This window comes from Triticum aestivum, chromosome 7B, assembly GCF_018294505.1.
Source record: "Triticum aestivum cultivar Chinese Spring chromosome 7B, IWGSC CS RefSeq v2.1, whole genome shotgun sequence".
In the NCBI taxonomy this organism is placed as follows: domain Eukaryota; kingdom Viridiplantae; phylum Streptophyta; class Magnoliopsida; order Poales; family Poaceae; genus Triticum; species Triticum aestivum.
Window position 1 is genome coordinate 5,365,534 of NC_057813.1, and position 72,089 is coordinate 5,437,622.

Here is a 72,089-nt window from a genome sequence, read left to right on the forward strand (position 1 = left end):
CTGGTCCTAAGCCTGAGACTAAGTGCTTCTACTGCAAAGGGACTGGTCACTGGAAGCGGAACTACCCCAAGTGATTGGCGGATAAGAAGGATGGCAAAGTGAACATAAGTATATTTGATATACATGTTATTGATATGTACTTTACTAGTGTTTATAGCAAACCCTCAGTATTTGATACTAGTTCAGTTGCTATGATTAGTAACTCGAAACGGGAGTTGCAGAATAAACAGAGACTAATAAAGGGTGAAGTGACGATGTGTGTTGGAAGTGGTTCCAAGATTGATATGATCATCATCGCACACTCCCTATTATTTCGAGATTAGTGTTGAACCTAAATAAGTGTTATTTGGTGTTTGCATTGAGCATGAATATGATTTGATCATGTTTATTGTAATACGGTTATTCATTTAAGTAAGAGAATAAATTGTTGTTCTGTTTATATGAATAAAACCTTATATGGTTACACACCCAATGAAAATAGTTCGCTGGATCTCGATCGTAGTGATACACATAATCATAATATTGAAACCAAAAGATGCAAAGTTAATAATGATAGTGCAACTTATTTGTAGCACTGCCGTTTAGGTCATATTGGTGTAAAGCGCATGAAGAAAATCCATGCTGATGGGCTTTTGGAATCACTTGATTATGAATCAGTTGATGCTTGTGAACCATGCCTCATGGGCAAGATGACTAAGACTCTGTTCTTCGGAACAATGGAGCGAGCAACAGATTTGTTGGAAATCATACATATTGATGTATATGGTCCGATGAATATTGAGGCTCGCGACAAGTATCATTATTTTCTGATCTTCACAGATGATTTGAGTAGATATAAGTGTATCTACTTGATGAAACATAAGTCTGAAACATTTGAAAAGTTCAAAGAATTTCAGAGTGAAGTGAAAAATCATCATAACAAGAAAATAAAGTTTCTACGATCTGATCGTAGAGAAGAGTATTTGAGTTACGAGTTTGGCCTTCAGTTAAAAACAATGTGAAATAGTTTCACTACTCATGCCACCTGGAACACCACAATGTAATGGTGTGTTCAAACGTCATAACCGTACTTTATTGGATATAGTGCAATCTATGATGTATCTTACCGATCTACCACTATCGTTTTGGGGTTATGCATTAGAGACAGCTGCATTCACGTTAAATAGGGCACCATCTAAATCCGTTGAGACGACACCGTATGAACTGTGGTTTAGCAAGAAACCTAAGCTGTCGTTTCTTAAAGTTTGAGGTTGCAATGCTTATGTGAAAAAGTTTCAACCTGATAAGCTCAAACCCAAATCGGAGAAATATGTCTTCATAGGATACCCAAAGGAGATTGTTGGGTACACCTTCTATCACAGATCCGAAGGCAAGAATTTTGTTGCTAAATTTGGAAACTTTATGGAGAAGGAGTTTCTCTCGAAAGAAGTGAGTGGGAGGAAAGTAGAACTTGATGATGTAACTGTACCTCCTCCCTTATTGGAAAGTAGTACATCACAGAAACCGGTTTCTGTGACACCTACACCAATTAGTGAGAAAGCTAATGATGATGATCATGAAACTTCAGATCAAGTTACTACCGAATCTCGTAGGTAAACCAGAGTGAGATCCGGACCAGAGTGGTACCGTAATCCTGTTCTGGAGGTCATGTTACTTGACCATGACGAACCTACGAACTATGAGGAAGCAATGATGAGCCCAGATTCCGCGAAATGGTTTGAGGCCATGAAATCTGAGATATGATCCATGTATGAGAACAAAGTTTGGACTTTGGTTGACTTGCCCGATGATCGGCAAGCAATTGAGAATAAATGGATCTTCAAGAGGAAGACGGACGCTGATAGTAGTGTTACTATCTACAAAGCTAGAATTGTCGCAAAAGGTTTTCGACAAGTTCAAGGTGTTGACTATGATGAGAGCTTCTCACTCGTATCTATGCTTGAGTCTGTCCGAATCATGTTAGTAAATGCCGCATTTTATGAAATCTGGCAAATGGATAAACAAAACTGCATTCCTTAAAGGATTTATTAAAGAAGAGTTGTATATGATGCAACAGAAGGTTTTGTCAATCCGAAAGGTGCTAACAAAATGTGCAAGCTCCGGCGATCCATCTGTGAACTGGTGCAAGCATCTCGGAGTTGGAATATACGCTTTGATGAGTTGATCAAGGCATATAGTTTTATACAGACTTGCGATGAAGCCTGTATTTACAAGAAAGTGAGTGGAAGCACTACATCATTTCTGATAAGTATATGTGAATGACATATTGTTGATCGGAAATAATGTAGAATTATTCTGTAAAGCATAAAGGAGTATTTGAAAGGAGTTTTTTCAAAGAAAGACTTCAGTGAAGCTGCTTACATATTGAGCTTCAAGATCTATAAAGATAGATCAAGACGCTTGATAAGTTTTTTCAATAAGTACATACCTTGACAAGATTTTTGAAGTAGTTCAAAATAGAGCAGTCAAAGAAAGAGTTCTTGCCTGTATTACAAGGTGTGAAGTTGAGTAAGACTCAAAGCCCGACCACGGCAGAAGATAGAAAGAGAATGAAAGGCATTCCCTATGCCTTGGCCATAGGTTCTATAAAGTATGTCATGCTGTATACCAGATCTATTGTATACCATGCACTGATTTAGCAAGGGAGTACGATAGTGATCTAGGAGTAGATCACTGGACAGCGGTCTGAATTATCCTTAGTAAAATAAGGATATGTTTCTTGATTATGGACGTGACAAAAAGGTTCATCGTAAAAAGTTACGTCAATGCAAGTTTTGACACAGATCTGGATGACTCTAAGTCTCGATCTAGATACATATTGAAAGTGGGAGCAATTAGCTAGAGTAGCTCCATGCAGAGCATTGTAGACATAGAATTCGCAAAATACTTATGGATCTGTATGTGACAGACCCGTTGACTAATATTATCTCACAAGCAAAACATGATCACACCTTAGTACTCTTTGGGTGTTAATCACATAAAACAATGTGAACTAGATTATTGACTCTAGTAAACCCTTTGGGTGTTGGTCACATATCGATGTGGACTATGGGTGTTAATCACATGGTGATGTGAACTATTGCTGTTAAATCACATGGCGATGTGAACTAGATTATTGACTCTAGTGCAAGTGGGAGACTGAAGGAAATATGCCCTAGAGGCAATAATAAAGTTATTATTTATTTCCTTATATCATGATAAATGTTTATTATTCATGCTAGAATTGTATTAACCGGAAACATAATACATGTGTGAATACATAGACAAACAGAGTGTCACTAGTATGCCTCTACTTGACTAGCTCGTTAATCAAAGATGGTTATGTTTCCTAACCATGAACAAAGAGTTGTTATTTGATTAACGAGGTCACATCATTAGTTGAATGATCTGATTGACATGACACATTCCATTAGCTTAGCACCCGATCGTTTAGTATGTTGCTATTGCTTTTCTTCATGACTTATACATGTTCCTATGACTATGAGATTATGCAACTCCCGTTTACCGGAGGAATAGTTTGGGTGCTACCAAACGTCACAACGTAACTGGGTGATTATAAAGGAGCATTACAGGTGTCTCCAAAGGTAGATATTGGGTTGGCGTATTTCAAGATTAGGATTTGTCACTCCGATTGTCGGAGAGGTATCTCTGGGCCCTCTCGGTAATGCACATCACATAAGCCTTGCAAGCATTGCAACTAATGAGTTAGTTGCGAGATGATGTATTACAGAACGAGTAAAGAGACTTGCCGGTAATGAGATTGAACTAGATATTGGATACCGACGATCGAATCTCGGGCAAGTAACATACCGATGACAAAGAGAACAACATATGTTGTTATGCGGTCTGACCGATAAAGATCTTCGTAGAATATGTAGGAGCCAATATGGGCATCCAGGTCCCGCTATTGGTTATTGACTGGAGATGTGTCTCGGTCATGTATACATTGTTCTCGAACCCGTAGGGTCCGCACGCTTAAGGTTACGATGACAGTTATATTATGAGTTTATGCATTTTGATGTATCGAAGGTTGTTCGGAGTCCCGGATGTGATCACGGACATGACGAGGAGTCTCGAAATGGTCGAGACGTAAAGATTGATATATTGGAAGCCTATGTTTGGACATCGGAAGTGTTCCGGGTGAAATCGGGATTTTACCGGGTTACCGGGAGGTTACCGGAACCCCCCGGGAGCCATATGGGCCTTCATGGGCCTTAGTGGAAAGGAGAAAGGGGCAGCCCAAGGGGGATGCGCACCTCCCCCTTCCCCTAGTCCTATTAGGACTAGGAGAGGTGGCCGGCCACCCCTCTCCCTCTTTCCCCCCTTGGGAATCCTAGTTGGAATAGGATTGGGGGGGAGTCCTACTCCCGGAAGGAGTAGGACTCCTCCTGCGCCCTCTCCCTGGCCGGCGCCCCCCTCCCCCTTGGCTCCTTTATATACTGAGGCAGAGGCACCCCAGAAACACACAAGTTGATCCACGTGATCTATTCCTTAGCCGTGTGCGGTGCCCCCTGCCAGCATATTCCTCGATAATACTGTAGCGGAGTTTAGGCGAAGCCCTGCTGCTGTAGTTCATCAAGATCGTCACCACACCGTCGTGCTGACGGAACTCTTCCCCGACACTTTGCTGGATCGGAGTCCGGGGATCGTCATCGAGCTGAACGTGTGCTCGAACTCGGAGGTGCCGTAGTTTCGGTGCTTGATCGGTTGGATCGTGAAGACGTACGACTACTTCCTCTACGTCGTGTCATCGCTTCCGCAGTCGGTCTGCGTTGGGTACGTAGACAACACTCTCCCCCTCGTTGCTATGCATCACATGATCTTGCGTGTGTGTAGGAAATTTTTTGAAATTACTACGTTCCCCAACAGTCGTCGCCACCCCCGCGCCGCCCCGAGCCTGCCGTCCCCGTCGCCGCCCCGACCCCGCCGTCCTCGTCGCCCCTCTGCCCCGTGCCGCCCCGAGCCCGTCATCGCCCCTGCCCCGCGCCGCCTCGACGCCGACGTGAGCATTTTTTTTGTTAGATTTTTTTAGATTCTTTTTGTAGTTCATAGATATTTTTTGTTAGGTTAGATGTGTAGTAATTTAGATATGTAGTTCATAGATTTTTTTGTTAGATTAGATTTTTTTGTTAGATTACATGTGTAGTAATTAATTTGTTCATATTATGTTAGATTTTTTGTTAGATTAATTAGATTTTTTTTGTTAGATTAGATATGTGTAGTAATTATTTTGTTCATATTATGTTAGATTTTTTTTCTGTTAATAGATTTATTTGGTGATATTATTATTGAATATGCATGTTTGGTGATATTATTGTTAATAGATTTTTTTGGTGATATTTAGATTGTGTAATTAATTTTGTTCATAGAATGTTAATGATTTTTTTGTTCATAGTATTTAGAAAAAGGAAATAAATAAGAAGTAGTTTATATATAGTTGAACTAGCTAGTTGATTTAATTAGATTTTTTTGTTAGGTTAGATATTTTTTTGTTAGATTACATGTGTAGTAATTAATTTGTTCATATTATGTTAGATTTTTTTTGTTAGATTAATTAGATTTTTTTTGTTAGATTAGATATGTGTAGTAATTATTTTGTTCATATTATGTTAGATTTTTTTCTGTTAATAGATTTTTTTGGTGATATTATTATTGAATATGCATGTTTGGTGATATTATTGTTAATAGATTTTTTTCGGTGATATTTAGATTGTGTAATTAATTTTGTTCATAGTATTTTAATGATTTTTTTGTTCATAGTATTTAGAAAAAGGAAAAAAATAAGAAGTAGTTTATATATAGTTGAACTAGCTAGTTGATTTAATAAACTAATTTATTTTACTATATATAGAAGTAGTTTGTTTTAGTAAGTACTACTTATTTATTTATAGTAAGTGCTTAGTAGTTGAACTAGATAGTTGATTTAATTAATAAAACTACTTTTATTTAACTATATATAGAAGTAGGTCCCGCGTCGACGTCGGCGATGCCTATCCCGCATCCTCGTCGTCGTCGACTCGGCGGTGGAGGCCTGCTTGATCAGGGCCATGTTCGGGACTGGGCTCCGCCGGGTTGGTATTGGGAGGTGCTACCTTCCGGGGGACGTAGGTTGGTGAGGAGGCAGCCCGTTGTTGACCGATCCTTGTTTGGTGACGGTCGCGTGGGCCAGTGACGGTGGTGAGGCATCCGGACACCGCGGAGGTGGTACGTCACCGTGTCAGCGAGGAGGACGAGCACGTCCGTCGCTACATGGTTGCATTGGAGGGGAGGTTCGACAATACCTGGCAGGTTCTTCAGGGATCTTGCTGGAGCTATGATCCCGTGATGGTTCCTTATCTTTGGGTGTCCACCGCCCGCGTCGATACCCGTCGGGAGTTACAGTTCTAGTTGTATTAGTGATAATATTCGATGATGTACGGACACCCAGAGATGATGTACTTTTGCTTATAATTATTGAATGCATGCTAATTTGAATACTATACTTTATTTTATGATTTGGTTTTGCTTATTTTATGATTTGGTTTTGCTTATTGAATGCTCATATTGGATAATTTCTCCTTCATTCCCGTGTGCTAGACAATTTGATATAATTAATAATGCATTCGGGAATGAAAGGAGGAGCTACGTACATCAATCATCGATAGTCAACCCGTGATTAATAATAATGATCTAGTTTAATATTTGAATTATGAACGTAGGCCGGAAATGTCGTACTCATCGGACGACGAAAACCGCCCGGGGGAGTGCGACTGGTGCCACGATGACCGAGGTATCTACGACAGGTTCATTGTGCTGGACGAAGATCGGCGCTTCAGCATTAAGCTCGAGGAGACCTTCGATGTTCATACGATACGCAACCGACGATAATAGTTTTTTTTCGTAATTACTCATGACTTCAACTATTTTAATCATGATAATATTTTTCATCTTTTCCAATTCGACTAGCTTATCCCATGCTTTGCAAGACGCTATGTCTTGGAGAGGATGGGTTTTGAAGACCATGAAAGTTTCGAAACCAAAAAAATTATCCTAAGTACCCATCATGGTGTGGATTTTCAAGTAAAGCTGTACAATGCTCAGAGTGTATCCATTTTGGTTGCAAAAATTGGAAAGCACTTTGCAAGATGTATGGTTTTGATGAGGGTATGCTTGTTACCATGGATCTTGGTGATCCTACAATCGAGCAAGAGAGACCTACGATTTTCGTCCTTCTGGATACACCTCCAATTCTCCCCCCATGTGAGCTTAACATAGTTATTAAGTAATTTATATTGTTTATTTCAAAATAGTTGACAACTTATTCTCCATTGACAGCTTATTTTCATTCTTCAAAGAATGTGCGGAAGATGGTAGACAGAACCTACTACACCGAAGGCTCCGAACTAACTTATCAGGAGAAAAATCATCTGGTCGGATTTTGTAGTGATCTTGAGAATTACAATGTCTACAATCGAACTCCTCAACATTATAGTCAATACGTGCCACTAGTGCACGTGTTGAACTACGGTAACTACCATGGAGATACCCTGGTAAGATTTTTTACTATTATAACATCCGTGCATCTTTTTGCACACTTCTAAAACTAGTACATCATATCATTGCTAACTACGAAGTTATTGCTATGTTTTTCAACAGATAATCCCGAATGATTGTGTGCCTCATCTGATGTATACACGGGGTAGCCTTCATGTTTTAAACATACAACCAGGTCGTCCTACGAATCTCAACTGTCCATACCGGGTTTCTAAAAGAAGTGGAGACATGATAATCAAAGAATGGAAAAAATGTATGGACAGTCGTAAGGAGCTTCTTGAAAGCAACATTCAGCGAAGGACAAAAATTGGAGACAGGATGATCGCCATTCTTCATAATGGAGAGTCAGGGTCTATATTGTTTTATGCTATTTTACCTTAAGGGTGTTTAGGTCCTACCTGATACTGATGATCATGTGCTAAGAACAATTATGTAGGGTTGGGTTCGATGACTATGAGGATGATGATCGTATGACTTATTATTAATAACGAGTAAAAGTTGTATGATGATGCATGATTAGTAGGACTTGTTATTATATATATGATGATGTATGATGCAAGCATGCATGAGCATTTTATATCTGCGGGTGCAATGAACATAGCAGCAGCGTTGATAAACCAAGGACGAAGATATAAGAGAGGACACTTCTCTCTATTAGCTAGCTATAATAACAACCTAAAAATAACCCCTAAAGCAGCCACTTTTGTAAAAAAAAATTGACTTTTGGTCCCGGTTGGAGCCACCAACCAGGACCAAAAGCCCCCTGACTGGGCTCGGCGCACAGGGCCACGTGAAGGCACATTGGTCCCGGTTCGTGTTTGAACCGGGACTAATGGGTGGAGGCATTAGTAACGACTCATTAGTCCCGGTTCATGAACCGGGACTAAAGGCCCTTACGAACCGGGTCTAATGGGTGGTTTTCTACTAATGCGCCAGCAGCGGAATGACTCGTCGCGACGTTTCTTCTTCTCCCTGCAGGCAGGTCACCAGCCAGGCTTCCACAGCGACCTGGCATTCAACAGCAGGGTAAGAAGATGTCATTAGCACGTCAAGTTCACATGTACTCCCTCCGTAAATAAATACAAACGCTTACGGAAGGAGTAGAGTGGAGTAACACGGCTCCTAGAGGAAATATATGAGGTGGAAATGCCCCTGGAGTCGCAAAAGATGCAGGTAAACACAGGCTGCAGGAGTCCCATAGAAGTCAGACAACATTTTGCAGTTCGAGGACGGGCATATTCTATTTCTACAGAGTAAATTGCACAAAACCATCACTTTGAAGGCAAGGTTTGCGAAAACCACTACAATACATTTTTTTGCAGAAAAGATCATGTCTTCAGTAATCTTTTTGCAAAAATCACTGATCGGCGGATTAGAGTCGTTTGAGCGCGTTTATGATAGATGGGTCCCAGTTTTTGCTTACGTGGCGTAACGGTTTGGGTTTAAAGCAAAAAAGTCCCTCAACTTTTTTCCCCATGCAGCCCAGACCCTCCCCATGGGCTCCGCAGCCGACTAGCATGCCCGCCGCTGCTCCCTCCACGGGCCACCGCCGCCCCTCCCTCCGCACGACGCAGGACTCCGCCACTGCTCCCTCCATGGACGCCGACGATCCCTACGCAGGACGCGGGCCGCCGCCTCTACCTCCACGGCCGCAGCCGTCGCCTCCCTCCGCAGGGCGCAAGCCGCCGCCACCTCCCTCCGCAGGATGCAGGTCGCCGTCGTCGTCGCCCGTCACCGGATCCGGTCAAATCGGCCTCCAACGTCCCCAGACCAGCTCGTGTTGGGGAACGTAGTAATTTCAAAAAAATTCGTACGCACACGCAAGATCATGGTGATGGCATAGCAACGAGAGGGGAGAGTGTATGTCCACGTACCCTCGTAGACCGTAAGCGGAAGCATTAGCACAACGCGGTTGATGTAGTCGTACGTCTTCACGATCCGACCGATCCAAGCACCGAACGTACGGGGCCTCTGAGTTCAGCACACGTTCAGCTCGATGACGATCTCCGGCCTCCGATCCAGCAAAGCTCCGGAGATGAGTTCCGTCAGCACGACGGCATGGTGATGATGATGATGTTCTACCGGCGCAGGGCTTCGCCTAAACTCCGCGACGATATGACCGAGGTGGAATATGATGGAGGGGGGCACCGCACACGGCTAAGGAACGATCCGTAGATCAACTTGTGTGTCTATGGGGTGCCCCCTGCCCCCGTATATAAAGGAGCAAAGGGGGAGGCCGGCCGGCCCAAGGGGGGCGCGCCAGGAGGAGGAGTCCTCCTCCTAGTAGGAGTAGGACTCCTCCTTTCCTACTCCTACTAGGAGGGGAAGGAAGGGGGAGAGGGGAGAAGGAAAGAGGGGGCACCGCCCCCTCATAGTCCAATTCGGACCAGAGGGAGGAGAGGGCGCACGGCCCATGCTGGCCGCCCCTCTCTTCTTTCCCCTAAGGCCCATAAAGGCCCATTACTCTCCCGGGGGGTTCCGGTAACCCCTCCGGCACTCCGGTTTTCTCCGAAATCACCCGGAACACTTCCGGTGTCCGAATATAGTCGTCCAATATATCAATCTTTATGTCTCGACCATTTTGAGACTCCTCGTCATGTCCGTGATCACATCCGGGACTCCGAACAAACTTTGGTACATCAAAACTTATAAACTCATAATCAAACTGTCATCATAACGTTAAGCGTGCGGACCCTATGGGTTCGAGAACTATGTAGACATGACCTAGAACTATTCTTGGTCAATAACCAATAGCGGGACCTAGATGCCCATATTGGTTCCTACATATTCTGCGAAGATCTTTATCGGTCAAACCGCATAACAACATACGTTGTTCCCTTTGTCATCGGTATGTTACTTGCCCGAGATTTGATCGTCGGTATCCAATACCTAGTTCAATCTCGTTACCGGCAAGTCTCTTTACTCGTTACATAATGCATCATCCCGTAACCAACTCATTGGTCACATTGCTTGCAAGGCTTATAGTGATGTGCATTACCGAGAGGGCCCAGAGATACCTCTCCGACAATCGGAGTGACAAAACCTAATCTCGAAATACGCCAACCCAACATGTACCTTTGGAGACACCTGTAGTACTCCTTTATAATCACCCAGTTACGTTGTGACGTTTGGTAGCACCCAAAGTGTTCCTCCGATAAACGGGAGTTGCATAATCTCATAGTTACAGGAACATGTATAAGTCATGAAGAAAGTAATAGCAACATACCAAGCGATCAAGTGCTAGGCTAATGGAATGGGTCATGTCAATCACATCATTCTCCTAATGATGTGATCCCGTTAATCAAATGACAACTCATGTCTATGGCTACGAAACTTAACCATTTTTGATTCACGAGCTAGTTAAGTAGAGGCATACTAGTGACACTATGTTTGTCTATGTATCCACACATGTATTATGTTTCCAGTTAATACAATTATAGCATGAATAATAAACATTTATCATGAAATAAGGAAATAAATAATAACTTTATTATTGCCTCTAGGGCATATTTCCTTCAGTCTCCCACTTGCACTAGAGTCAATAATCTAGTTCACATCGCCATGTGATTTAACACCAATATTCATATCTGTATATGATTAACACACATAGTTCACATCTTCATGTGATCAACACCCAAAGGGTTTTATTAGAGTCAATAATCTAGTTCACATCGCTATGTGATTAACACCCAAAAGAGTACTAAGGTATGATCATGTTTTGCTCGTGAGAGAAGCTTAGTCAACGGGTCTGTCATATTCAGAGCCGTATGTATTTTGCAAATATTCTATGTCCACAATGCTCTGCACGGAGCTACTCTAGCTAATTGCTACCACTTTCAATATGTATCGAGATTGAGACTTAGAGTCATCTGGATTGGTGTAAAAGCTTGCATCGTTGTAACTTTTACGACGGGCTCTTTTATCTCCTCCATAATCGAGAAACATCTCCTTAGTCCTCACTAAGGATATTCTTGACCCATGTCCAGTGATCTACTTATTAGATCAAAATTGTATTCCTTTACCAAACACAGAGCAAGGTATACAATAGGTCTGGTTCACAGCATAACATACTTTATAGAACCTATGACTGAGGCATAGGGAATGACTTTTCATTCTCTTTCTATTTTCTGCAATGGTCGGGTCTTGAGTCTTACTCAACTTCACACCTTGTAACACAGGCAAGAACTCCTTCTTTGACTGTTCCATTTTGAACTATTTCAAAAATTTATCAAGGTATCTACTCATTGAAAAATCTTATCAAGCGTCTTGATCTATCTATATAGATCTTGATGCTCAATATGTATTCAACTTCACCGAGGTCTTGTTTTGAAAAACTCTTATTCAAGTATCCTTTCATGCTATCCAGAATTTCGATATCATTTCCAATCAATAATATGTCATCCACATATAATATTAGAAATGCTACAGTGCTCCCACTCACTTTCTTGTAAATACAGGCTTCTTCAAAAGTCTGTATAAAACCATATGCTTTGATCAATTCATCAAAGCGTATATTCCAACTCCGAGATGCTTGCACCAGTCCATAGATGGATCGCTGGAGCTTGCACACTTTGTTAGCATCTTTAGGATTGACAAAAACTTTCTGGTTGCATCATATACAACTCTTCTTTAATAAATCCATTAAGGAATGCAGTTTTGACATCCATTTGCCAGATTTCATAAAATGTGGCAATTGCTAACATGATTCAGACAGACTTAAGCTTCGATACGAGTGAGAAAATCTCATCGTATTCAACACCTTGAACTTGTTGAAAACCTTTCGCAACAAGTCGAGCTTAGTAGATAGTAACATTACTATCAGTGTCCGTCTTCCTCTTGAAGATCCATTTATTTAACATGGCTTGCTGATCATCGAGCAAGTCAATCAAAGTCCATACTTTGTTCTCATACATGGATCATATCTCAGATTTTATGGCCTCAAGCCATTTCGTGGAATCTGGGCTCATCATCGCTTCCTCATAGTTCGTAGGTTCATCATGGTCTAGTAACATGACTTCCAGAACATGATTACCGTACCACTCTGGTGCGGATCTTACTCTGGAAGACCTACGAAGTTTGGTAGCAACTTGATCTGAAGTTTCATGATCATCGTCATTAACTTCCTCACTAATTGGTGTAGGAATCACTGGAACTGATTTCTGTGATGCACTACTTTCCAATTCGGGAGAAGGTACAAATTACCTTATCAAGCCCTACTTTCCTCCTACTCACTTCTTTCGAGAGAAACTTCTTCTCTAGAAAGGATCCATCTTAGCAACGAATATCTTGCCTTCGGATCTGTGATAGAAGGTGTACCCAACAGTTTCCTTTGGGTATTCTATGAAGACGCACTTCTTCGATTTGGGTTCGACCTTATCAGGTTGAAAACCTTTTTCATATAAGCATCACAACTCCAAACTTTAAGAAACGACAGCTTAGGTTTACTGCTAAACCATAGTTCATACGGTGTCTTCTCAACGGATTTAGATGGTGCCCTTTTTAAACGTGAATGCAGCTGTCTCTAATGCACAACCCCAAAACGATAGTGGTAAAACCGATAAGAGACATCATAGATCGCACCATATCCAATAAAGTGCGGTTACGACGTTCGGACACACCATAACGTTGTGGTGTTCCAGGTGGCGTGAGCTGTGAAACTATTCCACATTGTTTTAATTGAAGACCAAACTCATAACTCAAATATTTGTCTCCGCGATCAAATCACAGAAACTTTATTTTCTTGTTATGACGATTCTCCACTTCACTCCGAAATTCTTTGAACCTTTCAACTATTTCAGACTTATGTTTCATCAAGTAGATATACCCATATCTTCTCAAATCATCTTGTGAAGGTCAGAAAATAACGATACTTGCCACGTGGATCAACACTCATTGGATCGCATACATCGGTATGTATTATTTTCAATAAGTCAGTAGCACGTTCCATTGTTCCGGAGAACGGAGTTTTAGTCATCTTGCCCAAAAGGCACGGTTCGCAAGCATCAAATGATTCATAACCAAGTGATTCCGAAAATCTATCTTTATGGAGTATCTTCATGCGCTTTACACCGATATGACCCAAACGGCAGTGCCACAAATAAGTTGCACTATCATTATTAACTTTGCATCTTTTGGTTTCAATATTATGAATATGTGTATCACTACGATCGAGATCCAATGAACCATTTTCATTGGGTGTGTAACCATATAAGGTTTTATTCATGTAAATAGAACAATAGTTTATTCTCTTACTTAAATGAATAGCCGTATTGCAATAAACATGATCAAATCATATTCATGCTCAACGCAAACACCAAATAACACTTATTTAGTTTCAACACTAATCCCGAAAGTATAGGGAGTGTGCGATGATGATCATATCAATCTTGGAACTACTTCCAACACTCATCGTCACTTCCCCTTCAACTAGTCTTTGTTTATTCTGCAACTCCCGTATCGAGTTACTAATCTTAGCAACTGAACTAGTACCAAATACTGAGGGGTTGCTATAAACACTAGTAAAGTACACATCAATAACATGTATATCAAATATACTTATGTTCACTTTGCCATCCTTCTTATCCGCCAATCACTTGGGGTAGTTCCGCTTCCAATGACCAATCCCTTTGCAGTAGAAGCACTTAGTCTCAGGCTTAGGACCAGACTTGGGCTTCTTCACTTGAGCAGCAACTCGCTTGCCATTCTTCTTGAAGTTCCCCTTCTTCCGTTTGCCCTTTTTCTTGTAACTAGTGGTTTTGTCTACCATCAACACTTGATGTTTTTCTTGATTTCTACCTTCGTCGATTTTAGCATCATGAAGAGCTCGGGAATCGTTTTCGTCGTCCCTTGCATTATAGTTCATCACGAAGTTCTACTAACTTGGTGGTGGTGACTAGAGAATTCTGTCAATCACTATCTTATCTGGAAGATTAACTCCCACTTGATTCAAGCGATTGTAGTACCCAGACAATCTGAGCACATGCTCACTAGTTGAGCGATTCTCCTCCATCTTTTAGCTATAGAACTTGTTGGAGACTTCATATGTCTCAACTCGGGTATTTGCTTGAAATATTAATCTTCAATTCCTGGAACATCTCATATGGTCCATGACGTTCAAAACGTCTTTGAAATCCCGATTCTAAGCCATAAAGCATGGTGCACAAAACTATCAAGTAGTCATCATATTGAGCTAGCCAAATGTTCATAACGTCTGCATCTGCTCCTGCAATAGGTCTGTCACCTAGCGGTGCATTAAGGACATAATTCTTCTGTGCAGCAATGAGGATAAACCTCATATCACGGATCCAATCCGCATCGTTGCTATTAATATCTTTCAACACAATTTTCTCTAGGAACATATCAAAATAAACATATGAAAGCAACAACGCAAGCTATTGATCTACAACATAATTTGCAAAAAACTACCAGGACTAAGTTCATGATAAATTTAAGTTCAATTAATCATATTACTTAAGAACTCCCACTTAGATAGACATCCCTCTAATCCTCTAAGTGGTCACGTGATCCAAATCAACTAAACCATGTCTGATCATCACGTGAGATGAAGTAGTTTTCAATGGTGAACATCACTATGTTGATCATATCTACTATATGATTCACGCTCGACCTTTCGGTCTCCGTGTTCCGAGGCCATATATGTATATGTTAGGCTCGTCAAGTATGACCTGAGTATTCCGCGTGTGCAACTGTTTTGCACCCGTTGTATTTGAACGTAGAGCCTATCACACCCGATCATCACGTGGTGTCTCAGCACAAAGAACTTTCGCAACGGTGCATACTCAGGGAGAACACTTCTTGATTATTAGTGAGAGATCATCTTAAAATGCTACCGTCAATCAAAGCAAGATAAGATGCATAAAGAATAAACATCACATGCGATCAATATAAGTGATATGATATGGCCATCATCATCTTGTGCTTGTGATCTCCATCTTCAAAGCACCATCGTGATCACCATCGTCACCGGCGCGACACCTTGATCTCCATCGTAGCATCGTTGTCGTTACGCCATCTATTGCTTCTACGACTATCGCTACCGCTTAGTGATAAAGTGAAGCAATTACAGGGCGTTTGCATTTCATACAATAAAGCGACAACCATATGGCTCCTGCCAGTTGCCGATAACTTCGGTTACAAAACATGATCATCTCATACAATAAAATTTAGCATCACGTCTTGACCATATCACATCACAATATGCCCTGCAAAAGCAAGTTAGACGTCCTCTACTTTGTTGTTGCAAATTTTACGTGGCTGCTACGGGCTGAGCAAGAACCGTTCTTTCCTACGCATCAAAAATCACAACGATAGTTCGTCAAGTTGGTGCTGTTTTAACCTTCGCAAGGACCGGGCGTAGCCACACTCGATTCAGCTAAAGTGAGAGAGACAGACACCCGCCAGCCACCTTTAAGCACGAGTGCTCGTAACAGTGAAACCAGTCTCGCGTAAGCGTACGCGTAATGTCGGTCCGGGCCGCTTCATCTCACAATACCGCCGAACCAAAGTATGACATGCTGGTAAGCAGTATGACTTGTATCGCCCACAACTCACTTGTGTTCTACTCGTGCATATAACATCAACGCATAAAACCTAGGCTCGGATGCCACTGTTGGGGAACGTAGTAATTTCAAAAAATTTCCTACGCACACGCAAGATCATGGTGATGGCATAGCAACGAGAGGGGAGAGTGTATGTCCACGTACCCTCGTAGACCGTAAGCGGAAGCGTTAGCACAACGCGGTTGATGTAGTCGTACGTCTTCACGATCCGACCGATCCAAGCACCGAACGTACGGGGCCTCCAAGTTCAGCACACGTTCAGCTCGATGACGATCTCCGGCCTCCGATCCAGCAAAGCTCCGGAGATGAGTTCCGTCAGCACGACAGCATGGTGACGATGATGATGTTCTACCGGCGCAGGGCTTCGCCTAAACTCCGCGACGATATGACCAAGGTGGAATATGGTGGAGGGGGGCACCGCACACGGCTAAGGAACGATCCGTAGATCAACTTGTGTGTCTATGGGGTGCCCCCTGCCCCTGTATATAAAGGAGCAAAGGGGAAGGCCGGCCGGCCCAAGGGGGGCGCGCCAGGAGGAGGAGTTCTCCTCCTAGTAGGAGTAGGACTCCTCCTTTCCTACTCCTACTAGGAGGGGAAGGAAGGGGGAGAGGGGAGAAGCAAAGAGGGGGCGCCGCCCCCCCTCCTAGTCCAATTCAGACCAGAGGGAGGAGGGGGCGCGCGGCCCATGCTGGCCGCCCCTCTCTTCTTTCCCCTAAGGCCCATAAGGCCCATTACTCCAGGGGGGTTCCGGTAACCCCTCCGGCACTCCGGTTTTCTTCGAAATCACCCGGAACACTTCCGGTGTCCGAATATAGTCGTCCAATATATCAATCTTTATGTCTCGACCATTTCGAGACTCCTCGTCATGTCCGTGATCACATCCGGGACTCCGAACAAACTTCGGTACATCAAAACTTATAAACTCATAATAAAACTCTCATCGTAATGTTAAGCGTGCGGACCCTACGGGTTCGAGAACTATGTAGACATGACCTAGAACTATTCTCGGTCAATAACCAATAGCGGGACCTGGATGCCCATATTGGTTCCTACATATTCTACGAAGATCTTTATCGGTCAAACCGCATAACAACATACGTTGTTCCCTTTGTCATCGGTATGTTACTTGCCCGAGATTTGATCGTCGGTATCCAATACCTAGTTCAATCTCGTCATCGGCAAGCCTCTTTACTCGTTACGTAATGCATCATCCCGTAACCAACTCATTGGTTACATTGCTTGCAAGGCTTATAGTGATGTGCATTACCGAGAGGGCCCAGAGATACCTCTCCGACAATCGGAGTGACAAAACCTAATCTCGAAATACGCCAACCCAACATGTACCTTTGGAGACACCTGTAGTACTCCTTTATAATCACCCAGTTACGTTGTGACGTTTGGTAGCACCCAAAGTGTTCCTCCGGTAAACGGGAGTTGCATAATCTCATAGTTACAGGAACATGTATAAGTCATGAAGAAAGCAATAGCAACATACTAAACGATCAAGTGCTAGGCTAACGGAATGGGTCATGTCAATCACATCATTCTCCTAATGATGTGATCCGTTAATCAAATGACAACTCATGTCTATGGCTAGGAAACTTAACCATCTTTGATTCACGAGCTAGTCAAGTAGAGGCATACTAGTGACACTATGTTTGTCTATGTATCCACACATGTATTATGTTTCCAGTTAATACAATTATAGCATGAATAATAAACATTTATCAATAAGGAAATAAATAATAACTTTATTATTGCCTCTAGGGCATATTTCCTTCAGCTCGCGCCCGCATCCCGGCCCGCGAGCGTCGCCTCTGCTCCGCGCCGGCTCCGCGTCCCGCGCCATCCGGCTTGCCGCTGCCGCCTCCTGCACGCCGGCTCCACCCGGGCCGAGCCCCTTGTCCGCGCCCTTCGCAGGCGTCCGCCTGCCCATGTGGCTGGTTCCCCGGCCAGCCCGGCTCCGCCTCCACGCGCCGCGCCCGCCGGGTGCGCCCGTGGCCGCCTGCTCCACCGCCGGCTGCCGGCTCCCTCCCGCGTCGCCCCGGCTCTGTCCGCGCGGCCGGCTTCGCCAGCGCCCGGCCGCCAGGTCGCCGCGCCCCTCTGCTTCGCCCTGGCCGCATCCCGGCCCCAGGTGGTCGAAGCGGGGGCTAATTGCTTTTTCGTTTTTGATTTAGGGGTGTCTATGTAAAATTCTAGTGTCTAGTTTGTAATTTTAGATTAAAATCTACCTGGCACAAAAAGTCATGCCACGTAGGCAAAAAAGGGGCCCCACCTGTCATAAACTCACTTAACTGAGCCCGATCCGCCGATCAGTGTCTTTTGCAAAAAGATTACCGAAGACATGGTGTTTTCTGCAAAAAAATGTATTGTAGTGGTTTTCGCAAACCTTGCCTTCAATGTGGTGGTTTTGTGCAATTTACTCATTTCTACATGATGAAAAGTTTTGGTTACAAATTCAGTCGGCAGATCTCGATATTAAATGGACCAATAACTTGTAATTGTACTATGTACTAGTAGTATGGTAATGCTAATAGAATACGAGATGAGATAGGTAAACATAAATGTTAGAATAAATTCGGGACCACCGTTGATCTACCGAGGACCAAGCAAACACGTGAGGAACGACACCGAGATTTGTTAACGAGGTTCACCGATATGGCTACATCCTCAGGGCATGACTACGGGCGCTCCTCCCCATGACACCGTCACAATATCGCATCCCGGCCGTCCGGGCGCCGGCACACGCCGCCGGCTCCCCCGCATGCCCGTGCTATTATGTTGGCATAGGTTATATCGTGTGTCTACCCTCGCTATATATGAGAGATCTAGGATAAAAGTGTCCTATTAGGACACAACTCATATCCTGTCTACACACAGTCCAAAAATAAGTCCAACTATAATCTACCTTGTACAATAATATTCGACGCAACTTTAATAATGCCGATCAGTTGCTTAAACCAGAGGCAACGGGACGATAAATGCGCGCGCGCACACACAAAAAGGGCCAACCGTGTGACCAACAAGCCCTCAACATGGCACATGCAGGCAAGCGGAAGAAAGAATAGAGTAAGCTTTGCTCTACCCAATCGATCTGGCCCTTTCTAGACGCCAGCCAGCCAGCTTTGCATTGAATTCTATACAGCACCAGCATCCTCCTCCTCCACTGAGAGGCATCCAGGTACGTACTCCACTTGACCAAAGAAGGCGTTACTATTAGCGCACGCGCTACTCACACATCAGATTATGACGTGAATTGGGGACCCGATCTTTTGAAGAGAGACGATAACTACGATTTTTGTGGGACTTGACCTTCACGATCAGGCTATCAACCGTACAGGGAGGACCGTACACGACCGATATCCACGGCAATCGCTGTATCAGGAAGGACCGTACACCGTGGAGTTGGTTCAGCGATTGCCGTGGATATCAGTCGTGTACGGTCCTCCCTGTACGGTTGGTAGCCTGATCGTGAAGGTCAAGTCCCATAAAAATCATAGTTAATGTCTCTCATCGAAAGATCGGGTCCCCAGTTCACATCAGATTATGATAAACAGAGACTTCTCGGCTACCAAGAGTATGGAGGGCTGTGCTTTGGTGCTTGGCTAGGTGCCTTTCCCTCCAATGGCATGCACCCAAAGAGGAGAATCGTTGGGACTTCGCTTTGACAAAACGCACCTGGGATCGCAACTTGGAAGGGCGGTCGTCCACGCGAGATCTTCTGCAATATTGCTCCGATGCCGATCGGCAGGCCTGGCCGTCCTGTCCTCCTTGTCATGCTGCGATTTGCCGAACCACTCCTTAGTTCGGGGCCTTTCGGTTAACAAGTACTCCCTCCGTCCAGAAAAGCTTGTCCCTTAAATGGATATATTTAGCATCAAGTTAGTGTTAGATACATCCGATTAAGGAACAAGTTTAGGACAAAATTTTCCGGACGGAGGGAGTATCAGCAAATTGTGGTAGTCCGCTCTGATGATGGGCTGCTTGCTTGGACCTTGCAGAAGCTTCTTTTACCTTTGATGCCTGCATCAACAAGGAAGAAAGTTAATTTGAGCATCCTGTGGTTAGATCACAATGAATTTTTAATAGTGGGGTGGAGTTTTTGTGTCAGGTGTTACATGAACAAGGGCATGCGAGATACAAGTGACGGCCATTTTTGCAACGTTTACAGATATCAAACGTTACAATTTATACCAGAATAATAATACCAATTTCTCTTGCCGCGGTTCAACCGAACAAAGCTTGAAAATAAATAAATAAAACAGTTTCCCTTGACAAAATTTCATGAAAGGCTAACTTATCATGTTACCTCCAGCGAATATATAAACTCCAAGTCTGTCTTGCAAAATAAGGGACGCCACCTCTATATGCAAAATAAAGAATGCTAGTCAGAGTAGGTGGTGTACCAAAGAAACGGGGAGCGAGGCAGACCAAGTAGATGTGGGTCCCAATGTCCGAGAAAACCACAAAGAGTGCACAACTCACCGTCAGGCCCGTGATGCTTGACAACCCCCGTCCCTGATGGGAAGATCTTGATCTCCAAAGGAAGAGGTGCTTTCCACAGGGCGTGGTCCACGTGAGAATCGATGCACGATATAGAGCGTGATGTGCCGAGATGACATACAAGATCCCCGATGGGGCCGAACGCCAACATATGACCCCATATAGTCTTTTTATCAGACACATCGGCGGAAGGGCTACCCGAAGGTCAGCTCAAGCTATGGTTTCCTCGGGGCCGAAATGTTCATCGAAACAAAACCTTCCAATTTCCATTGTGGACGACCGAGGCAACCAACAACATCAGATTGTCTGCTCGGCGCGAAGTGAGGGTCCGCACAGCCAAAGGTCAAGCTAGAAGAGGGTCACATCTCCATTGCATATGGAAGTGGAAAGCCCACTCAGGAACAAGAGGTCGGCCACTTGTGGGGGCAAGCGATTGGCACTATCGGACGCCCGCTTCAGCCATAATCCGCTGGCGACGAACGTGCACAAGAGAGGTAGGGAGGAGGGAATGGACGCACATAACAGACAAACCGGTGAGAGCGCAAACCAGCACGCAATTGGATCCAGATCCAACGGATGGGATTAACCAGCTCCAATAACCAGTCCCGGTGGGCCTTGGCCAGGGACAAGTGGGACCATCCTACCTAGCGCTCCACTCACAACACCGGCTATGGCCTCCGCCTTCCAGCGCCAAAAGCCAGCTCGCCAAACTTTAACGTATAGCCAAACACTGCCAAAGGCCAAAGGGGGGCAAACCCTAGAAATCTTAGAACTTAGCACACTACGGGTCTGTTTGGATGGAGACTAATTCTGCCAAGGCAAAGTGTGGCCAACCACAAAAGTATAGCAAGCCACAAAAGCGTGGCTGAAAAATTGAACACCAAACTTTGGCAAAAGTTGGCAAAAAAATGTCTCTATAACAAATGGGCCATAGGGGCAATAAAGTGTGACAAAAATCAAACACATGCCAACTAAACTTTGCCTGCCAAATTTTGGCTTGGCCAACTGTGGCCGTGAACCAAACAACCCCTACTACTATGTAGAACGGTCCGCCATCCTCTCCCATCCCCACTCCATCCTACGAAGCCACCATAAGAAGAGGGGAGAGAAGGCGGAAATCTCTGGGTGACTCTCAAGGGTGAAAGGAGGAGAGAGAACATGAGAGGTCAAATTGGCTCCCCTCAACAACAAAATCTTCTCAAGAAGCTCTGCAGAAAAATAATTTACCATCACCATTTCCTGAGCTCTTTGATTTGTTTTGATTTTCCTTTCCAAATAAGTGTCTTGCTACATGACTGAGACTTCATTAAGTCTCAATGGATGCTATATTCGTGAGATCTTACATTGAGATCCATGCAGAATTTCCGTTTTAGTTTTTTTTTCTCTCTCTAGCATGTTATGTAACTTGACTGAGACTTACTTGGTTAAATCTCAGTCGATAAGACCTAGTCACACCCTTTCAGATAACAAAATGATCTCCAAGCTGACAGCATACTTAAAACACACACAGCATCTCACCATACCATACGGTGCTCATTTAGAGCACACGGAAATTTCACATGGCCGATTCATCTCCGACGGGAGCAGTAAATGGCACATCACGCATGCATCGTTCAGAAGTGCACATCACGAACTGAGCACAGAAGCTAACACAATACACAGTGTATACAAACTACTGTATACAGCAAGGCCTTCATATATGCTCACAAAGAAGATTGCGGCCTGCTGCTTCTCTTCCACCTTCCAAGTTTCTCGAAACCCTGGAATGGAAAAGCATATGAAAGATCAAAGACATCAACAGAAGGGGGCCATAGCTGCCGACAAGAGGAGCGAGCGTTCCCAAGATAACTCTCTTTTTTCCGGAGATAACTCGGTATAGGAAAACTAACAGTAGCGTGTAGGATGTACCTTGCGCGGTTTAATAGCTAGCTCGTTGTCTTCCATATAAACAGCCTTGAAACCCAGCGGCTCCAGCACCTTCTGATAGCTGCAGTTTCACAAAAGAACCAGCTACCGGGTCAATAATGAAGGCAGGATAACATTTCGGTTTCTGTCCTACACAAAGCTGCGTCATCACCGAGGAAAAACCCGAGCTTTTCAACTGGAAATTAATTCTTTCGCGATGGCGACGGGACATGCATACTTACTCAGCAACTGTATTATTGTAGGGCGGCCCCCCTTCTTGATCGCTGATCTGTAAGAAGAAATATTATATGCAGTGCCCTCCAGTTGTGAACAAAGTAGTGTGATGGCATCCGAAGAAGCCGGTCACGTTCATGCACCTATCCAGATTAATTTTGGTGCTTAGCACTGATTTAATATGTGCATCAACTCCCCCTTGTTTCAATCAACGATGGACACTGGAGTAGGCACCTCGAATTTTTGCTTGTTTTCTATTAGAGCACTGGCTGTCTGTCTGACTCCGAAGTGTCAAAGCAAAACACATTGGAACGACAGCGTGGGAGGTTTTAGCATGTCTTTATCAAACGCCAGCATTAGCTTTAAGAAGAGTAAGCATACTGATTCTTTTAAAGGGTGTCATGCACCAAAGGTCATGAAAACATGTGGTTACATAAGGATAGGAAATGAGGAAACAGCGATAAGATGGTTGGTGGATTTGCGTGTCAAACTTGCTGCAGTCATAGTTGCTGTGAATTTAGTAGCAAGTTCCAGTTGTTACCTATGACTACTCTGTCTACTTACGATCATTGATAGAAGGACAGCAATACCACCACAATCCTCCAGGATTAGGCTATTCTTATAACATAGAACAGCATAGAAATCTTAAAGGTAAATCAACCGGTTTGCATTTTTAGAGTTCAGTTTAGTATATCATATCATATGCTAAGCAGATTAACATCTCCAATGCAAAAGTAAACAAGAAGCATAGAGAGATTCTGTCCTCACCAAATATATCAAGGTGATAAGCTCTCCATCTGGTTTCAGAAGGCGACTAACTGTGTCTGCCCAAGCCAGCCTCATGCTTGGATCAAGTGCACAAAAGAACCTGTGTGAATTAATAAAGGTGATCTAAACTGCCTCCAGAACAACAAATTAGCAAGATAAATTGACACGTACGTATAATCGAAAATGAGGTCAAATGGTTCACTTGGTCTCCACTTGAAGAAATCAGCAACCAGAAAAGTAAACCAATCTGCATTTGGCAAAGATGATGACCACTGGTACACCAACAGGGAAAACAATTAAATTTATATAAGTTTTAGCACCACAAAGGTTACCAAGGATAACAAGATGTTTTTTTCAGATAAATGGTATAGTATATAGGATTTATTCCCAGTCATGAACTTATGATTATTACTTATAAAAGCACCAATTCAAGAGCTGGGTGCAGTTGCCATTATAATCAATACCGCATTAGAATTCATGAGTACACATGTTAAAATGTAAAAATTAGAGGTAGCATCCTTGGTCACAAAGTTATCATTTTATAAGATATATGGTTGCCTGCTGTAATTAGCTTCGCACGTGGTTTCCTTTTCCTAATTTGAAGAAACTTTGCCCCGTGACATAAATCAAACATAACCATGCTCCGCAATAAGCTTTTGCTTCCAAGAAACACTGTTAATCTTTCCCAGCACAAAATGGACCAGAACCAATTTGGAAATAACTATTTTTTTCTCTCGATAAGGTATCAAGTATGTTTACATGACAAATCATCTGCACAGAAGAATTTACCAAAAAAAAAACATTAAAAGAAGCAACTAACATTGTGTTATAAGCTCACCTTAGCTGCCAATCAAGCTCTTACTCAGTTACATCTCACCTGCTTAGCCTTCACAGCAGCTATATTAGAAATCTCTAAGCCAACGACAAATCTCTCAGGGCTTGCCAGAGCAACCACATCATAACCCTGTTATACAGCAGCTCAATCAGAAAAGATTGATGACAAGTTATTGCAAGGAAAATTGGAGCAGAACCCTCCTACTTGTATCAATTTGCAAAATGATCTTATAGATAGACATGAACCAGGTAACTACTTAGTGTATTTTGCATTTCAAGTTGTAAAATTTTGGTTTAGTTGTCATATTCTTTTAATAAATAGTTTAGTTGCCACATTATTCACGCATCCAGGACTCCCCATAGAAAAAATATATATTCTACACACTAGGTCATGCATATGACAATTGCTCTCTGTGCAAACAAATTTGATATGTTTAGTAGGCAAAAGAAGTAGATCACATTGTTACGGGAAGTGATGACTTTTTTTTTATCAAATGGTGAAAGAGCTGAATGTTTAATTGACGACCACATTTTTTTTATGAATCGATCGCCACACTATTATTAAACTTTTTCCTTCGCAAGAAACTTGGGATTACAATTGGATTTCTTTTTAATAAATCTTGTAAACACTTAAAAGACTAATTCCATAACAAATATTACTTAGGTCCGTAGGTGTGGCCAGAAAATTGCATACGCTGAAAGGGAGGCATAAGTGTTCAGACAGAAGCAGATGATAAATGTCGTCTGTTTAACATACCATGCCGCATCCCGGGACCAACGCTCTTCCCTTAGGGAGAGTTCCTGATTTAACGAGATGCTCGATGATAGGCGTCGGCTTCCCCAGATCCCACGGGGTTACGCCAGTCTCCCAGGACTTCTCCCAGCCATCTGACCAGCAGGGGCAGCCAAGAATGAGCAACCAAAAATAGCAAGGGAAATTACTCCACAAAGGCAGAAAACTAACACGATGCCGATGCCGGACCGAAAAACGAATCAAGCAACGGCACGAGGCACCACGACACATTAGGCTGACGGCGCATTTCTCTGCTTTGCAGTGACCCACCATACGTGGCATCTCAATCGTACACCCTTCATTACCCTCTAGTGAAATCCCCTCATTCTGTTACGGGTTAGCGCGGTTTCATACTCGGTTTGGTGAAGCATCTACTCCCTCCGTTCCGAATTACTTGTCTTGGATTTGTCTAGATACGGATGCATCTAGACTCATTTAAGTGCTAGATACATCCGTATCTAGACAAATCTAAGACAAGTAATTTGGAACGGAGGGAGTAGCTGATTCCTCCATCGGCGTTATTTCTGGAGTTGGTTCCGGACGAAATGGGTGAGGATTCTCCCCTAACCTGCGAACCCCGTCTGAGAAACTATCCAAGCATGATGCAATCCTTCCACCCATTTCCCGGCTACCAAACATGCATAGGTCATGGCCTCCAACCAACTAGCCGCGGAAAATTCCCCAACTACTCGTCTGCCCGCTCGCCGCGATCCGTCCAACCCACGCACAGCTAGCCGCTCGCGCCAACCACCGGGTACGAGACGAGATCGCTGGAGGACCTCGACGAGGACGAGAAACCACCAGCAGCACACCTCATTCATTCAACTCCCCCACCCACCCAATAGCGACCCGCAGCAACCAACCAACCAATCAATCCAGAGATCGAGCGAGCTCACCTGCCGCGTCGCCGCCGCCCCGGAAGATCTCCCGCAGCCTCCCCACCGTCGGGTTCCCGCCCGGGTCCCCCGCCCCCGCCCCCGCCGACGACCCCATCGCCGCCGCCCGCACCCCGCGCGAGACGACGCCGCGGTGGGCGACGGCGCGGCGGCCAGCCGGCAGCACGTGGCGCATCCGACGCGGCGGCGCCGCGCTGTCGAGCCGGGAGCGCGCGAGCGAGAAAACTTGGCGCTTTGCGGCGACAAAAGCGGAGAAAAAGATAAAAACAATGGCGGCAGCAGCAGGAGGAGGAGTACAATATACGAAGGGGATAAGAGGATAAAACCGGCGAGGGAGGGAGGGGAGAAAAAAGAAAGGGAAAAGAGGGAAAGAAAAGGAAAGCGGGGGCGGAGCTGTCGAGTATATCACTTCCCTGTGCGCACGCCTCCGTCCCGTCTCCTCTTCCCCTCACCCACGCCCGAATCCCCCACCGCCCGCGGCGACGAGCCCCCGCGGCGGGAGGAGAGGAAAGCCGGCGCCTTTGCGCATGGCGGAGGCGGGAATCGGGGCGGCAGCGGCGGCGTCGGCGCTGCTGGACCTGCCGGAGCCGCTGCTGCTGCTCATCCTCGCCTCCCTCCACGACCCGCGCTCGCGGCACCGGGCCTCCATGGCCTGCCGCCGGCTGCTGGCGGCGGAGCGGGCGACGCGGGCCGCGATGGCCCTGCGCGGGGACCCGAGGACGCCCGACTTCCTCCTGCTCCCGCCGGCCTTCTGCTTCCCGGCGCTGGAGCGGCTCGACCTCTCCCTCGCCTCGCCCTGGGGCCACCCGCTGCTCTCGTCCGCCTCGCGCGTCGCGGGGGCGCCGGCCTCCGCCTCCTCCAACCACCTCCCGCTCAGCCCGGAGGAGGCGGCAGAGCGGAACGCCTTCGTGGCGGCGCGCCTCGCCGCATACTTCCCCGCCGTGGCCCGCCTCGCCGTCTACTGCCGCGACCCCTCCACGCTCGCCAGCCTCGCGCCCTGCTGGCGGGCCACGCTCCGCGCCGTCAAGCTCGTGCGCTGGCACCAGCGGCCCCTCGACCTCCCCGGCGGCGCGGATCTCGAGCCGCTGCTCGGGTCCTGCCCCGCGCTCGCGGCCCTCGACCTCTCCGAGTTCTACTGCTGGACGGAGGACGTCCTGCCGGCGCTCGACGCGCACCCGGCCGCCGCCGCCAGGCTCACCGACCTCGACCTCGGCCTCGCCGGCGCCTCCAACGGCTTCCACGCCGCCGAGCTCGGGGCCATCGCCGCCGCCTGCCCCGGCCTCAGACGCCTCGTCGCGCCCTGCGTCTTCAATCCCCGCTACGTCGACCACGTCGGCGACGACGCGCTGCGCTCGCTCGCCGCCAGCTGCCCCCGGCTCACCGTCCTGCGCCTCAGCGAGCCCTTCGAGCCGGCGTCCACCAGCCAGCGGGAGGAGGCGGGCATTACCGCCGCGGGGCTCGTCCCCTTCTTTGCCGCGCTCCCTGGGCTGGAGGACCTCACGCTGGACCTCCAGCACAATGTGCTCGAGGCAGCACCGGCAATGGAGGAGCTCGCGCGCAGGTGCCCGCGGATCAAGGTCCTGACGCTGGGGTGCTTCCAGGGGCTCTGCAAGGCCGCCTGGTTGCATCTCGACGGCGTCGCCGTGTGCGGCGGGCTGGAGTCGCTCTGCATCAAGAATTGCGAGGATCTCACCGACGCCAGCCTTGGCGCGATAGGCCGTGGCTGTGGGAGGCTTGCCAAGTTTGCCATCCAAGGATGTAACCTTGTCACGTCGGATGGGATTAGGAGGCTAGCTACGGCGCTTCGGCCTACATTGAAGGAGGTCAGTGTGTTGCACTGCCGGTTTCTGCACACTGCAGCATGCCTTGCTGCTCTGAACCCGATCCGCGATCGGATCGAGAGCCTTGAGATCAATTGTGACTGGGAGGAGGTTGAGCAGCCCAGCTCCAGCTGCGTGGCCAACGGCACAACCGGAAGTGATCATGAGGATGACGAGCCTAGCGAAATGGCATACCAATCCGCGCCCAAGAAATGCAGGTTCTCCTACTTGGAAATGGACAATTATGAAAGCTGGGAGATGCTCCGGTCACTCTCCCTTTGGTGCCCTGCTGGTCAACTACTCTCCCCGCTCATTTCTGCCGGGCTCGATAGCTGCCCTGTGCTTGAGAAGATCTCAATTAAGGTGGAGGGCGATCTTCGGACGTGTCCGCGTCCATTTCACGGGTCAGCTTTTGGCTTAAGCGACCTTGGAGCCTTCCAGGCACTGGCCAAGATGAAGCTGGACCTCAGCGAGGCGGTGGGTTATGCTCTCACCGCGCCAACGGGGCATATGGATCTTTCACAGTGGGAGCGGTTTTATTTGAGTGGCATTGAATCATTGCTGAGTTTGTATGAGCTGGACTACTGGCCGCCCCAAGATAAGGATGTGAACCACCGGAGCCTGTCACTGCCAGCGGTCGCACTTTTCCAGCACTCCATCGGACTCAGGAAGCTCTTCATCCATGGCACCACACACGAGCACTTCATGAGCTTCTTCCAGAAAATGCCGAACTTAAGGGACGTGCAGCTAAGGGAGGACTACTATCCAGCACCGGAGAACGATATGATGATCACAGAGATGCGGGCTGAGTCTTGTCTCCGGTTCGAGCAGCAGCTGAACAACCGGCAATTTCGGCAAATTCCTGATTGATGCTGAATTGGCAATTTCGGCAAATTCCTGATTAGTGCTGAATTGGGTGCACCATTACAGTGATTCAAGGTTGAATACTTCAACACAGAGAGCCCTTTGCTCTTGTTTAGTCACCCAGAGTGCTACTCATGTATGAGTGGGTTGCTTGCGATGATCGGTGTAGTAACTGGAATTGCTCAGTCCATTGATGATAAGAGTAGAAGACAACGCCTGATCAAGTGACAGTGGTATCGAATCTTTATTTGCATTCCTTTTTCTTTTTCTGGTGTAATAAGAGAGAGACTCAGAGTTCACATATTTGCAGGAGGCAAGATGATAAGTTAGCATTTGAGGGAATTTTGTCAAGGGAAAAAGTTTTTTATTTATTTTCAAGCTGAGCTCAGTTGAACTGCGGCAAGAGAAATTGGCATTATTATTCTGGTAAATTGTAATGTTTGAGCTCTGTAAACATTAGAAAAATCGGCAGTCACTTGTTTGTCATATGCCCTTGTTCTGCAAGTGCCACATTTCACTCTCATTGTGAAGATGGCCTAAATTCCAAAATTTGCTGCTTAATTATACGAATGGTCAAACACATGTGTACATGATTGGTTTGCTGCCCTTGTGTTTACTACTGTCACTGTGCCCTTGTGTTTACTACTGTCAATTTCCTTTGCCTTTCTGCATCAACAGGGTTGACCATAAGTTCAAATTGCATGGCAAACAGGTTTTGCAATCTGCTGCTGAGTACTGACATGAGATGAACTTGTAATACCTGACACAAGAAAGTTCACCCGGCCATTAAGATTTCAGTCTGATATGACCACAGAATGCCTAAATTAACTTTCTTCCTTGTTGATGCAGGCATCAAAGATCAAAGAAGCTTCTGCAAGGTCTAAGCAAAGCTGCCCATCATCCGAGCAGGCTCCCACAATGTGCTTGTTAGCCCAAAGGCCCCCTAACTGAGGAGTGGTTCCGCAAATCGCAGAATGACAAGGAGGACAGGACGGGCAGGCGTGCCGCCGAACAAGATCGGGCATCGGAACATATTGCACAAGATGTCGCGTGGGCGCGCGCCCTTCCAAGTTCGGATCCCAGGTGCGTTTTGTCAAAGCGAAATCCGAACGATTCTCCTCTTTGGGTGCATGGTATTGGAGGCAAAGGCACCCAGCCAAGCACTCTGGCTGCGTACTCTCTGTGACTGAGAGGTCTCTGTTATCTTAATCTGATGTGCGAGCAGCGCGTGCGCTAATAGTAATGCCTTCTTTCTGGGTCAAGTAGGTACATAGCTGGAGGCGTCTCAGTGGAAGAGGAGGATGCTGGTGCTGTATAGAATTCAATGCAAAGCTGGCTGGCGGCGACGGATTGTACGGAGACGGAGACGGGCAGCCAAGTCAGTCAAGCATGCATGCGCCTACCTGGCTCGCTCGGAAAAGCAGTGTAAAGGAAAAAAAAAGGGTAAAGCGCTTGCTTGCTTGCTGTAGGTGCTAGGCTTCCTTGGTTTTCTGGATCCGAATGATGCTTTTTGGGATGCTTCCAAACTTTGTTGGACCGCTCATACTTCATTTCGATTCAAGGGCAAAACATTTCCTAGCTTGCCATTTCTTATTTGGTGTTGTAGCTTGCCTTTTAATTAGAACAATTGGTGTCGTCCATGCATCAACATAAGGAAAAGGCGATCTGGAACGGCGCTTAGCCATGCTGACACACACTACACCTAATCTTGCTCATTAGGTTGAAATATACAATCACCAGATTGGTAACTAGATCAGCCTCTTCGTACGTAAAATGTAACATCCAGATAAGGTCGGGGCGGAGAGAAACAAATGTGGCTAGTACGTCACCCCCCCCCCCCCCCCCCCTTTTCCTTTTTCTTTTTGCATAGAGCTTCTGTAGCAAATTGTCCGTGATGAGAGTGGATAACAGCCGACACTGACGAGGATCTGGCTTGTATTAGTGTGACACCTGAATAATTAAGCTACGTGAACCTTCACAAATGATGCCACGTCACCTCGGTTACTGTTGATAAACTCGCGTTGGTTTGAAACCGATTCAAATTCAAATTCAAAATCAAGTCAAACGGTAAAGTCTTTCAAATATTAAAACTAAAATATTCGGGTCCAAATAATGCATAGGTAATTATGGTGGAGAAACCACCGTTTTATGAAAGGAGTAAATAATCTAAAATGAATAAAAACATAGAAAACCAATTATTTAAATGATTTTAAATAATAAATAAATATTAAACTAGTTTATTTGACCACCAAACTTTTTATGGTAGAGAGTTGTTTCGACCTTATTTTAGGAGCTATGGTCATATTTTATAAAAATTAAAATAAACTGTGACTAAAATAAAACAGAAAATAATAAATAAAAGGAAAGAAAAACAAAGAAGCAAAAAAGGGAATAACCCCCTCTCCCCGCTGGGCCTCGGCCCAACTAATAGGCCGGCCGGCCCAACCGGCCACCCTGCTCGCCTGGCCTACTAAGACCCCGCTACCCCCACCGTGACCTAACCCATTCTCCCACGATCCCTCCCCCCTCGATCCACTCCTCCCTCTCCCTCCCCATTCTAGATCGGGGCGCTCGGGCGCTCGACCCAGCCGACGCCTTCGCCATTTCCGCGCACCGGCGCCACCCCAAGCTACACTAGGTTAGGCAGAAGCCTCGCCGCCCTCCCCTACATCGCTTACAAGGACTAGCTCGAGCTCCTCACCCCTGCATCAAGCTGCTCGCCGTCGTCTTCCACCTCGGATCCGGAGATCACTGTCGTTGCTTCGTCGTCTCCAATGACTCCCTGTGCTCGCCGAGCCTTCCATGTGCTCCGTTGTGAGCCCCTATGCCGATTCCCCTCCTTTCCCCCCTTCGTTTCGATGTCGTAGGACATTGTCACCGTCGCTCCCGAAGCTCCACGCGCCCGCACACCCTCTGTCCGCACTGCGAGCCGCCGTCCATGCACTGCACGTGCGCGTGCACCCATTGTCGGTGTCAAAACCGGCGGATCTCGGATAGGGGGTCCCGAACTGTGCGTCTAAGGTTGATGGTAACAGGAGGCGGGGGACACGATGTTTACCCAGGTTCGGGCTCTCTCTATGGAGGCAATACCCTATTTCCTACTTGATTGATCTGGATGAATATGAGTATTACAAGAGTTGATCTACCACGAGATCGTAATGGCTAAAACCCTAGAAGTCTAGCATGTATGATTATGATTATGATCGGCTCTACAGACTAAGCCCTCCGGTTTATATAGACACCGGAGGGGACTAGGGTTGTACAAAGTCGGTTACAGAGAAAAGAATCTTCATATCCGGGCGCCAAGCTTGCCTTCCACGACAAGGAAAGTCCCATCCGGATACGGGAGAGAGTCTTCTGTCTTGTATCTTCACGACCCAACAGTCCGGCCCATGCTACATAGTCCGGCCGTTCGAGGACCCCTTAATCCAGAACTCCCTCAGTAGCCCCTGAACCAGGCTTCAATGACGAGGTGTCCGGCGCGCGAATTGTCTTCGACATTGCAAGGTGGGTTCCTCCTTCGAATACTCCAAAGCATCCTTCGAACACAGAAAACGTGTCCGGCTCTGCAAAACAAGTACCCCACACAACCACAGAGAGTACAGTATTTCACGAGTCCAATCCGCTGACAACTTTTTGTAGCGTGACATCACGTCGCCACCCGGCCATTATTTCAAACTGTTTTTAGCCTGCCGCTCCATATTTTGAGATGCGATTTCATTGCCACGTCTTGTCAAAGCAGAGATCATGTCCCCTTATTGCGGGATTCTCATCAATAGGGCTGTGGGTAACCCAACCGTGCCGTATGCACGACCCTTGGGGAACAGGCGAGTTTTAAGGTGAGTGGGGAGGCGCTTGATATTCACTGCCTTTATAAAGAGATAAGGATTTACCCCTTTCACCCACGCCTTCTCTCTCTGCCTCCCCCATTCTCGAGCTCCAGCACCCAAGTTCTCATCTTTTCCGCCCCAAGAAAGCACTCCAACCATGTTCGGATCTGGAGCGTAGGACAAGTGGATGGTCTCCTGCGTCAAGGAGAAGGACATTACGAAGCTCTGGGAGGCTGGGTATTTGGCCGAGGAAATCGCCCACCGGCTTCTGGCCAAGGGACAGATCGTCCCCACCCCGGAGCCCCATGAGAGGGTGGTGTTCATCCCCCACTTCATCCGTGGGATGGGATTTCCTCTCCACCCATTCGTCCGCGGACTCATGTTCTACTACGGGCTAGATTTTCATGATCTAGCCCCAAATTCTTTCCTCAACATCTCAGCATTCATTGTCGTGTGCGAGGCTTTCCTCCGCATCCCGTCCCACTTCGAATTGTGGTTAAAGATCTTCAATGTGAAGTCGAAGGTGGTGAGTGGCCAACACGCAGAGTGCGGAGGCGCCATGGTGAGCAAGATACCCAACGTCACATGGCCCGAAGGCTCCTTCATGGAGACCGTCAAAGGGTGGCAGCAATCGTGGTTCTATATCACAGAACCGCGCGACACCACCTGAGCCGCGGCTCCTGAATTCCAGTCCGGAGGCCGGATGCGGCTCACCTCATGGCTAGAGAAGGGCTTGGATTGGTCTTTGTTGGACGAGCTAACAGCACTTCAGACGCGCATCAAGAGCACGATAGACAAGAATATCAAGCTTGTCAATGTGATCCAGGTGATGCTTGTTCACCGGATCCTATCGTGCCAAAGCCGAACTTGCCATTTGTGGAAGTATGATCCGGCCAAGCACCAGACCTTGCTGCGGTTCCTCGGCACTATGCACGAAGACATCTAGAAGGTGCTTTTCAAGTCCAACGAGATGTGGCCGGATACGACAGAGGACCGTGGGCACGACTTGGCCCATCCCGCTAGTCCGGTAAGTTTTTTCATGTTTTCAAGGTGTATCCTTTACTTGCATACTCGAGGAAGATGCCTAAGCCTCCCTACTGATTCTCTCAGGGCTGGACAAAGAAGGTGGAGCAGATTCACTGTCCGGCTCCGCTGCCCGAAGACCCAACAATTCCACTTCTGACGAAGATGCTGGTTCCGGCGCCCTATCAAGCGCCGGAGAAGAAGGCCAAGAAGAAGGCCAAGGATACCAGAGGTGGCCTCCGTCGCAAGGGTGCTTCGGACGTGACGTCCAAAGACACCGATACTCACTCTTTTGCCGCCGGGGATGAAGAGGAGGAGAAGGAAGAATAAGAAAGCCATTCCCCCGCTTGGGGGGGGGGGAGAAAGAAAAGGACGACCTCCACGCGTCTGGAGGCCGAAGCGTCCAAGAAGGGGAAGGCTTCCCTCCCGGACAACTCCACAGCGGACACCGACAACAGCTCGGAATGGCACCCTAGGGATAAGCCCCTCGCTAATTCGTAAGTACCCGAAGATGCACTCATATATCCGGCCATTTTCCTTCATGGTTTTAACATGTCAAATCATGTGTTGCAGCCCGGCTCGGTCCGACCTCGAGCGATCCTCATCTTCGGGGGATTCGCTAGACCCGAAGGCGATGGACTGCAGGTCCCTTCTAGCGGCCTCCTCTCCCAAGGCCATGGATGACACCGAGGTGTTATTTGATGTCTACTATGCAACCTTCTCCTTGTACACGTTGTTGGGCCTCCAAGTGCAGAGGTTTGTAAGACAGTAGCAAATTTCTCTCAAGTGGATGACCTAAGGTTTATCAATCCGTCGGAGGTGTAGGATGAAGATGGTCTCTCTCAAACAACCCTGCAACCAAATAACAAAGAGTCTCTTGTGTCCCCAACACACCCAATACAATGGTAAATTGTAGGTGCACTAGTTCGGCGAAGAGATGGTGATACAAGTGCAATATGGATGGTAGATATAGAGTTTTTGTAATCTGAAAATATAAAAATAGCAAGGTAACTAATGATAAGAGTGAGCGTAAACGGTATTGCAATGCTAGGAAACAAGGCCTAGGGTTCATACTTTAACTAGTGCAAGTTCTCTCAACAATAATAACATAATTGGATCATATAGCAATCCCTCAACATGCAACAAAGAGTCACTCCAAAGTCACTAATAGCGGAGAACAAACGAAGAGATTATTGTAGGATACGAAACCACCTCAAAGTTATTCTTTCTGATTGATCTATTCAAGAGTCCATAGTAAAATAACACGAAGCTATTTTTTCTGTTCGATCTATCCTAGAGTTCGTACTAGAATAACACCTTAAGATACAAATCAACCAAAACCCTAATATCACTTAGATACTCTAATGTCACCTCAAGTACCCGTGGGTATGATTATACGATATGCATCACACAATCTCAGATTCATCTATTCAACCAACACAAAGTACTTCAAAGAGTGCCCCAAAGTTTCTACCGAAGAGTCAAGACAAAAATGTGTGCCAACCCCTATGCATAAGTTCACAAAGTCACTGAACCCGCAAGTTGATCACCAAAACATACATCAAGTAGATCACGTGAATATCACATTGACACCACAGATAAGCACATGCAAGACATACACCAAGTGTTCTCAAATCCTTAAAGACTCAATCCGATAAGATAACTTCAAAGGGAAAACTCAATCCATTACAAGAGAGTAGAGGGGGAGAAACATCATAAGATCCAGCTATAATAGCAAAGCTCGCGGTACATCAAGATTGTGCCATATCAAGAGCACGAGAGAGAGAGAGAGAGAGAGAGAGAGAGAGAGAGAGAGAGAGAGATCAAACACAAAGCTACTGGTACATACCCTCAGCCCCGAGGGTGAACTACTCCCTCCTCGTCATGGAGAGCGCCGGGATGATAAAGATGGCCACCGGTGAGGGATCATCCCTCCGACAGGGTGCCGGAACAGGGTCCCGATTGTTTTTTCGTGGCTACAAAGGCTTGCAGTGGCGGAACTCCTGATCTAGGTTTCTTTCTGGGGGTTTCTGTATTTATAGGAATTTTTGGCGTCGGTTTCACGTCAGGGGGGTCTCCGAGTCGTCCACGAGATAGGGGGGCGCACCCTCCACCCTCGTGGACGGGACTCTTCTGACCCAATTCTTTTACTCCGGGGGCTTCTTTTGGTCCATAAAAATTCATCTAAAATTGGCATGTCAATTGGACTCCGTTTGGTATTCCTTTTCTGTAAAACTCAAAAACAAGGAAAAAACAAAAACTGGCACTGGGCTTTAGGTTAATAGGTTAGTCCCAAAAAAATCATATATAATAGCATATAAATGCATATGAAACATCTTAGATGGATAATATAATATCATGGAACAATAAAAAATTATAGATACGTTGGAGATGTATCAAGCATCCCCAAGCTTAATTCCTACTCGTCCTCGAGTAGGTAAATGATAAAAACAGAATTTTTGATGTGGAATGCTACCTAGCATATTTATCCATGTAATTCTCTTTATTGTGGCAAGAATATTCAGATCCATAAGATTCAAAACAAAAGTTTAATATTGAAATAAAAATAGTAATACTTCAAGCATGCTAACTAAGCAGTTTATGTCTTATCAAAATAACATAGCCAAAGAAAGCTTATCCCTACAAAATCATATAGTTTGGCCATGCTTCATTTTCGTCACACAAAATGCTCCCATCATGCACAACCCCAGTTTCAGCCAAGCAATTGGTTCATATTTTTAACGCGCTTCAGCCTTTTCAACCCTCATGCAATACATGAGCGTAAGCCATGGACATAGCACTATGGGTTGAGTAGAGTATGCTGATAGGGATTATGTGAGAAAACAAAAAAAGGAGAAAGTCTCACATTGACGCGGCTAATCAACGGGCTATGGAGATGCCCATCAACTGATGTCAATACGAGGAGTAGGAATTTTCATGCAACAGATGCACTAGAGCTATAAATGTATGAAAGCTCATCAAAAAGAAACTAAGTGGGTGTGCATCCAACTTGCCTGCTCACGAAGACCTAGGGAATTTTGAGGAAACCCATCACTGGAATATACAAGCCAAGTTGTATAATGAAAAATTCCCACTAGTATATGAAAGTGGCAAAATAAGAAACTCTCTATCATGAAGATCATGGTGCTATTTTGAAGCACAAGTGTGGAAAAAGGATAGTAACATTGTCCCTTCTCTCTTTCTCTCTCTTTTTTTATTTGGGCTTCTTTGGCCTCTTTTTTTCATCCTTTTTATTTTTATTTCTCTCTCTCTCTTTTTATTTCGTCCGGAGTCTCATCCTGACTTGTGGGGGAATCATAATCTCCATCATCCTTTCCTCACATGGGAAAATGCTCTAATAATGGAAATCATCACACTTCTATTTATTTACAACTCAATACTTAGGACAAAATATGACTCTATGTGAATGCCTCCGGTGGTGTACCGGGATATGCAATGAATCAAGAGTGACATGTATGAAAGAATTATAAAGGTGGCTTTTCCACAAATACGATGTCAACTACATGATCATGCAAAGCAATATGACAATGATGGAGCGTGTCGTAATAAACGGAAGGTGGAAAGTTGCATGGCAATATATCTCGGAATGGCTATGGAAATGCCATAATAGGTAGGTATGGTGGCTGTTTTGAGGAAGATATAAGGAGGTTTATGTGTGATAGAGCATATCCTATCATGGGGTTTGGATGCACAGGCGAAGTTTGCACCAACTCTCAAGGTGAGAAAGGGCAATGCACGGTACCGTAGAGGCTAGCAAATTTCAGAAGGGTAAGAGTGCGTATAATCCATGGACTCACATTAGTCATAAAGAACTCATATACTTATACAAAAGTTTATTAGCCCTCGAAGAAAAGTACTACTACTCATGCTCCTAGGGGAAGGGTTGGTAGGAGTTAACCATCACGCGATCCCGACCTCCACTCATAAGGAAGGCAATCAAAGAACACCCCATGCTTCAAATTTGTCACGCAACGTTCACCATACGCGTATGCTACGAGACTTGCCAATTTTAACACAAGTATTTCTCAATTTCATAATTACCCAACTAGCATGACTCTAACATTACCACCTTTATGTCTCAAAACAATCATAAAGAATCAAACTTCTCATAGTATTCAATGCACTTTATATGAAAGTTTTTATTATATCCTTCTTGGATGCCCATCATATTAGGACTAATTTTATAACCAAAGAAAATTACCATGCTGTTCAAGACTCTCAAAATAATATAAGTGAAGCATGAGAGTTCATCTATTTCTTCAAAATAAAACCACCACCGTGCTCTAAAAAGATATAAGTGAAGCACTAGAGCAAATGACAAACTACTCCGAAAGATATAAATGAAGATCAATGAGTAGTCGAATAATTATGCAACTATGTGAAGACTCTCTAACATTTAAGAATTCAGATCTTGGGATATTATTCAAACAGCAAGAAAAACAAAATAAAACAAAATGACGCTCCAAGCAAAACACATATCATGTGGTGAATAAAAATATAGCTCCAAGTAAAGTTACCGATGAACGAAGACGAAAGAGGGGATGCCATCTGGGAAATCCCCAAGCTTAGGCTCTTGGTTGTCCTTGGATATTACCTTGGGGTGCCTTGGGCATCCCAAAGCTTAGGCTCCTTCTACTCCTTATTCCATAGTCCATTGAATCTTCACCCAAAACTTGAAAACTTCACAACACAAAACTCAACAAAAAACTCATAAGCTCCGTTAGTATAAGAAAATAAAACCACCACTTAGGTACTGTTGTGAACTCATACTAAATTCATATTGATGTAATACCTACTGTATTCCAACTTCTCTATGGTTTATACCCACCGATACTACTCATAGATTCATCAAAATAAGCAAACAACATGATGAAAACAGAACCTGTCAAAAATAGAACAACCTGTAGTAATCTGTATCAAACGTATACTTCTGGATAGTCCTGGCCATCTCAGGCCTGGCCCTGTCGGCCCACCCAGGCCCGGCCCTAAAATCCAGGGCCTAGGCCTGATGGGCTTGCTCATGGGCCGGGCTTGGGCCTAAGTTTTGAGCCCACCAGCAGGGCCTAGACGGGCTTGGGCATGGCATATTGGCATTTTAAGGAAGAGGCCTGGCCCACGACCCTAAGCCCTAAGGGCTTTTGAGGGATTTTTACCAGATGGGTCGGGCTTGGGCTTGAAAAGTAGGCCCAATGGTAGGGTCTGGGAGGGCCTGGGCCTCAGTTTTCTACCGTGGGCTTTTTTAGGCCTGGCCCAAGCCCGGACCGGCCCAACCCATGGCCAGATATACTTCTGGAACACCAAAAATTCTGAAATAAATTGCTGGACCTGAGGAATTTGTCTATTAATCATCTTCAAAAAGAATTAACCTAAAAGTACTCTCCAGTAAAAAATGGCAGCTAATCTCGTGAGCGCAAAAGTTTCTTTTTTTTACAGCAAGATCGCATAGACTTCACCCAAGTCTTCCCAAAGGTTCTACTTGGCACAAACACTAATTAAAACATAAAACCACATCTAAACAGAGGCTAGATGAATTACTTATTACTAAACAGAAGCAAAAGGCAAAGAACAACAATAAAATTGGGTTGCCTCCCAACAAGCGCTAAAGTTTAAAGCCCCTAGCTAGGCATGATGATTTCAATGATATTCACATAAAAGATAAGAATTGACACATAAAGAGAGCATCATGAAACACATGGCAAGCACATTTAAGTCTAACTCACTTCCTATGCATAGGGATTTTGTGAGCAAAGAACTTATGGGAACAATAATCAACTAACATAGGAAGGCAAAACAAGCATAACTTTAAAATTTTAAGCACGTAGAGAGGAAACTTGATATTATTGCAATTCCTACAAGCATATAGTCCTCCCTCATAATAATTTTCAGTAGCATCATGAATGAACTCAACAATATAACCATTACATAAAGCATTCTTTTCATGATCTACAAGCATAGAAATTTTATTACTCTCCACATAAGCAAAATTCTTCTCATTCGGAATAGTGGGAGTATCATAAGAGACTCGAATACTATAAATTGTTTCCACATTAAAAGAGTAATGCTCAGAAAATGGGTAATCATAATCATGACAAGTTTTATAAATATAATCATCACTATTTTTTATAGCATAAGTGTTATCACAATAATCATCATAAATAGGAGGCATGCTATCATCATAATAAATTTGCTCATCAAAACTTGGGAGGCTAAAAATATCATCTTCATTGAACATAGCATCCCCAAGCTTGGGACAAACATTAATTATAGAAAATAAATTCTCCAACATGTCATTCTCATCAAACATAGCATCCCCAAGCTTGGGCGTTTTCATATCATAAGCATAATCACTCTCATCATTAATAGTATGGATAGCACCAATAATATAGCAATTATCATCATCACAATGAGTAACGGGAGCAACATCATTTGGGAGGGGTTTCTTTTTTACCTTTGCTTCTACATCTTTTCTTTTTCTTCTTCGCATCATGTGTGGGGTTAACCCTCTTTTTGGAGCTCCTTATTAATGAGATTGGTTGGATAGAAGGCTCCTCCTCGTTACCCAATTCATCATAAGAAAGAACAGGAGGATATTGGGAAATATCTTCCCTTTCATTAGTATTCTCTTCATCTTCTATTTGTTTTCTTGATTTTATGTAATTGGCAATGTAAGGATTTTCAATGCAATTCACCGCACAATACATATAAATTTTCTCTAGATCAAAATCAAGGACAAACTCTGGAAGATTCTTAGTTAAACGTTTCATTTCTTCATAACTCATAAGCAAAGTAAGTTGTGCAATGGAAATTAAGTCATCACAATTTTTGGACATGATTCGATCATGAAACAATTTTCATTGGGTATTTAAATGATCACGTTCATTGCAAAGTTCACAAGGATGGCAAAGAAATTTTAAATTTTCAGCACAAACTTCTAGCCTCTCTTGCAACGATTTAGTTTCTAAATACTTATGCCTCTTGCAAAATCTATCTTCCCTATTTGGTGTGTACTTGCAAACTCTATGCACTCCACAAAAGTCGACATGCTTATAAGAGACATTTTCATCATGACTAGTGCAATCATCATTAATACTATGGATATTCAAAGAGTTCATACTAATAACATTGCAATCATGCTCATTATTCAAAGATTTAGTGCCAAAACATTCTAATGCATTCTTCTTCTAACACTTTGGCACAATTATCGGAATCCTTATTTTCATGAAAGATATTAAAAAGATGAAGCATATGAGGCACCCTCAATTCCATTTTTTGTAGTTTTCTTTTATAAACTTAACTAGTGATAAAACAAGAAACTAAAAGATTCGATTGCAGGATCTAAAGATATACCTTCAAGCACTCACCTCCCCGGCAACGGCGCCAGAAAAGAGCTTGATGCCTACTACGCAACCTTCTCCTTGTAGACGTTGTTGGGCCTCCAAGTGCGGAGGTTTGTAGGACAGTAGCAAATTTCCCTCAAGTGGATGACCTAAGGTTTATCAATCCGTGGGAGGTGTAGGATGAAGATGGTCTCTCTCAAACAACCCTACAAACAAATAACAAAGAGTCTCTTCTGTCCCCAACACACCCAATACAATGGTAAATTGTATAGGTGCACTAGTTCGGCGAAGAGATGGTGATACAAGTGCAATATGGATGGTAGATGTAGGTTTTTGTAATCTGAAAATATAAAAACAGCAAGGTCACTAAAGATAAAAGTAAGCGTAAACGGTATTGCAATGCTAGGAAACAAGGCCTAGGGTTCATACTTTCACTAGTGCAAGTTCTCTCAACAATAATAACATAATTGGATCATATAACAATCCCTCAACATGTAACAAAGAGCCACTCAAAGTTATTGTATCATATAACAATCACTAATAGCAGAGAAAAAACGAAGAGATTATTGTAGGGTACGAAACCACCTCAAAGTTATTCTTTTTGATCGATCTATTCAAGAGTCCATAGTAAAATAACACGAAGCTATTCTTTCCGTTTGATCTATCCTAGAGTTCATAGGAGAATAACACCTTAAGACACAAATCAACCAAAACCCCAATGTCACCTAGATACTCCAATGTCACCTTAAGTATCCATGGGTATGATTATACGATATGCATCACACAATCTCAGATTCATCTATTCAACCAACACAAAATACTTCAAAGAGTGCTCCAAAGTTTCTACCGGAGAGTCAAGACAAAAACGTGTGCCAACCCTTATGCGTAAGTTCACATGGTCACCGAACCTGCAAGTTGATCACCAAAACACACATCAAGTAGATCACGTGAATATCCCATTGTCACCACAGATAAGCACATGCAAGACATACATAAAGTGTTCTCAAATCCTTAAAGACTCAATCTGATAAGAGAACTTCAATGGGAAAACTCAATCCATTACAAGAGAGTAGAGGGGGAGAAACATCATAAGATCCAACTATAATAGCAAAGATCACGGTACATCAAGATCATGCCATATCAAGAACACGAGAGAGAGAGAGAGAGAGAGAGAAAGAGAGAGATCAAACACAAAGTTACTAGTACATACCTTCAGCCCCGAGGGTGAAATACTCCCTCCTCGTCATGGAGAGCGCCAGGATGATGAAGATGGCCACCGGTGAGAGATCCCCCCTCCGGCAGGGTGCCGGAACAGTGTCCCGATTGGTTTTTCGTGGCTACAGAGGCTTGCGGCGGCGGAACTCCGGAACAAGGTTTCTTTCTGGGGGTTTATGTTTTTATAGGAATTTTTGGCGTCGGTTTCACGTCAGGGGGGGTCTCCGAGTCGTCCACGAGATAGGGGGCACGCCCAGGGGGGTAGGGCGCACCCTCCATCCTCGTGGACGGCTCGGGATTTTTCTGGCCCAACTCTTTTACTCCAGGGGCTTCTTTTGGTCCATAAAAGTTCATGAAAAATTGGCACGTCAATTGGACTCCATTTGGTATTCCTTTTCTGTAAAACTCAAAAACAAGGAAAAAAGGAGAAACTGGCACTAGGCTCTAGGTTAATAGGTTAGTCCCAAAAATCATATAAAATAGCATATAAATGCATATAAAACATCCTAGATGGATAATATAATCGCATGGAACAATCAAAAATTATAGATACGTTGGAGATGTATCATTGTCCCGAAGGATCCCAAGCCAGGGAGAGACTCAGGAAGCTGTCAGGGCGGCACCAGAGGGTGGAACCTCAGCCGTCGGGCACAAGAGCAAATCCCCATGGAGACTGGCGATGGGGGCCACATCCAATTCAGCCCCTAGCTGAATACAATTCCGGAGACCTATACGGCTCCGGAATCAGGCAAGCAGCGTCTTTCGAAAGAAGGAGGTGCGCCTATTCCACCGGCAGCCTCTGTCCATCCAGAGGCACCGGATAATTTGCTGGAAGCCCTGCAAGGCGCTTCCATTGTTGAGGAACACTGTATCCTTATGAGTACGGTGGTTGAGAGGGTGCAGTCTGTTAAGAGCGAACTAACTGACGCATGTACCAGCCTTCTAACAGGTTTTGAGGTGAGCGACACAGTTATATAAAAAGGAATGTCATAGTATAGACAATAGCCCCTGAGACTCTGTCCGGTGTTCGAAAAGAAAAGCCGAATAGAGGATCAAATAATTTTCGCAGGAGACTAACCTGACATGTGTATATGAATAAGTAGGCATCGTTGCCGGCTGTGACCTCTCATGCTGCTGAGGTCTCCGTACTGAAGCAGAGTCTGGAGCGGACCGAGGAAGAGCTCGTCCATGTGAAGAAACAACTGGAAGACAATCAAGGTATGCAATAACCTTGTCTATATTCAGGAAGGATGAATGATTTATGCAGACTAAAGTGCCATGATATTTATTAGGAGCGGCGACCGAGGTGGAGACCCTCAAGAAGGCGCTGGCCGAGGCCGAGGAGAGAGCAGCCAAGGAACAAGCCGCCCATGAAAAGCATGTGGCCAGGGTCGGTGAGGTCCAGCAGGAGCTCCAGGACGCCGTGAAGAAATGCGAGTCCTTGGAGCGCAACATTGCGGATCAAGAGTCCGAACTTTCCAAGGCCCGCCAAAGCGCACATGATGCCTGGGTTGAAGCCCAGGGCACCCTCTAGGAAGTCCAGGATGCCAGAAAAATCACGGCGGGTAAGACCTTTATTATGCAGATCAAATATGTGAAGAAAAGGTTCCTCTTACTGACCTGGATTTGGAGTTCTCCGGGGGAATTTGTGGATCTACCGCGCAACATTTCAGACGATGCGGAGTTCTTCCGAGCCGAAGAGGGGAGCTCCACGGAGAAGCTGTTTTGGTCGCAATACCTTGCGCCAGAACATCCAGTCCCCTTTAGCGATCAACTAAAACAGCTGGTCGAACTGCATAGGGTGGCCGAACTAGCCACGAAGGATTTAATAGTTCGGCTATGGCCTACCGAAGCCATACCCAGCAACTACTTCGGGCTCGTGAAGCGGCTGGTCAATGTCTGCCCTCTGCTTGATACCATCAAGCAGTCGGTCTGCATCTAACACTACAAAAAAAGACACATCCGTGACATTTTGGGCCGAACGAAATTTTTTTCTTTCATACATATGACAATTCTATGACGATAATTGTGACAAAACCCGGTATCATCATAGATGTGGTGGGCTCCTACTTCTATGAAAAGAATCATGACAAAAAATGGGCTTTTCGCCCTGGGCGGGCCGGAGACGTAGCTGCATGACATTCTTTGGGCCGTCCATCACGGAAAAAACCGTGGTAGAAGCAAGGGGAAGGAAAATTTCGGGGAGTTGCCGGTTACGGTGGGAGGTCGGGGTCCGAGCGATATGCGCGTTTCTCTCATACACGTACGCGCGTGTGTGCGAGGCGTTGGCTCTAACTGAACCCGAGCGAGGCATTGGGCTCTAACTGAACCCGAGCGATTGCACTGCAGGCTACGCGTTACTGAACCCGAGTGATCGATCGATGGCTGTTAACTGAACCCGGTCGAGCGATTCCTTCGCTACTGCTGCTAACTGAAGCCGATCGATTGGATGAACAGTGAGCGTTGCGAGGGGGTTTGGATGAACAGTGAGCGGTGGCATTGCCTCTGGATGAACAGGACCCCATGGTGTGGAGGGCTGGATGAACAGTAGACGGTGGAGGGGTGGCCGTGGAGGGGTGGTTGAACAGGACCCCGTGGTGTGGAGGGCTGGATGAATAGTAGATGGTGGAGGTGTGCCCATGGAGGGTTGGTTGAACAGTAGCCAGTGGAGTAGCGCGCGGTGGAGGCTGGATAAACAGGAGCCCGTGGAGGCTGGAGGAGGTCGACGGTAGCCCGTGGAGGCTGGAGGAGGTCGACGGTAGCCCGTGGAGGCTGGAGGAGGTCGATGGTGGAGATGAACAGTATCCCATGGAGTCCCGTTTTGCGATACGCCACACCCCTCCCAATGAACATGACCCCCGTTTCGACCGTAGGAGGCCCGTTTCATCCGTTTTGCGGTACGCCACACCCCTCGCGATCAACAGGACCCCCGTTTCGACCGTAGGAGGTCCGTTTCGTCCGTTTTGCGGTACGCCACACCCCTCCCGATCAACAGGACCCCCGTTTCGACCGTAGGAGGTCTGTTTCCTCCATTTTGTGGTACGCCACACCCCTCCCGATCAACAGGACCCCCGTTTCGACCGTAGGAGGTCTGTTTCCTCCGTTATGCGGTATGCCACACCCCTCTCGATCAATAGGACCCCCGTTTCGACCGTAGGAGGTCCGTTTCCTCTGTTTTGCGGTACGCCAGGCCTCGTTTCCATAGTATGTTCCGTCCAAGCCCTCCCGATGAACATGACCATGCATTCCGTTTCGACCGAGCCGGTTGGCTCCCACGCGTTCCATTGCCTCCCGATGAACACGACGCATTCCGTTGCCTCCCCATGAACACGATGCATTCCGTTACCTCCCCATGAACACGAGCCCTCGCCGTACGTATGCGCGAGTAGGCGTTCGAGATCCCGCCCGTATGTACACATACGTGGCTGTATTTTCTTTCTTGCACCCTGGCCGCTGCAGGTACATGTACATGCTACGTGCGTGCCTCTACTATGACACATGCGCGCCTCTACATCGACCAGTATGTATGTACACGTTCGCGACCAGGATGACAACGCTACGTACGCTTCGACCAGGTGGGTCCCGACTGTCAGGCACTTCCTTGCCTGCGAAGATGTAGCTGGTGGGTCCCAGCAGTCAGGGGGGCAAATTGTTTTGTTTTTTTGTTTGCCCGGACGCACTTCCTTGTGTGCGAAGGTGTAGCTGCTGGGTCCCAGCAGTCAAGGGGGCGAATCATTTTTTTGTCCGGACGCACTTCCTTGCGTGCGAAGGTGTAGCTGGTGGGTCCCAGCAGTCGGGGGGCGAATCGTTTCTTTTGGACGCACTTTCTTGCGTGCGAAGATGTAGCTGGTGGGTCCCAGCAGTCAGGGGGGCGAATCGTTTTTTTCGGACGCACTTCCTTGTGTGCGAAGATGTAGCTCGTGGGTCCCAGCAGTCAGGGGCGAATCTTTTTTTTCGCGAAATATGGTGGCCCATCCGGTGGGTCCCCGCTGTCAGGTGGAGGAATAATTATTTTGCGCGTAATAAGGAGGCACTTCCTTGCGGCTGCCGTGGACCCAACTGCCAGCCTCTCCACGTATAGTCCACGCCCGATGTAAGTCGTTCGTTGACCACGTTGACCATGCCGCGCAGAGAGCACCATTGCGGTGGACGACGACGAGGTCTAGGAAGGGGACAACACGGAGCCGGGGAAGACGCGACAGTGGATGCACATGCGGAGAGGAGTACAAGGGTTCACTGGTTCGGCTGCGCTGCCGTCGTCGCGGAATAACAGGGGGTGTGGGTGAGTGGAGGGATGGCCTGGCTAGCAGTGGGAGTAGTAGGGGGGCGGTGAGGCCTTCGCGGCAGCACAGCCGGCCACGGGAGGCAGGAGCAGGCGGCACGACCGGTGCTGCTTTGGGCGGCTGGAGCAAGAAGACCAGAGGTTGAAGAAGCACGACGGCCGTTGGATGGACATCGTACGGTCACTGCAGCTAGAATCGTTTATATTGACTATGTTGAGAAAGCCCTTGGTACGTCAACTTAGTAGGCCCTAATGTCAGCTTCCGAAACGGTGCACCACAGATGTCAGGGGGAGGAATCATTTTTTGGGCGGGTGAAGCTAGAATATCCGAGATTGAAGAAGAAGCACGGCATCCGTTGGATGGACATCCAACGGCCACTACTGCAGGAACCGTGTGTTGACTATAAGTTGACAAAGCCTTGCATACGCGTCAACTCTGTTTTTTAGGGGACACGTCAACTTAGTAAGGCCAGAAGTGTGTGGCAGAGAACATATAGCCCATCTGAGATTTGTAAGAATGTGTAGCCCATTTTTGAATTCTAATGGAAATTACTACAGCCCATTTACAGTTTGTTAAAAATACAGCACATTTCAACCAACCGTTCAAAACAGAATTCAATAAAAATTTCCCACATTTTGATGGGATCCGAATATTTTTATCCCAAAATTTCTAGTCAGATTAAATACAATTTCAATATAAATTTATATTATGTAAAAATCCAACGAAACATTGCACTTGCAAAAATTAATGAAATTAAAATTTTCAATATCTAAAAATAATATTTTATAAAGTAATCACTGTTTGGTGCATTTTTTTATAGTTACTACCCACTTTTTATAATTACATCCCATTTATTATTTCTTAAAGCTCATTTTCTTGTTAAGCCTAATGCATCCCTCCTAGGAAAGATTTGCAGCCGAGTGGGGCGGAGAATAACAACTTGACCTTGCCTGGGTATTCCTAAAAACAAGTATAGATGGGCTAGCCATTTTCAGCTTGAAAAAAATTAATATCTGGGCTGGATATCTGGCCTGGGCTAGACGGGCCACAGCCCGCCCAGTTAATACCTGCAGTGATGTTTTCGTTGTTGTTCAGAGGAGAAAAATTAATATCTGGGGTAAACATCGAAAAACTCTACAGTGCTCACACCTCAAAAACACAAATACTGCTCGAGTTGCTTGGTCCCAGCTGTTGGCCGCTTCTTGTGCAATTCTCTCGTTTATTGACTACTCCCTCCTTTCCGGTTTATAATGCTCAATTCAAAAATCTCACCAATCAAGGTAGATGGCGAGTGGTGGAATACTTTTTGTAGTTTTGCAAAAGCACCTAATTAATGCTCTTGTTATCCTCAAAAAATTATGTTTATCAATGCATTAATTGCAATGCATGCATGCATAAAGTACATGCATTGGTCAATTTTCTCTTAATACTTGCATGCAATGATTTAATGCACCTTGGAATCTGAACATGTGATAGAAAACAACCAAATTGAGCCTTATAAAATGGAAAAACTAAAATTTTGAGATAAGCCCTATAAACCGGAAAGGAGGGAGTACATAGGTTGACAATGGTGTGGGACCGTGATGTCAGGAAACAAGGAGGAAGCAAAATAAGGAGGCACTTGCGTACGTGAGGCTATGGACCTAGTGGGTCCCCATTGTCATCCTCTCCAAGTATAGTTATCTCCTCGCCTGCGCGCGCTTTCCGCTCGAAACAGTCAGCGCCGGCCATCCCGCTTCCCGGTGCAGGCGATTGCTCCGCCTTCAAACGACACAAGTGTCGTTCGTCCGTCCATCTGCCGCACACATTAATGGTGCAGGCGGCTACTCCAGCGCCACATGTCCGTCTCTCCGCCCGCCCACCATTGCTATATAAACTGCTGCGCCGGCCATAGCCGCAGTCATCCACATCTGTTCCCTTTCTCCTGTCCACACCACTACTGCCCACCATGGCTTCCTCGCGCTCCAGCGCTCTTCGGGACGGGCGGACAACGGACCACAAGGAGATGGCAACCATTGCTGTCGACCGGCTGGCCGGCAGGCAGGCGGAGGACGACGACGTCCCAATGGAGAACATGGTAGTCGATGATCCTGCGCCAATCCCCTCCTACATGCCATCCTTGCCGGTGCATTGCACCATGACCATCGGCGAGGCCCGTGCCCAATATATGGACAGGGTGAGGCAGATGCATGAGGAGCAGTTCCGGGAGGCGCAGGCCGATGCCGCCTACAACCACCATCTCCTCCAGGAGCACCTGTAGGCGGAGGAGCAGATCGCCGCAGAGCTGGCGAAGCAGGAGGCGCTGCTCGACTCGTACCGCTTCGCCCGCAAGGGCCGCCTCGAGCGATGGCGTTACCGCATGTGGGTGGCGGAGGCTGCGGCCGCCTACAAAGAGGCTAGCAAAGAGGGCGATGAAGCGGGTGAGGCACTGTTTGGCGAGACCGAGGACGAGGTAGAGGATAATGCCGGCTCTGACGAGTCCCCGCTCCGCTGGCGTCGACGAGGCCCTGCTCTGCCGAGGCCCCGCGGCGGCAACAACGAGGCAGAGGACACCCCCGGCTCTGCCGAGGCCCGCAGCACCAACAAGAGGCAGAGGACACCGCCGGCTCCGCCGATCCCCTGCCCTACCAACAATGAGGCAGAGGACATCGCCGGCTCAGCCGAGGCCCCAACCTGCCGGCAACGTGGGGGACAATTTCCACTTCTCCGCTGAGGCGCCGCCCGCCGGCAACGAGACAGAGGACATCACCGGCTCCGCAGAGGCCCCGCCCCGCTGCCAATGAGGCCGCGCCACACAGAAAACGAGGAAGAGTAGAACACGGTAGGTCACCATCGCTCGGGTCCAAGTAAGGCCACCGCTGCTACCCTCCGGTTGAAGCCAAACTAGGCTGGTGGACCATTGACAGCCGGTTAGCTTCTTGGCGGCGACGTGGAGTCGGAGAGCTGCACTGGAGAAGAATGCTGCTTTTACTTAACTGCTGGTGCAGTTGGCTGACTGACACGTGGGCCCAGCATGCCACATGTCAGTTACGCAACTGCACCTGCAGTTAAGTCATTGAAGCTTCTGTTCGGCTCAGCGGGACACAGGTGGGTAGCTTCGGTTAATTAATTATACCTCCAATGCACCCTTTTTAGTTGAAGAATGTATGAAATGCAATGAAATCCGGCATGTTTATATGAAATCTGACCGTGTATGAACGAATTTATTTCGATTAGTTCGAATTCCTGTATCACTGGCATTGGATGAACATGCAAAACAATACGTACTAGCATTATTCCCAGGGTGATCACCTCGTTTGCAGCAGTTTCACATTTACTCCCTCCGGTCCTTTCTAGTCTGCATACAAGTTTTGTCTGCAGTCAAAGTATCTCTACTTTGACCAATCTTATACAAAAAAGTATGCACTTTCACAATGTACGAAGTAAAAAGGAACAGAAGGAGTACAAAGAGTTTGAGCAGCTTTTTAGCGTTTCTGTACATTGCAATCAAACACAGAGGCCTGGCAATTCATAAAGAACATTCAAAACAATCGATGATTGTGCATCTCAGCGACTCACATGTCAGAGGAAATATTTATTTCAAAACTAAAGAATAAAGAAAAAAATGATCGATGCTGCTGACAGCAAAGGGCGTCCCATTCGAAAATATCAAACGCATATCTTGCTAAAATCAATGAGCAAAATTTGACAAGGTTGTCCCATTCCAAAATATCAAATGCCTAGGATTGTGGAATGGGCAGGGTTTGCCATCAGTTCGGACATTGTCATGACACCTCGTGCTAAATAAACCAGCTGTTCTTTTTGTGCAGTTCCACCAAAATCAGCCAAATTCGCGCGTAGCTTGTATGATTTCGCCCTTATATGTTGCAACGCCTTGAACTTATGGGCACCTCCTTTCTTGTGGTGGAAATGAATGATTCGATGTATTCATGAACATTTTGTGCAGTTCCCATTGAAATCAAGCTGAGCACCCCTGTTTGAACAAATACAAAAAATTGATTAGTATAAAGCAAACTATACTATGAATTGACAGTTTCCACAGGCACATACATGGTCCATGTAGAGCACACTTTTAGAAAAATGGAACTCACCAGAAAGAATCCTAGAACAACATTGTACTCGCGCATCACAACAAAAACATGGAGATTTGTCAGTCCTTCTGAGCTGAAGTTAGTTTGGTCTTGTGGGGAGTAATGTAACCATCCTTCAACTGCTCCTTCTGATGAGAAGATAGACATGGCTTTTTCATCCTGGCATAATCGAAACTAGTCACTTCACGTACTCCATATTCTTCTTCAGAGGAAGATGATCCTGTTGTGCAAAGAGAAGAGGACTACTAAATGCTAGCATCCCTGTTTGCTCGAAAAAAAGGAAAGGAAATATTTAAAACAACACAGATGAAGCACTTCTCAAGGACAATACCACTTTTTCATGACAGTATCTAAACAGTAGCACAACACCAATAGAGATGACAAAGCTCAATCATATGGATGAAATCAGTGGGCGAGTACCAACCTTTGTCAGGAGGCTGATTGTGTAGAGCATACAGATGAAGCACTTCTCCGGAACCATCTGTTGCTATCTACGGGGGTGGCCATGCTTACTATATACTCCTCGATTAGTTTAATGTTTCCAACATCTTCTTGTGCAGTTCCACTAAAACATATGGTATCTTCAAAGAAGATCCCTATTTGCACAAGTAGAGATAATTACGTATGGCATCAAATCAGTGGCAAAACAATTACTCATTCCAGCCATAACAATAAACTAAGATGCAAAACTATGTCATTACTTGTGTCATCACAGTTCCAGTGCTTCATTACAGCACCAGGAGTTGATTTTTGTTTTTCTTCCGCTTGTTCTTCCCCTTCATCACTTGGTTCAATAACAGACAAGCTTCGCCTTCAATGTAAGATTTGGCATGTCAATTAGGGAGCACAAGTATAGTACTAAACTTAATTTTCTGATGAAAGTGGCAAAATACAGGCCATCAGTTGTGAAATATACTTATCTCACCTCAATGGGATATTACGGTGCACATACAGATTGGAAGTCTTGTCTCCATTTGTGCAGTTCACTAAAATCAAGCAACATTATCGTACAAGTAGCACAACATATGAAAGCACACTGCAGAATCATGTGAAAGAAGGCTAGTACTGACCTCTCATGATGCGGAATTCAAACAACTCACAAGAAGAATATCTGAACCAAATTTGGCTTAACAGATAGGAAGTAAGATCTCCTCTTGTGCAGTTCCACTAAGATCAAGCAATCAAGCAACATTGTCGGTGTGACATTTTGGTTGAACTGCAAAAAACACTCTTAAAACAAAAGTGTTTTGTGCAGTGCAACAAAAGGTCACAATGGCAACGAGGTGAAGTAGATAATCCTGTTTACATAGAGGTGCAAAGGAAACAATTAGTGGTTAATAACAGTGGATGACACAGAAGCCAACAAAGAAGCATCTACCTTATCTAAATGGGAAAGAAAGCAAGACAGTAGCACTTCTCAAATGGTGGCATTGATTAATATTAACATATAGATTATATTAACAATAAAATTCGTTAAACATGTAATTTGCTTTTAACTGTGGCATTGCATCAATTTTCCAGCGGCATTATTAGAGGGTGTTTGTTTACAGGGACATTTTGGTATCGGGACTAAAAAAACTCCGTGTCAGTCCCATCTAAAGCAAACAGGAGGGACTTTTAGGGACTAAAAGTGGGCATTTGGGACTAAAGAAAGAAGACCCCGAGAGAGTCTTTTTGGGACTTTTTCCAATAGTTGCCCCTGCCACGCCTCGCACCTTGTTTCTATTAGTTCATTACTAGGGGTAACATGGTCTTTTAGCATATCATTTAATAACCTCTAGTCCATGTTTATTCCCTGGAACCAAGCAGGTAGGGACTGGGGAGTTTTTAACCAAACAGGGCCGTAGATTAACAACAGCTAATGAGTTGCACGGGACAGTGGACGCACCAGCACCATGTGCATCTACCGATGTTCTGTGGTCATGCACAGTCTATTACAACAAAGAACAAACAACCAAGGAGCATATTTGTGTTGGTCCCAGTTTTGTTATCTTTAGACACATTTCCCTATGTGAGCGCAGCAAATCTAGTCCTGCTCAAACTCTACAGCCTTGTCCCTTACTTTCCTTTTTGAACTAGTACTTTCGCCCCTTCCTTTCCTCTTTGAACCACGTCCTAGATTTATGCTATACAACTTTCCCCACTACTTTCCCCCATTCCTTTCCTCTTTGAACCACGTCCTAGATTCATGCTATACAACTTTCCCCCTTCATTTCCTCTTTGAACCACGTCCTAGATTCATGCTATATACAACTTTTCCCACTACTTTCCCCCACTCCTTTTCTCCTTGAACCACGTCCTAGATTCATGGTATACATACAGCTAGAGCAATGCATGTGGAGTAGGTAAAATATACCTTAAGGTTCTTGGGGCGTGGTTCGGTGGGCAACGGGACCAAGAAGAAGAAGAAGGGGTCAGAGGCCCTCCCGCGCCGCCGCTGGGTGGAAAGTGAACAGCTGCGCCGGTAGTGGATTCCCTCCCTCGCCGACGACGACAGCGTTAAGCCTCCTTCCCTTCCTGGCGGACGGATCCTGCCGGCTCTTTGAGCAGCAGTGAGGGGAGAGAGCGGCCAACGATGTCTTGTTTTGATCTGCAGAGGGCGAGAGAGTGTGAATAGAGCAACTACAAGCACTGAGGCTCCAGCGGGAGAGGGCGAGAGAGTGTGAAGAGAGCAACTACAAGTGCGGAGGCTCCAACGTGTATATATATACTGGAGAGAGAGTGTGAAGCATGCAAACCCTAGAAAACATTTTGACCAGTCAAAGAATCCTCCTAGCAAAAATTATGCTCAAGTGTAGTTATCAAACCCGAGACCTCAAGTTTGATGAGCGAACAGGCTAACCAGCTACACAACCCTTCCGTTATGTTTAACGAGAGGAAAATAACCTTTTATACATTCCTGCATTCGTGTGACAAGCATGCCGTGTTTTTTTGTGTGTGTGGGAGTCATTGGGATTTCAATCATAATCGTGTCATGTGGCTTTGGTGGTAAGACTATCCACAGTGGTGCAGAAATAATGCAGCCATAGTCACCTTACCTCTCTCCATGTAGGACGTTGGGTCCCACCAGTCAGAGGGTGAAACAAAACAAATTAATAAGAAAAAATAAAAGCGCCAGCGGTGTATCTTACCTCACACATCTCACTACTGCTCGGGAACACTGTCCAATTGATCCCTCTGTTCGCTCACATACTATTTTATGTGAATCCTTATTATAACATGCACACAAATTTTGGGCACTTGTATTCGACTTAAGTCAGTGTGCCACCGTATCTCGTATACTTACTACTCCCTCCGTCTAGGTGTAATAAGTCACATTAGAAGGTGCAACGGGACCAAGGTGCATGCGTGTGCGTGTGTGTGTTAAACAGCATGTGTGTTAGAGAGTGCGACAGATCGACCTACTCCTACAGAGACATGGTGTGTAGTGTATGATTTTAGCCGTGAGAGTCGGTGCATCCTCTCATTTCCGGGCGTGTCTGGTAGGGACATGCGGACAGCTGCCATGCCCGCTCCTGACCAGCCTGGCCCACCCAAAGCCCCTCCATCGCCCGCGCGCGCTTCCCGCCTGAAACGGTCAGCGCGCTCCAAATAATCGGTGCCGCATTCATGCCCGGGCAGAGCGGACGCGACCTCTCACTAGCGCAAGAGTGATGGTTGCTTCGTCCGTCCAACTTACTGCTGGGTCTATGTGATTTGACGACTCATTGGTCTTTATTACTGAGGTGGTAGGACTGCTGGATGTCCCACGCTTTCGACGAAAGGAGGTACTACTACTACTAGATTATAATTTTCTCCATTCTTACAGCGGAGGAGTGCAAGAGCAGTGAAAACACGCATGCTCAGTGATTACATGGCCCACCTCACACTATCACCATGCGACACCTAACTCTTTACATAGTACTCCCTCCATTCCTAAATATTACTAGATGAGTCCCCGCGCATTGCCGCGGAACAGCGGTATATCTCTCTGCGCAAAATTATCAATTTCATAGAACAAAAAAAACTCTATAAACGCATGACAAATGTGGTAGCCAAACTAAATAAACTCCCATCATCATTTAGATCATCCCACGTAAGGAAAAAAGATCAGCCAACTCCTACTGCATAATGGGATTATATTTTTCTTTTTGACATGTTAATGGGACTTAAAAGCTCACTTACATGCATGCTACCGGTGCATGCTTGCATGCAGACATGTTGATGTGATTTAAAACCCACTCACATGCATGTGCCACGGCATTTCTGCATGCTTGCATGTGGCTTAGTGCGGAGCCTCTCAACGTCTATATCAGACGGCTATTATGGACTGATTTACTTCATCTAAAAGCTACATCAATTTTAATGATGTGGCTCAAGGAGAGGATAGAGAATTCCTAAGAGTGGGGGCTAGCTATTACTAGTAGATAAGTCTTTGTAGAGATTCCACTAGGTGAACTACATACGGAACAAAATGAATGAATCTACACTTAAAATGCATCTATATACATCCGCATGTGGTTCATGGTGAAATGTCTACAAAGACTTATATTTAGGAACGGAGGAAGTACTAGTATAGTACTACGTATTGTAATTTATGAGCGAGATAAATTTGTACAATGCTATGAATGTTCCAGCTCCTGTTACATGTATCTTGCGTCCAAGGTTGCCCATTGCAACATTTCATCAAATACAAAGGAGACTAACATGCATGATATTGCATCTCAATGAATGACAGATCATAGAAAATACGTACTCCCTCCGTTCCCAAATAAGTGTCTCAACTTTGTGCAAACTTTAGTACAAAGTTGTACTACTACTAAAGTTGACACTTATTTTGGAACAGAGGCAGCTAAAGAAAAAATGATCCATGCAGTCCCTAGCCCTTGAACCGTGAACCCTGACCAGGCTTCAATTTGCTGGCAACGTTCGACCTTCCTAATAAATGGAGTTTGCAACCTTTTGACCATCGGATCATTTTGTGCAGTTTCACCAAAATCGAGATGAGCATCCCTGTGGCAAAGAAATTGAAGAAGCGTGATTAGAATAAGATTACTGGGACTAGTTGATGAGACACAAACTCATCACGAATACAGTACGTAGAAGCCAGTAGAGGTATCAGGTATGTGCGGGGCAAAGAAGTAGAGAAATATCCACAGGGAGTGATGTGGGCAGCTGGAGCAGTGGTGCAAGCCGACTGTAAAGGGAATTGTACCTGAGGGATGTAGCTCAACCTTGAGGAGGGGGCGGGAGGTGGCAACTGCCCACGCCGCGGCAGTGAGCAAGGGACGAAGGCAACCTCACCGGCTTTGTGAGAGAGAACGGCGGGGACCCCTGATCGCGACGTGCCAATAGTGGGTTTTCACCGTCGACGATGGCCACCGCATCTACACTAAGCATCCACCCCTTCCCCAAGCGGACTTGATCCACCGGGATGTTAGAGATGTGGCCACAGTCATTTTGTGTGAGAGAGTGTGAAGAGAGCAACCCCAGCAAGCAACCGTGTAGGCTGGCCCGTCCTGACTATGTATATAGTGGAGCGGTTTCCTTTTCTCTCCATATGAACCTATCATATTGCGTACGCGCCACTGAAGAAAAAAAAACTTTATTTATAAATGACGCGACTCCTACTACTCGTTCTCCTATAAGGATGGCCATAGTGGGGGTAACATAAGTAGTATCATGCACTTGGGACTCGCAAACATGCTTATGTGGCAGGCAATTAAAGAAGAGAGATGGTTATAGTAACATAGGTAGATATTGTAACATAAAAAATGTGATGCTACTATGTGTCATGCATGGCAATAAATAAGACCACCTATGATACTAATCTATGATATTATGCACTATAGAGGTAGTAACATACACTAGTAACATATGCATGTTACTAGTCTATGTTACTCCCCACTATGACCAGCTTAACCTTGCGCTTGGCATCTCCAAAATATTAACCTTGCGATTGGCTCTTCGCCTCTTCGGGAAGTCGAGCAATAATGGTAGTGCAGTATATATCGTTCTGGCTATATGAGACTGAATGAACTGCTGCACGTCCACCACGTGGGCGAGGGTCGAGGGGCGAGGGAGAGTGCTACTACCTCCGTCCTGGTTTATAGGTCCCTTTTATAGTTTGTGCCAAATTTTGACTAAAGATTTAACTAACAAAATGTTAATGCATGTCAAGAAAAATTATCTCATTGGATTCGTATTTGAACATAGTTTTCAAAAATATAATGTTTGGTGACATGCGTGAACATTTTCTTAGTTTAATCTATGGTCAAAATTTGGCACGAAATACAATGGGGACCAATAAACCCGGACAAAGGTAGTAGTACATACGGAGCAAAATGAGTGAATCTACACTCTAAAATACGTCCATATACATCAGTGTTTGGAGTATGTACTAGTAGTTCATATTGAAATCTACTAAAGGACATATGTATTCCAAACAATATGATATAATCTCTATAACCAAGGTATTAGGGACGAGGAGTAAACGGAGGGAGTAGTAAATTTTTCTCCTTGTCCTGTGAGCCATAGCGCGCACGGGCGAGGGAGCGGGCGTAGGTGGAGCAAGCTTCACCTGATCCTGCGAGCCACCGCGCCCGTGGGCGGGGGAGACGGCGTACTAAGCAAGCTTCTCCTCGTTCTATGAGTTGACGGGACACATCAAAAGTACTCCAGTATATAGAGCCTTGCCTCTAAGGTAGGCCCCACATGGTTTGCCTCTTTTTTTAATTTAACATAACGCGTCAAGTCGCAATTTGTTTGTTCACCCATGGTAGACGATCCTCCCTCCACCAAGTGGACAACCAGTACACGTGCCAAATTACCACGTGGGCTGCCTTTTTCATACAGAAATGAGCTCCACCGTGTACCCGCGCGGGTGTGGTTGGGAAAGAGATGGGAGTACGTGCACCGTGCATGCACCTCTTCTCTTTGTGCACGTCCCCCACCTATGTGGGTGTGTGCGAGAGATACAAACCGCGTTTGTGAGTGGTTTTTGTTTTGGGGTGGGGGTGGGGGGTGGAGTGTGGGGTTGATTTCGTGAATTATTTGTGGCAATATGCATCGATGACATCTCAAACAAAATTTTGCATGCAATGTGTGTGAAATGGAGGCCTATCCATATCATACATAGAGGGTCGGGCAATCCATGAGAAGAGAGGGAGGAGTCATAGCTATCGATAGAGTCGAAGAGAGGATCAAGTGGGCGGGTGCGAGATCGATGAAGAGAGCCATCGAAATTGTGTGTGTGTGCAAGTCAAAGATATAGCGCGACTGGCCTATCGGAACGTTAGAGGGCACATGTCAAGTTTGTGTGTGGCAGGGAGACATGACTAGAGGGCCCAATGTATCGATGTGTGTGGGGGGGAGGGGGGTGGGGGAGGGGTAGGCAGAGGCCTAACTATAGAGGTAGAACGACTCGTATATGTGTTGAGAAGGAGAGACCCAGCTATGTCTTGAGGGAGATCGGTCGACATCCATACATAACTGAAGGACGGAAAATATGATGGGACAGAGAGAGAGAGAGGAGAGAGAGAGGGAGGGAGAGGGAGGGAGAGGGGTAGAGTGTTGGATGGGTGATGGAGTTGCTTCTCGGAGATGTTGGGAGAGGCCTACTAGACAAACTGAGGGTGGAACTGCAATGTTATCAATAAGAGTGGGGATGTGTTTCTGTGTGTGCCTATGCGTGATAGATCTGTCGGGACGCATCCATGGATGATGAAGGGGAACCATGTGTTTGGTAAGCAAACCTAACTAGATCGGTAGATCAATTGTTGTTTGTCGGAGGAAGGGAGAGACACAACTAATGAGGTAGATCGATCAATGTGTGGGTAAAAACGAGTTATAAGGACCTAGCTAGCTATATGTATAGCGGGAGATCGGTCGGTGTACGTCCATTTGTTAGAGGCAAATAAGGCCTAGCGAGACAGATAGACAGAGAGAATGGAGCTAGGAGGTGGTGCGAGATGCCCAACTACTAGCTATATAGGGGGAGGAGTGTGTGGTTGTGAGATCAATGAAAAGAGGGGCGAGAGTTTACACGTGTGTCTGACCGTATGAGAGACACGAGACAAGGACACATAAAGGAGGAGATTGAAGGTGTGTGTGTATGTTGTAGGCATGCATCGCTGGAGAGGTTTATCGATCGGTGTGTGTCCGAAAGGAGTTGTGGAGACTCTGGGAGAATGACCTAAAGAAAAAAATGAATGTGCCCGGTGGATAGAATGTCGAAGGAGGGGGAGGGCGAGGAGGGCGTGTGCATGCACGAGAGAAAGTTAGTGGTAGCTACAAAGGTTAGAGGATTGTGTGGGTGTAAGAGACTAACAAAGATCATAATTTGATATGAAAGCGGATTCATATATTTGAATAGGAGATCATAGTGTTTTAAACATTGCATGCATGAATATAGTGATGATACACGTGCTATGCACATGTTATACCATAATGTGATAATGCATGGCGTTTGCAACTCACATCTAAATGCCGAACAATCTAAACCATACTATACATCAAACAATCTCACATTTTATTTGAATTTGTGATAATGTGTGGCGTTTGCAGCTTACAACTAAATATCGAGCAATCTAAACAATACTATATATCGAACATTCTCACATTTTATTTGAATTTGTGGTAATGTGTGGTGTTTGCAACTCACATCTAAATACTTGTAGGCGTAGGGGGGCGGGGCACCATACATAATGTGATAAACACATTATACATATGATACATGGTTTAGATTATGAAGATCTAGCTAGAGCTAGAAATGTAATGTGATTTGAAATCAAAATAAAGTGGATTCAAAAAATCTAGTTCGAGTTCATATAGTACACATAGTTCATATGTAACTCGAGACTAATCATGTGGTGTGCTGTGAAGATAATACACAAATGATGGTTTAACTTGACAATCTCTGTTGGAAAAGGCAGTGCTTAGGAGGCGCTTAGGCACGCCTAGGCGCTAGGCAATGGCCAAACGCCTCGCCTAGGGCATAAATGGAGGTCTAGGCAGGGCAAGCAAGGAAATGCCTACCCAAGCAAGAAATCATGCCACATACTGCACGGATATGCCAAACCGGCTATATTCCAATGGAAGTAGATGGTTATTAACTTATTTATATGCCCTACGAGTAAAACTATATTACCGCCTAGGCCACGCCTAGGGCGCTTAGGCACCGCCTAGGCACTAGGCGAAGGTCAACTGCCTCGCTTACGCCTACCGCTTTTTCCAACCTTGTTGACAATAATGATGATTGTAGAGCTTATTAAAATAGAGAAACGAATTCAAATTCTTTGACTTCACAACAATCATTACTGTAGATCTTATTCAAATTTAGTTCATATTGAAGCGGTAGTATATACGTTTGGAATGCACTAAAACATTCATTTGAGTAGTAGGTTGCATGCATTATACACGTACCGAAATATTTTAATTGAACATAACATGAATTCAAAGTTTTGAATGATATTTGTAGTGCGCATTGATTTGGTACAGTACACGTTAGGCTTGTCCGGAAATTTCAACCCGCGCCTTGTTAGCCCAAAATATTTAAGGTATATCTTTGTCTCGTTGAGCTCCGACAACTCCCTCCATCTCAACCCGCGCCTTGCTATTCCGAAATTACAACGCACGCGAAAACTCCCACCTCCCGGGAAATCCCGACACGCAAAATGCTTGTGGCATCCCTGAACCGAAAGAACCGCCTCAAATCGGTGGGGGGTACTTTTGTAACTTACCCCACATTTCGGACAAGTGCATCTCTAAGCCATGGTTCCCCACTGCCATCCCATCCACCCACCCATTCGTACACCGAGGCCGTGAAAACCCACGACGAAACCCCACACCCTGCTCCATCCGCCACCCAGCCGGAGCCTCTTCCCCGACGATGTCATCCACAACAACACCTCGACGTCCCTCATCCACCTTATCGGATGAGGATCCTCGTCGATCTCATCGTCCCGCCGGTTCAGCCACCCCGTCCTCCACCTCCAAGGAGCTGCCCCGATGTTCCTCTCATCTTTCGCGACACCTCCATTCCCACACCGCCGTCTTCACCTGCACCACCGGAAGAGCATCATCATCATCGTTTCCTCGGATGAAGCTGTGGCCTAATCGGCGCCACCAAAGAGGTTGTACACTAATCGCCACATTTTCTTCTTGATTCGATCTCATGGTGCTGCCGGCGCCCGGTCCCGAGCCGACACGGTGTAGCTCCATCCACGGCGGTGTCGCCGGCCACTTCCTCCACGACGTCGCTCCCTCGGTGGCGACGTCCACATCAGTAGAAGCTGCTGCTGCTTTCGCTCTTGCTCGCGCTCCTGCTCTGCTCTTGCTCTCGGTCCCCTGCCTGGTCTGCTCTTGCTATTTCTCTTGCTCGCGCTGCTGCTCTCGCTCTTGCTCTTGCTTGCGATGCTGCTCCGATTTGGCTACACTTCAGTCGACTGAATCGACTTTTGGGTCAGTCGATTTTCAAGGGGTGGACTCGCCGGGGTGAAGGAAGAACCAGCCGCAGCGGGGAGGAGGGCTCGCCGGAGAGTTACCCCACTATCTATCTTAGGGTTCAGGATAGGGGCGGTGGTCGCCGGTGTTGGCGGGGCGGTGGCGTGGGGATTGTCGGAGAAAAAGTTCGGCACGGGGGGGCCTAGAGGGATGGCCAGGGCGGCGGCGGACCGATGGTGGGGAGTGTTTTCGGGGCGGGCAGGGCGGTGCACCGCCGGTCGCGGGCGGCGGGGGGCTGCTGTTTGGCCGGTGGTAGCTGGCGGCTTAGGGGGTGGAGGTTGAAGATGAACCGCAGGCCCTTGATTCCGAATCCAACGGCTGCAAAATCGACTGAGCAGAGATGAATAAGTCAGTCGACCGACGTGTAGCCTCACCTTGCTAGTGCGTTCAGTTTCGACAGCAAAATTCAGTTTTGACAGCAAAATTCAGTTTCGACAATTAAGTTCAGTTTCGACAGTTAAGTTCAGTTTCGACAATTAAGTTCAGAGATGAGCGGCTGATGTATTTTACATCTAGCACTTTGTGGTTATGTATTTTACGTCATGTATTGGAGATGCTATTAGAATTCTACTCAGGTTAACATTGTTCGTTGTCTCTCTTGTCCTGCTTCAGCCTCGGTATCGTACAACTCACCGGAGCTGCTCCAACGACGAAACCCTCCATCACAGTGGAGCAGTACCTCGGGCTCCATCTCCATACGCCTAAGATCTTCTTCCCCTCCTCCGACAGCAAATTCAGCTGGAGCATCCTCACCAGCCAACCCAATCACGCTGAGATCGACATGGCTTCGCCAAAGAGGTTGTACACTTGTTGCATCTCTTTTTTACTCTACATGTTATATATATTGTCCACTGAGCACACGGATTTGTTCCTTTAGTGTCTCCTTGAAAGAAAAAACGTAGGAATTTTAATTTTCACTTGTCCTCCTTTTCAAATTCCTATTCATGAAGCACAAGACTAAGAGATAGTAGCGCATTATAACCGTACATTTTCTTGTGGTTTGACTTAATCTCACCATGTTTCTTTGCATCCTGTGATCTTCCAATTGTTGTTAATCAAACACCCAGATTGGCAGAAATCCTGTGTTTTTAAATTCTCTATTTTGCACGTGCATTCCTATCCTATTCCTGTCTATTTCCTATTCCTGCATTGTTGGAATCCTCCAATTCAAACGAGCCCTTACAGAATTACTTCTCTTACAGATAGTTGTCAAAGAAAACCTTGCATGGTTTGTCCCGCTCCTGCTGCGCCGTCGTCCACCCTAGCTCAGCTGCTCCAACGACAGAAGGGTCCAGCACAGCAGGGATCCGGCCTCTAGACTGTCTTTCGCCGCCTCAGATCTTCTTCCTCGCTGCTGGCAGCCATGAAAACTGCATTACCATCATCAACCGAGCAGATGACCTCGAGGACTACACGGGTCCGCAAGAGAGGTCGCACTCTTTCATGTCTGCTTATGTTATGCATCGCTTAATATTACATGCTACTTTATCGTCCCGTTCAGTGATTAGACTCTGAGTCAGCTCCAAACTAATGGTCAAACTTGAGTTTTAAAATGGTTGTGGGGTACATATCGGGGTCGCTATCAATAGTATCTATCTACTATCTAGTTAATCTCCGGTGTCTACTATGAGTTTCATGTTGGGTGGGAAACAAACAGTAAAGAAGCCATTATCTGTATTTTTTAACTGAAGCCATTATCTGCCTGCTATTATTGGTTTTGGGTCTATCCACAGGTTGCTACCATCACTCTGGATTTCTGCATGCACTCCTTATGCATGACAGTTATTGTAAACAATGGAACTGAACATGTAGAGCAAAAGAGATGAGCCTTGCGTGGTAATGAAATTTCATGCAGACGTCTCTCCATGGTAGGCGCAAAGGCAGCCCCCCTCCACACATTTCGGATTGTAATCGAGAGGAAGATATCTGTTCTGAGGGGGATTCAGAAGTAGAAGACAACTCCTATTTACCCCCTGAGGTCTTCGCTCTAACTTGGCATGCTGATGTTGGTTATATCATGCATATGGTGTCTTGCATTGCTTACTTTATACATCAAATATGTCATCTGCTTAGTTTAGACATCCTTTGTGCGAATGCCATCTGTTTAGTTTATTCATCATTTATGTGAATTATGCAACGCCATCTTGTTTAGCCAGGCATCATATATGTGAATTTTGCAATGCCATCCTGCTTAGCCAGTCATCTTATATGTAAATTATATCAGGCCATCCTTTTTTCCGTTACATATCACATTTGTCAACAATGTTAGTACATTCAATTGCTCTTCGTGTGCATCAGCCATTTGACACGGTGATGGCAAATTCTGGAGTGAAAACAAGGTCTTCAGAGCAGACTATGCTATCTGATGAAGCGCATATCTCACTGGTTACGGATAGCTCCTCAGAGGAGGATTCAGAGACAGATGACCAATCCTATTCCCCCCCCAAGGTGTATGCTCTAACTTGGCAGGGTTATGTTGCTCATATCGTGCATATGGTGTCTCACATTGCTATGTCATTTGATTAGTTTAGACATGCTTTGTGTGAATGCCACCTGTTCAGTGTCTAATTACCATATATGTGAATTATGCATTGCCATCTTGTTGCAAGACATTATATATGTGAATTATACAATGCTATCTTGTTGCAAAGGCATTATATATGTGAATTATGCAATGCCATGCTATTTAGCCAATCATCATGTATGTGAATTATATCATGCTATCATATTTTTGTATTACGTGTTCCATTTGTCGACAATGTTTGTATATTCAACTACTCTTCCTGTGCATCAGCCATTTGAAGCGGTGATGGAAGTATATGGAGTGAAAACAAGGTATTCAGAGCAAATAATGCTACCTGCTAAAGCAGACATCTTGCTGGTTACAGAGAGCTCCTCGGAGGAGGATTCAGAGACTGATGACCAGTCCTATTTCCCCCCTGAGGTCTATGCTCAAACTTGGCAGGGTTATATTACCCATGTCATGCATGTTGTCTTGCATTGCTTAGTTTTTACATCATATATGGATTGCCGTCTGCTTACTTGCTTACTATATAAATCATATATTTGAATTATATCATGCCATCATGTTTACATAGTACATACACATCATCTATCTGAATTATGGCATGGCGGCCCATTTAATAAAGACATCATATAGTTATATCATCTCATCCTGTTTAGTGTTTACAGTCATCATATTTTGAATTATGGCATTCTATCCGTGAATGTATGTGAATTATGGCATGCCAACCTATTTAATAAACACATTATATAGTTATGTCATGTCATCCTATTTACATAGTCTCATATTTTGAACTATGTCTTTCCATTTTTTAGTTAGCCATCATAATGTGAAATTGTGTCATGCTATCCTGTTTAGTTAGCCATCATATATGTGAAATTGTGTCATGCTATCCTGTTTGGTTAGACAACATAAATATGAATTATTTCATGCCCTCTTTTATTCCCCACTATCCATTGCACCTGTCTATCATACAATGTCTATACTTTCAATTACTTTTCTTGTTTATCAGCCGTTTGAATTGGAGAGCGTGATGGCAGTATCTAAGGGAGTAACAACACGGTCTTCAGAAAAGATAGTGCTACCAGTTGATCCAGATAGAACCACGGTTGTACTTGCCCAAGGACCAGATCCACCACACATAACCCAGACTCTCGCAGATTGTACCCCTACCCAGTTGGACAGAGAACCAGCTACACCCATTCTAACCCCAACCCCGACAGATAGTAACCCCGTTCCAGTTGAGACAGCACCGTCTCCACCACAGAGCACTCAAACACGAGCAATTAGTAAGGGAACTGCAGTGCCCAAAGCACGAGGACCACCACTCTGAATCCCAACTCAATGCTTAAAGGAGAAGAAGATTTGTTCTCAGGTCAGGTTCTGTAGCTATGGTTCATACTCCTTTGCTCTTGCATTACTGTATTTACTCATACCAACTATTTTCAAATTTGAAGGATGGAACTGAAACTCCAATGGCGCAACAGGTATGTTTTAAACCTGTTTCTTTAACTGGTTTGCTGTTGTAACCTGCTCTATGTTGATTTTAGTTTCAATTGAATAAATAGTTAAGTTCTCATGTCATGCACATTACAAGTGGTGTTATTGCTCTATAGTTACCCACACTTATGTTCTGTCTAGTCTGCTTTGTCTTGAACAAATATTATTTGAACTGTGTCTCTATCTTGATTTGGCAACAAAAACTAGAATGATATAGACCATAAAGTGACCATGGTACATAGATATATGTTTGTTTCATGCTGTTATCCTGTCCACTTTACTACTGAACTCATTTACCAAAATGAGTTTCATATACAACATGGTAAACATGTGATGTGTCTGCTTGTTTCTCTTTTAGAATGTAGACAAAATATTGGAGAACAGTACCGCGTTATCCAATGGTAAAGGAAGTAATGCATATAAGGTTCAAGATAGTGAGACATCCCTGTTGGTCTCCAAGAAAGCTGACAAAAACTATCTTGACGACAGTGAGGGAACCCAAAAGTCCTATCTTGATGTAGTGTTCGAGTTACTAGCCACTACTGCTGGCACAAGCTCTTCAAACTCGCTGCCTGAATCAGTTCATCTTCTTGAGTCTCAACTTCAAGTTGAAAGACATCGATCAGATGTGTTGCAACAGGAAGCTGAAGGACTGAGGAAGTCCCTGCAGAATTTAGATGCATATTTTCTGGTGCAACAGCAAGCGCTGGAGGATTTAAGCGCCAAACAAGAGAAAGTTAATAAGCTTGATAAGCATCTTGCCAGCATTATGGGTACCCAGGATATTGTTTCTTGAGATCTTCTAAAGTGGTTTCAGTTCTGGATTTGTTTTGCTGCGGCATTAATTTGCGCTGGTCGCCAACTTTGACAACCAGTGTATATGATATGCTACTTTGTTCCCTATATTTGCACTGGTGGCGAACTTTGATGCCCAGTGGATGTAATATGTGTAATAGCCGTGATAGCCTAGCATTAGTTGCTTGCTTATTTATTTCCTTGTTGTCTTGTTTATTTGTTTACTTGTAGTCATTGCAGTTCTTTTTCCGCGGTTTGCTAGTGGCTGCAATAACCTATTTTTTAAAAGTAGGCCACAATAACCATGGGCTAATATTTACTATAGTGACACTGGGCCTCCTACTAGATGTAGAAACAGTGGGCCTTCTACGGGCCGTAGAAACAATGGGCCTCCTACGCGCCATAGAAACAATGGGCCTTCTGCGGGCCGTATCATCAATGGGCCTTATACGGGCCGTATGATCGATTGGCCAAACATGGGCCAAACAGACTGCATTATGGCCGTAAACGGGCTAGAGTTGGAATCGTCCGTTCACGGGCCGACCTTAACAGCCCATCGTTAATAGGCCGTATTTGATGACGCTATGAAAACGGCCCAACGTATTAACGGACCACAAACGGGCCGACTGTAACCACGGGCTGAATTTGGCCCACAAGCAGAAAATGACAGTAACGGACCGTAAGTAAACGAATGCTGGAAATGAGCCCAAGAATAAATGGGCTCTGAGAAGGCCGAAAGATAACATGGGCAGGAAATGGCCCAATGGAATAACGGGCCGTTAATGGGTATAAAGTGATACACTGTTCATTACGAGCCTGTTTCACCATGGGCCGTTAATGGGTGTAAAGTGATACACTGTTCATTACGGGCCAGTTTCACCACGGGCCGTTAATAGGCCAAGAGTTATATAGGGCCTCATATGGGCCGAAAGACGTCATGGGCCATGCATGCGCCAGAAGTGAAAACGGTCTGGAATCATATTGGATGGCCCAGATGACACTACTGGGCCTAATTCGGATAGGGCGTAACATGCCTTGGGTTAGCGGGCTGTAAATGGGCTATATGCGAACAGGCCGTTAACAGGCTTTCCATGGTTCGGCCCGCCACCTTTTGACCAAGTAAAACGGTCCGGTCTTTTCACAGGAATGGGCCTCTGTTGGGCTGTGCCACGTGTCGACGTATCATAGGCACCGTCCGTCCAATGAGTGGATCTGTCCCAACGATAAGCCGACACGTGTTTCCTCCAGCCAATGATGATTTTACACATGGAAAATCCCCATTGGTCGGGGCTATTAACGGGTTATTGGATCCAAAACCCAACCCAATAGCTTAACGGCGTTCCATTATGGTGGATGCCACGTGTCGGTCTCCCTTGACGAAAGCACTTCTGTGACACGCGATTTATCGTCATGGAAGTGGACACTTCCGTGATGATAATTTTGGCAATGTCATGGAACACTTCTAGGACAACACAGGTATGACTATCTTGATTCTGTCATAAAATCGTCATGGATGTACATGCATGACAAAAATCGCGACCTACTGTGACAAACACGTATCATCACGGAAGTGTATTTTTTTGCAGTGGAAGGCGCGCGAATGGCCTTCGCCCGAGTCAAGATATAGTGGGCGAAGATGGATGCCGTGAAGCTTGCGACCGAGGGACTGCCCGCGGGCAAGGAGCACCGCACGACCAAGCGGTACTTTGAAGATGTCCTGAAGGGATCCCGCATTGTGGCAGAGCAATGTGCTAAGGATATTATCTGTGAATGAATACATTCATGTTATCCTGTCCGGTACTATAAAACAAGGTCGTGATGTAATATAATGCTTGTTTTTTAAAATTTTACCTCCCGTGCGTCCGTTTTCGTTGAACTGAGAGTTGGCCAGTCGTCGGCTTCAGCCCCCACGTAGTTAGTACGGGGGTGTTTGGGATGGAATCTAAACACTCTTGATCCAAAGGTTTGGTCCTTGAAGGAGGTGTTTAGCGCAACGAACCAGGCAATCAGACTATGTGGCTTTATCACCCTCACTTAGCCATAGGAGTTTGACAATAGAAATTTACGCGCAACCCCTAGTATTCGTAAGTCCGAACTTGGGGTGCTGTAAACACCTGATCGAATAAAAACCGATTCATCGCATAATGCGGAAAAAATCGCAAAAGATTTGTAACCTCTCGAACAGCTGACCGGCTCATGCCGCATCATGACAGTCATTTTTTGGCTTTCTCTAGTGAGGTGCTCATCTGGATGAACCAGGACACAATCGCAGTAGTTCTCCATTTACTACCCTAGCCGATATAGCTGAACATAAGGTAGTAAGCACAGGAGCCGGGCAACCCAACTATTAACCAAAGACATGATTCAGAGCCGATGCATATAATACTAAAGTTCGGGGTACCGAACTACTGTAAAAAAGTGTTCGGACTTTGTTGTCGTATTATGGGGCGTAATGAAGCCCCTGGCGAATTAAGGCGTACCAGAGTGTATGGGTGCAACTAATAATAATATCAAGAAAAACGAAATTACAGGCTAATGCTGCGGAAATTGGGTCGCAAACTATTTTCCATTATAGTTTGATTAATACATCAAAGCATATTTGTACAAGTGGTGCGATAAGCAACAGGGCTATTTAACATGCCACGACCAAGGGAGAGCTGCGTGCGGGTCCTTAAAACAGGTATAACGATTGTTTAAAGAGACCACCTGGAAATTCTCTTACACGTCAATGCTTCTTGCCGTCTTGGTGTATCCGTCCCTTGATAGGTCTGACAATAAGGCCACCAGGAAAGGCCTGGAAAAAATAAACCTGAAAAGAAAAAGAAAAAGTGAAAGTATGTGGGTCCAGGGGTGGTTGAGCCATATTATGGACCAAGATCTAGTTGTGCCTCCGTCTATACACATGGTATTTTGAGTGCGTAGTTATGTACGCATGGTACGAATGCCGCCATTTGGTCGGGACTGGGACGGAGGCCAAATTGCTAGTCAAGCTCTTGACAAGCTGGACTGTCCTGCTGCAGAGTAGTTCAGACACGTTTGACAGTGTTCGGGAGCTTGGCCGCCGAACTAAAGTTCTGCCTGAAAAGGCCGCTTTGTGCTTCTACTACGATGGCAGTTGTGTGCTCCTCGGTACGGAGGGAGCGTTCCGTGTTTCCATTGTCTGTTATGACATCGCGTGGTCCAGGCATCTTGAGCTTGAGATAAGCGTAGTATGGCACCGCATTGAATCGAGCAAATGCAGTTCGTTCGAGCAGTGCGTGATAGCAACTACGAAAGGGGACGATATCGAAGATCAACTCTTCGCTTCGGAAGTTGTCCGGGGATACGAAGACCACCTCCAGTGTGATTGAGCCTGTATAGTGGGCCTCTACACCTGGTATGACACCTTTAAATGTGGTTTTTGTGGGCTTGATCCTTGAGGGATCAATGCCCATTTTGCGCACTATATCCTGATAGAGCAGATTCAGGCTGCTGCCACCGTCCATGAGGACTTGTGTAAGATGGAATCCATCAATGATTGGGTCGAGGACCAGTGCGGCTGAACCGTCATGATGGATACTGGTCAGATGGTCCCTACGATCGAAGGTGATCAGGCAGGACGACCATGGGTTGAACTTTGGGGCGACTGGCTCCATCGCGTAGACGTCCCTGAGCGCGCGCTTGCGCTCCCTCTTGGGGATATGGGTAGCGTATATCATGTTCACCGTTTTAACTTGGGGAAAAAATTCTGCTGTCCCCCTGTGTTCGGTGGCCGAGGCTCCTCGTCATCGTCCTTGCTTTGTGACCCCTTCTCCTTGTTCTTGGCATTTAACTTGCTGGCTTGTTTAAAAACCCAACAGTCTCTATTGGTATGATTGGCTGGTTTATCAGGAGTGTTGTGGATTTGACATGGACGATCGAGTATGTGGTCCAAGCTGGATGAGCCCGAATTGTTTCTTTTATATGGCTTCTTAGCTGACCGGACTTAGAGCCACTGAATCCGGTGTTGACCGTCGTGTCCTCGATGTTGTAACCGTTGCTTCGACGCTTGTGTCTGTTGCGTCGGGGCTTGCCGTTGCTATTTCTGGCTTCATAAGTGCCAGGTTCGCTTGTATTGTTATTGCTACGGGCTAGCCAGCTATCCTCGCCTGTGCAGAAGCGGGTCATAAGCGTCGTGAGGGCTGCCATAGACTTCGGCTTTTCTTGGCTGAGATGTCGGGCGAGCCATTCGTCATGGATGCTATGTTTAAAAGCTGCTAGGGCTTCGGCATTCGGACAGTCGACGATCTGGTTCTTTTTAGTTAAGAACCTAGTCCAAAATTTCCTGTCTGACTCTCCGGGCTGTTGATCTATGTGACTTAAGTCGTCGGCATCCGGAGGACGGACATATGTACCCTGGAAGTTGTCGAGGAAGGCATCTTCCAAGCCTTCCTAGCTACCAATTGATTTTTCAGGCAAACTGTTCAACCAGTGCCGAGCAGGTCCCTTGAGTTTTAGCGGGAGGTATTTGATGGCGTGAAGATCATCACCGCGGGCCATATGAATATGGAGGAGAAAATCCTCAATCCATACCGCGGGGTCTGTTGCCATCATATGATTCGACGTTTACTGGTTTAAACTCTTCCGGGAATTCATGTTCCATTACTTCATCAGTGAAGCAAAGGGGGTGTGCAGCGCCTCTATATCGGGCTAAGTCACAACGTAGCTCGGATGGAGTTCGTCTGCGGTTTTCGGCCCGGGCGTGGTTATGTTTGTCATGTCCGGCCGGATGGCCATCGTTGCGTATCGGGGCACGCCCCCGCGATCCATAGATCGATCTAGTCTGACCTGCTTTGTTTTCCAGGTCATGCCGTAGGTCATATGTGTATCCCCGAACTATTGTGTCTCTGTTTTTACGGCAAGGTAATGCAAGCTGGTGTTCAGCTTGAGTTACCGCTTTGTCCCGGCCACGTGGTGGTCAGTCAACCGCATTACGCGCTGGTAGGACGGGCTCCAGCGCCTCGTCATCGAATTGGGGTAACAATTTGTGTTTCGGATAACTTTTGGTTGGGCGCTCGAGGCCGTATTCCTCGGCTGCCAGGACATTAGTCCATCTGTCATTGAGTAGATCTTGATCATCTTGAAGCTGCTGCTGCTTCTTTCTCAGGCTCCTTACAGTGGCTATTAGCCGTCGCTTAAAGCGCTCCTGATCGACAGGCTCCTCGGGCATGATAAAGTCTTCGTCGCCGAGGCTTGCCTCATCCTCGGAGGGTGGAAGATAATTATGTCCTCCGAGTCTACGTTAACGGCCTGTTCATTAGGGCTGACTCGCCCATCCTCCCGTTCATCCTGTTTGGGAGTTGGCTCAACGGGGTCTCCGTTGTCTTCGGCATCAGCCGGAGTATTATTTTCCCCTGTGTCGGTATTGCTATTTTTTCCACGGCGTGGTTTAGAGCGGCGTCACTGACGTTGGTGCTTTGGCTGTATCTCAGGAGGCTTATCCTCGACTGGATACTTTTCGTTGTCGCTGTTATTTTCTTTGGGTGTATCCACCATGTATACGTCATACGAGGAGGAGGCTGTTCAGCACCCTGTAAGCGGTGGTTTTTGTGCCTGCTCCTCTCCGGCATCGTCATCCATACCGTCGATGTCTTTGGAGCCGTAATAGAGCATGTCGGTTAAGTCTTCAACAGTGGCTATGAAGTAGGTGGTGGGTGGGAAGCGGAATTCTCCGTCATCAGCTTCCAATCCAAACCGGATATAGTTCGGCTGAGAATCCCCTAATAAGGAGAGGGCTTTTAATGAGTTTAGCACATCGCCTAAAGGTGGGTGCCGGAAGATGTCCGCGAAGCTGAATTCAACGACCGGCGCCTGATCAGGTTCGATGAGTGTGGATGCACGCGGTTCGAAACCTATGGCCGGAGACGAATCTGAGATTTTGGTGACACAGGCCCTGCTCGAGGTTGGATCTGTGTGCTGCTCTAACGCCGCTGAGTCTGCGGCTTCCGCGGCGGGGTTGAGCTCGTCCCTGGACGATGCAATCTGCTCCGGATCCAGGGCAAGAGCAGTTACAGGCGCTATCTCCTGAGCACGGTCCGATGACAGATCTAGGTCACGTTCATCATGGTGGCGGGGAGTGGCTGCCATGGGCTCGAATCCGTCGAACATCAAGTCATCGCGGATATCGACAACGTAATTCAAGCTTTCGAACTTAACCTGATGGCTAGGGGCGTAGCTGTCGATCTGCTCTAGATGGCCAAGTGAGTTGGCCCGTAGTGCGAAGCCGCCGAATACAAAGATC

The 72,089-nt window shown here is 45.8% G+C and overlaps 2 protein-coding genes across 3 annotated transcripts; one reads left to right on the forward strand and one right to left on the reverse strand.

Annotated features, from left to right (window-relative positions):
• Positions 1–22,110: 22,110 nt before the first annotated feature.
• Positions 22,111–26,401, reverse strand: LOC123157130 (probable thiol methyltransferase 2). 2 transcript variants are annotated; one of them, XM_044575376.1, is made up of 8 exons: positions 26,046–26,401; positions 25,114–25,244; positions 24,400–24,486; positions 23,694–23,794; positions 23,523–23,622; positions 22,763–22,809; positions 22,524–22,602; positions 22,111–22,375 (listed from the first exon to the last, which is right to left on the reverse strand). In XM_044575376.1, the coding sequence occupies exons 1-8, from the start codon at positions 26,218–26,220 to the stop codon at positions 22,319–22,321; spliced, it is 777 nt and encodes a 258-aa protein (XP_044431311.1). In that variant the 5' UTR covers positions 26,221–26,401; the 3' UTR covers positions 22,111–22,318. The 2 variants fall into 2 exon arrangements, with proteins under 2 accessions (XP_044431311.1, XP_044431312.1); XM_044575377.1 differs by lacking the exon at positions 22,763–22,809.
• Positions 26,402–26,572: 171 nt separating this feature from the next.
• LOC123157129 (F-box/LRR-repeat MAX2 homolog) lies at positions 26,573–29,307 on the forward strand. Its single transcript, XM_044575375.1, has 2 exons — positions 26,573–28,962; positions 29,040–29,307. The coding sequence occupies exon 1, from the start codon at positions 26,573–26,575 to the stop codon at positions 28,733–28,735; it is 2,163 nt and encodes a 720-aa protein (XP_044431310.1). The 3' UTR covers positions 28,736–28,962; positions 29,040–29,307.
• The last annotated feature ends 42,782 nt before the right edge of the window (positions 29,308–72,089 follow it).

What these genes read in the sequence shown, in the direction of transcription:
- LOC123157130 (XM_044575376.1), bottom strand. Translation starts at nt 26,220, where the DNA reads ATGCGCCACGTGCTGCCGGCTGGCCGCCGCGCCGTCGCCCACCGCGGC. An exon ending in GGGCGGCGGCGACGCGGCAG is followed by an intron (nt 25,245 to 26,045) that starts GTGAGCTCGCTC and finishes CCTGCTGGTCAG; the next exon opens with ATGGCTGGGAGAAGTCCTGG. An exon ending in CTGCTGTGAAGGCTAAGCAG is followed by an intron (nt 23,795 to 24,399) that starts GTGAGATGTAAC and finishes TTGGTGTACCAG; the next exon opens with TGGTCATCATCTTTGCCAAA.
- LOC123157129 (XM_044575375.1), top strand. Translation starts at nt 26,573, where the DNA reads ATGGCGGAGGCGGGAATCGGGGCGGCAGCGGCGGCGTCGGCGCTGCTG.